The sequence below is a fragment of the Lontra canadensis genome, unplaced genomic scaffold (genome assembly GCF_010015895.1).
Source record: "Lontra canadensis isolate GAN:19392208 unplaced genomic scaffold, GSC_riverotter_1.0 scaffold98, whole genome shotgun sequence".
Lineage (NCBI taxonomy): Eukaryota > Metazoa > Chordata > Mammalia > Carnivora > Mustelidae > Lontra > Lontra canadensis.
In genome coordinates, this window is record NW_022631092.1 from 1,054,986 (window position 1) to 1,126,175 (window position 71,190).

General features: G+C 49.0%; 1 protein-coding gene and 1 non-coding gene across 2 annotated transcripts; one reads left to right on the plus strand and one right to left on the minus strand.

Annotated features, from left to right (window-relative positions):
• Positions 1-8,424: 8,424 nt before the first annotated feature.
• Positions 8,425-8,528, plus strand: LOC116855117. The gene has a single exon (XR_004380289.1). It is a non-coding gene; the product is annotated as a U6 spliceosomal RNA (small nuclear RNA).
• A 16,415-nt stretch (positions 8,529-24,943) lies between these two features.
• TCL1B (T cell leukemia/lymphoma 1B) lies at positions 24,944-27,842 on the minus strand. The gene is made up of 3 exons (XM_032837404.1): positions 27,681-27,842; positions 25,146-25,343; positions 24,944-24,994 (listed from the first exon to the last, which is right to left on the minus strand). The coding sequence occupies exons 1-3, from the start codon at positions 27,840-27,842 to the stop codon at positions 24,944-24,946; spliced, it is 411 nt and encodes a 136-aa protein (XP_032693295.1).
• Between the last annotated feature and the right edge of the window lie 43,348 nt (positions 27,843-71,190).

The following is a 71,190-nucleotide window of genomic DNA, read 5'->3' on the forward strand; positions in this document are numbered from 1 at the left end:
TGATACAGTTCACAGGAAGGCCCGAGAGGAGCCCCCGCTCCACAGCCCACAGCTGGCGACCCAGCGGGAGGCCAAGCGAGCACGGCAGGCGCCCCCGGGTGGCCCCTACGAAGAGGGACACATGTTGGAGGGGCCCCTTCTTTTGAACAGTGCCCATACACCTTGGTATTATGAAGTTGTATGTGATGTGAACACTGTGATTGATTGATTAAATGTAAAACAGTTCATCTGCCTCTGTGCTTGAACTAGTTTCTGTCCGTGACCCGGATTCCAGTGGGGAGAAGCAGGAACAGGCAGTCCGTCACCAAATCAGAAATGTGGAAAGGGAAAGAATAGTGTATTTTACTTGGGTCAGAAGGCTGGAAATCTCTATCCCCTCTCCTTCCCTCCCTCCCTCCTTCCTTTTCTTCCCTCTTTTTTTTTTCCTTGCATGTGATCCAAATACTCAGAACACCAGTGTTCTTGGAGTTGCGATTTGAGAACCGTTGGAGTCCATGACCTCAAAGTCTTTGTCAGCAACTCCTCGTGTTCCAGGTCCCTCTGTGTGGTCCTCCTCCCTGCAGTGGCACTCACCAGGCACTGTCTTTAACATGCCTCGTTCCAGTGCCCACAGGAGTCCCTCTCCCCACCTGCAACTGTCCCCAGCTATCGAAACCTCAGCCAGAGCCCCTTCCCTGCCCTTTCCTGACCTGCAGTCACAGCCCAGCCCACCCTGCACTCTGTCCCCCCGACTTCCTTCCCAAGATGAGCTTCCCCTCCCTGCGCCTGAGAGAGTCAGCAGGGCCTCGGGTACTACCAGGGGGTGGCTTCCAGGAGACGGGATCCATCCTGTGTGGCACGCTGGTCCTCGCTACTTGTGTGTGACCGCAGTCCGTGGCTTACTCATCACAGAGAGACATGGGGGGAATGATATGCTTATTGCTAAGTATCTAGTAAGAGAATTCTCTAAGAAAAGTAGAGCTTCTCCTATTTTGTATTTCCTGCCCGGACAGAGACATGGGGCCCCACATGTGACAGGGTCTGTGTCTCTTCTCATTTTAACCCCATTGCCTTGCACAGGGCTTGCCAGTGTAAGAGACCCTTCTCAGTAGGGCATCAGGACTTCAGAACCGGAGAAATGTCAGAAATCTGCCATTTGCCTTATATTAGGAACTGGCCCAGGAAGAGGAAGATTTCTTGTTTTGGGCGGTGTCCCAGCCCCCACATTCATATGTTGATGCCCTAACCTCCAGGCTCCAGGTGGGGCCTTTGGGAAGTGGTTTGGGTTAGCTGGGGTCTTGAGGGTGGGACCCTGTGATGGGATTAGTGCCCTGATAAGAGGAGGATGGAGAGCGCACTCTCCACGGCATGCCTCCAGGCAAGGCCAAGTGACCACTCGGAGAAGACGGCAGTGGCAGTCTAGAGGCCAGGAAGAAGCTCCTGACCAGACGCCTGGTGTGCTGGCACCTTGATGTTGGACGTCCCAGCCTCCAGAACCTTCAGAAATAAATGTTGTTTAAGCCACTGAGTGTCTGGTATTTTGTTCCCGCAGCCCAAGCAGACAGACTGTTCGTGTTGCAAACGCTTGCCTGGGAAGGGTATGCCCAGCACCGAGAACTCTGCTGTGTGTTCCAGGGACGGCAGTGGCCAGAGCCCAGGTCTTGCTCTCACACAGCTCCCGTTCTGGAAGAAGCCCAGAGAGCAGCTTGGGGTGTGCACCGTCCTGCAGAGGAGACAGAACAGGGTCATCTGCGGGTGAGTTAGGTTGGATGGGGAAGAAATTCCCGTCTCTCGAGGTGGCCTCAAGATTGGACCTCGAAAACGAGAGCGAGCTAGATTCTTAAAGCAGGGAAGAGAGTCCCAGGGAGAGGAAGGGGCAGGCACAGTGAATGTTTAATTTGCTGTGGAAATTAGAAATGGCAAAAAGATTTCTGCCCATTGAAAGAAAGGCCGTTTTATACGAGTAAGTGGCCCCAGTGAATTAGCTCTAAATACGACGCGGAATCTCCGTGTTCCACAGCAAGAGAGGGGGCTGTGGTGGCAACAGCTGGGGGGACGGTGATGCTGGCACTCAGGCGGGGAGGAGACTTGGGCAAAGGGGAAGTAGCAGAGTTCAAGTTTAGCTGTGGTGGTGAGTTCCAGAGGCCTGGGATTCCTTCAGCTGGAGGATGGGCTGTTGATCACAGAGTCCAGAACACAGGTCGGACAGAAACAATAAATGTAGGAGGCATTAAAAAAATACACATGATCATTAAAGCCAGGGCCCGACTGAGGTCACTTAGGCAGAGGTGGGGGTGTCTTTGGAAGCAAGAAAAGAACGTGTTTTAAGAAGGGGACAGCGGAAACTATGGAAAGAACCTAGATGTCCATCAACAGATGAATGGATAAGAAGTGGTGTATATACAGTAGAATACTATGCAGCCATCAAAAGAAATGAAATCTTGACATTTGCGATGACGTGGATGGAACTAGAGGGTGTTACGCTTAGTGGAATAAGTCAATCAGAGAAAGACAATTACATAATCTCACTGATACGAAGAATTTGAGAGGCAGCATGGAGGGTTTGGGGGGTAGGAAAAGAATAAATGAAACGATGGGATTGGGAGGGAGACAAACCATGAGAGACTCTTAATCTCACAAAACTGAGGGTTGCCGGGGGAGGGGGGTAGGGAGAGGGTGGTTGGGTTATGGACTTTGGGGAAGGTATGTGCTATGGTGAGTGCTGTGAAGCGTGTAAACCTGGCAATTCACAGACCTGTACCCCTGGGGCTAATAATACATTATATGTTTATAAAAAAAAATAAAAAATTTTAAAAAGGGGACAGAAGAACACATACTGTTAGGACTGAGTAAAGAGGAGTGACCGAGCTTGGGATCTGGTCACCTGGACATAGTGATGTCGTCAGGGAAAGTTCCAATGCCAAGACAGGTAGGTGCCGAGAGAAGGGGAGGGAAGGAGGGATGACCTCACTCTGAGCTTCCTTGTGGGGCTCAGAGAAGCCTGGCTTTCCAGGTGGGTTGAGTTGGGGGTAATGAGCCTGGCTGGGTATGTGCCCAGAAGGGGGCACACCGGTGAGGTAGAACAGGGGTGGGGAGGGGGTACAGTCAGAGGAACAACATTCCTGAAGCTAAGATGAACCCAGGGTGCAAACATACGTCTGTTGGGACGGAGCCGCCCCTGTGGTTTTCAACAATGTGACCGTCCTGCTGCTTCCCCCTCTTACAGAATGCAATCCGTTGACTTCCACTTGTTTGCTTGTTTTGCTGAAGTATTTTAAATATTGGAGGATTTCACCCACAAGCATCTTCTTACATACTTTACACACGAGACTTTGCTCCTGAGAGCCACCACGCCATTATCACACCTGCCAAAATTAACTAGTTCCTTCGTACCCTCCCATACCCAAGCGGTTTTCAGATGTCCTCACCGATCTCCAGGGTCTTCCCACAGTTGTTTAAATCAATGTACAGAGAGCGCGTGGTTGACGTGTCTCAGGTCTCTTAAAATCTGTGCAGGTAAGACCTTCTGGACTTGGTTCATGGCCTCCCAGAATATCCTTTCCATGCTTCTCCTCCTCCTGTTTCCTGTAAACCCGCAGTTAAACTGAGAGACTTGGTGAGACTCGGTTTTCATTCCTTGGGCACGAATCCTCTGTAGGTGGGACCGTGTGTACTGCTCCCGGCATTGGATCGGGAAGCACGCATGTAGGTCACCCCACTCTGAGTGGTGGTGAGGATGATCTTGTCACCCTCCCATCCATCCTGGAGTCCCCCCCCCCTCCGCCCAACCTGTCCTTTCTGCACCATCTCCTCTTTGTCTCCCTCCTTTTGTCATCTTTAACAGGATATTGCCTAAAGGGCTGTACCTGTACCCACGTGTCCCTAAAATGCCTATTTTTGTTTCCTGTATGTCAGTTGTATAGTCTGCTACATTACTAAATTATCTCATTATTTGTAGTAGTTTTAATTTTCGTCTTTGGGTATTCCAGCTGGATAACGATAATACCTGCAAAGGGAGGTATTGTTACCTGTTCCTTTCTAATTATTGGTTGGAACCCCTTTCTCTTGTAGAATATTGCAGTGCTCTGGTAAGTAGTGGGAGTGCTGGGTGTTCTTTTGTTTTCTTAATTTTATCAGGAGAGCTCTAGAGTTTCCCCAGTGAGCATGATCCTGGCTTTGGAGCTGAAATATTTGTATTTTATCATGTTAAGTATCTTTCAGTTTCTTTTTCTGAATTTTAACTTGAATGGGTATTGGGTTTTGTTACATGCCTTTTTCATATCTAAGGAGGTGATCATGTGATGCTTTCCATGAACTCTAATAATACCATATTAATATTAGGTTATTGACTCTTGCATTCCTGGAATAAACCCCATGTGGTCATGATGTATAAGGTGTGATGGTGGATCTCTTTGCTGACATTTTATTTAACATTTTTGCATTGTAGTAGTGGAAGTGATCTGGAGTTTTTTCTCCTCCCTCCCCAGTTTTTGTTAAGTTTTGGCATCAAAGTTATGCTCACTTTATAAAAATAATTCGGAGACTTTACTTGTGTTATATCCTGTAATAGTGTAAGTTACATTAGAATTTTTTTTAAGCTTGGTAGAATTCCTTTATGAACCCATTCAAGCCTGGTCCCTCTTTAGAAAGAGCACTTGTACAATTTTCTGTTTCTGTGAAAGTTGGTCTGTTTAAGTTTTCTCTCTCTATTGGGGTCAATTTAAGTTAAATCAGTTTTCCTAGGAAGGCATAAATTTCCTCTAGGTTTTACATTTTATTTTCAGAGTTATTCAAAATAGTCTCATGGCTTTTCATATTCTCTCTGGGTGATTATTGCCCTTTGTCATTTCTTATTTCGTCTTTTTTGTGTGTTTTATCCCACTTCATAAGATTAAGCTTGTCTATTTTAAAGATTTTATTTATTTATTTGAGAAAGAGAGAGAGAGCACGAGATGGGGGAGGGTCCGATGCGAAACTCGATCCTGGGACTCTGGGACCTGAACCAAAGGCAGATACTTAACCGACTGAGCCACCCAGGTGCCCCAGGTTCATCTATTTTATTTCCCAAAGAACCAACTTTTTGATTCATTTATTCTATTTTTTTTTGTTTGTTTTGTTTTCTATCTCATTGATGTCTGGTTTGGTTTTTTTTTTTTTTTCATTCTCCATTTCTGAACTTTTTTGTTTTCCTTTTCCCTTTTTCTAGCTATTTTTAAATTTATTTTATTTTCAGCATAACAGTATTCATTGTTTTTGCACCACACCCAATGCTCCATGCAATCCGTGCCCTCTCTAATACCCACCACCTGGTTCCCCCAACCTCCTACCCCCGCCCCTTCAAAACCCTCAGATTGTTTTTCAGAGTCCAAAGTCTCTCATGGTTCCCCTCCCCTTCCAATTTCCCTCAACTCCCTTCTCCTCTCCATCTCCCCTTGTCCTCCATGCTATTTGTTATGCTCCACAAATAAGTGAAACCATATAATAGTTGACTCTCTCTGCTTGACTTATTTCACTCAGCATAATCTCTTCCAGTCCCGTCCATGTTGCTATAAAAGTTGGGTATTCATCCTTTCTGATGGAGGCATCATACTCCATAGTGTATTTGGACCACATCTTCCTTATCCATTCGTCCGTTGAAGGGCATCTTGGTTCTTTCCATAGTTTGGCGACTGTGGCCATTGCTGCTATAAACATTGGGGTACAGATGGCCCTTCTTTTCAGTACATCTGTATCTTTGGGGTAAATACCCAGTAGTGCAATTGCAGGGTCATAGGGAAGCTCTATTTTTAACTTCTTAAGGAATCTCCACACTGTTCTCCAAAGTGGCTGCACCAACTTGCATTCCCACCAACAGTGCGAGAGGGTTCCCCTTTCTCCACATCCCCTCCAACACATGTTGTTTCCTGTCTTGCTAATTTTGGCCATTCTAACTGGTGTAAGGTGGTATTTAAATGTGGTTTTAATTTGAATCTCCCTGATGGCTAGTGATGATGAACATTTTTTCATGTGTCTGATAGCCATTTGTATGTCTTCATTGGAGAAGTGTCTGTTCATATCTTCTGCCCATTTTTTGATATGATTATCTGTTTTGTGTGTGTTGAGTTTGAGGAGTTCTTTATAGATCCTGGATATCAACCTTTTGTCTGTACTGTCATTTGCAAATATCTTCTCCCATTCCATGGGCTGCCTCTTTGTTTTCTTAACTGTTTCCTTTGCTGTGCAGAAGCTTTTGATTTTGATGAAGTCCCAAAAGTTTATTTTCACTTTTGTTTCCTTTGCCTTTGGAGACATATCTTGAAAGAAGTTTCTGTGGCTGATATCAAAGAGCTATTTTAATTGGGTATTTATTTCCTGTTTAAAATTTCTACGTAGATATATAGCAATTTTATTTAAATTAATTGATATACCATACAATTCACATATTTCAGGTGTGCAATTCACTTGTTTTTTGCATATTCACAGGCTTGTACCACCATCACCATGATTAAATTTAGAACGTTTTCATTACCTCAACAAGATACCCCACAACAACTAGCAGTTCCTCCATAATGCCCCCAAACTTCTTCACACCAGGCAATCACTAATTTCCTTTCTACCTGGTTCTTAAATAGAAATGGGATCCTACACTATGTGGGCTTCTGTGACTGGACTCCTTGGCATAGTGTTTTCAAAGTTCATACGTGTTCTAGCATGTATCAGTAGCTCATTCCATTTTATGACTGAAGAATACTCTACCGTATGAATATTCCACACTTAATAAGTTCATGGACATTTGGTTATTTCCACTTTTTCCTTGTTATAAATAATGCTGCTATGAACATTCATGTGTAAGTTTTTGGGTGGATGTGTGTTTTTATTTCTTTTGGTCATATACCTGGGAGCGGAATTGCTAGGTCACATGGTAACTGGTTTTTGACTTTTTGAGGAGTTGCCAGATTGTTTTCCAAAATGACGGCACATTCCCACCAGAGTTCCAATTTTTCTACATTCTTGTCAGTGCTTTTTGTTTTGTGGTTCTTGGATTCTGCCATCTAGTCGGTGTAAAATGGCATCTCATTGTGGTGTTGCTATTTCCCTGATGGCTAATGTCAAATTGTCAAATGATGGCTAGTTGTCAAAAATCAATACATTTTCATGTGCTTTTTGGTCATTTGTGTATCTTCTTTAGAGAAATGCCTGTTAAGATCAACTGTTTATTTTTTTACTGAGGCATAATTGACGTATAACATTATATTTCAGGTGTATGACATAATAATTAAATATTTGTGTATGTTGCCAGATGTCATCAATAAGTCTGGTTACCATCCATCACCATACGTAGTTAGGAAATTTCTTTCTTATGATGAAAACCTCTAAGGTTACTTTATTAGCAACTTTCAAATATGCAATATTAACTATAGCTACCATGCTATACATTTTTGTTACTGAGTTATAAGAATTCTTTATATATTTGGATCAACTTATCAAATGTAATTTACAGATATTTTGTCCTAATCTGTATGTTGTCTTCTTTTGTTTGATGGTATCCTTGAAACATAAAACTTTCTTAATGTTGATGAATTCTAATTCATTTTTTCTTTTATCACCTGTGTTTTTAATATTATATCTAAGAAAGCTGTGCCTAACCCACAGTCATGAATGTTTGCTCTACATTTTCTTCTAAGAGTTTTATGGTTTAAACTCTTTTTTTTTTTTTAAGATTTTATTTATTTATTTACTTGACAGAGAGGACACAGCAGGCAGAGTAGGAGAGGGAAAAGCAGGCTCCCCCTGAGCAGGGAGCCTGACGCAGGACTTGAACCCAGGGCCCTGGAATCCCAGCCCAAGCCAAAGGCAGACACTTAACCGTCTGAGCCACCCAGCTGTCCCTATGGTTTAAACTCTTGCATTAAAGTCTGTGGTCAGTTTGAGTTAATTCTTATGTATGGTACAAGGTAGGGATCCATGTGTAAAGCTAGTTGCCTCAGTGTCATTTGTTAGGAAGACTATTTTCCCCCCAATTGAATTGTCTTGGCATTCTGGTCAAAAATCAATTGACTGTAAAACTAAGGGTTAATTTTTGGATTCTCAGTTCTCTTTCGTTGTTAGTGTCCTTCTGTCAATACTGCACTCTCCTGATTACTGTATCTTTATGATAAATTTTGAAATTATAAGTGTGAGTCCTCCTCCAATCTTGTTCTTTTCCCAGATTGTTTTCATTATTCTGGGCCCCTTGAATTTCCATATGAATTTCAAGATCAGCTTGTCAGTTTCTGCAGTGAAGTCAGGGAGATTTGATAAGTGATTGTGTTGAATCTGTAGGTCAATAGGTGGAGAATTCCTATCTGTAATCTGCTCAGGCTTTGGTGACCAAAAACCATAGATCAGATGTTTTGTTTCCATGGTTACCTTTATACTGCTATCTTAGGGTAGTATCCTTACTCCTTTTAAAAATGCTGTTGGTTTGTGCTCACTTTGGCAGCACATATACTAAAATTGGAGCAATACAGAGATTAGCATGACCCCTAAGCAAGGATCACACACAAATTTCTGAAGCAGTCCAGATTTAAAAAAAAAAAAATGCTATCAGTGGTAACATTATCCAAAGAACTTTCTATAATGATGAACATGTTCTTTATTTGTGTTCTCCAGTATGCTCGCTGCTAGCTTCATATGAAATGAAATGTGAATTGTGGCCACTATAATTGAGAAACTGAATTAAAAATTTTATTTAATGTTAATTAATGTACATTTAAATAGCCATATATAGCTGGTGGCTACCATGTTGGACGGTGTAGGTCTTTTTTAAATTCCTTACTATAAACAATATTGAAATTAGTAAATTCTTCTTTCCATCTCCTCCTTCTCTCCAATGTATTTAATGTAGTATCTATTTAGTGCTCAATGAAACCTTTAAGACAACCAGCAGGCTTGACTCTCTATATAATTTTTCCCTTCTCTGCCCATTTCTGATAGCTGAATTACATCTTCGTTATCAGAGGGTATGACAAGTATAAAGTATTTTTCACCCTAGCCCCACTACTCTTCATTTTATAGTTAAGTATATTCAGGGTCATAGTTCTTAGGAAAAGCTTCTCTAATCATTTCTTGATTATCTGAAGCATATTAGTTAGTAGATTACTCAGGAAGGGCACACAGGAGCATTATCCTCTCATTCTCTCCACTTCGTCACAGTTTGTAGCCCTTACACTTAAAGGTCACTTTGACCAAATTTAAAAAAAAAAATTGGCTTCCATTTTCTTTCCTGGGTATCTGTACTATGTTACTTCATTTCTTCCATTGCATTTTAGAATTAAAGTATTCTGTGAAGGTGTAATACCTTGTAAGTTACTTGGTCATTTTACCTTAAGCCAAAAGGATTTCTATTCTGTGAAGTTAATAATTTTAATAGAGTATGTCTTAGAGTTGTCCTTTCTGGTCCAGGCACAACATGTCCCCTTTAAACACAGTGACTCATGGTTCAAGTCAGTGTGTTTGTTTGCAGGAAAGTTTTTCTTTGATAGTTGCTTTTATTTGTTCCTCTCTACTGCCTTACTTTTACTTTCTTTCTTTTTGTTGGGAAGGGGGGGGGTGAGGAGCAGAGGGTAGGGGGGGGGCGGGGAAAGAACGGGTCTGTTATGCATGTGTTGGATTGTCTTTGCCTTTCTTCTGTACTCATCACTGTCTCTCAAATCCTTTTGATCTTTTTATTCTACTAATTTTCTTTTTATATTTCCATTTTATATACTATACAATTTCCCTTTTTCCATTCCAATTACTCTGCTAGTTTCTGTAATTTGAGGAGACTGAAAAACCATGCCACTGTCACCATCTTGCCCTTATCCTTATTGTGTTTTAAAATTGCTTTGTTAGTGTCATTGTGTTTTGCTCACAAAACAACTTTATTTATGAGGGGGAAATATCTTTAGAGGTATATTAATTCTAAAAGATTCTTCCTCATCTTTTTATACCAGATGAGTTAACGTAAATGGGTCCAGTGAAGTCATCGTCAGTGAGTGAGTCCTCCCGGTGTTGGCAAGTGAACGTCCTGTGGCAAAAACCCTTACAAATTTAAGTGAGATATTTTCCAAGAAGATGCTCTCACAAATACTTTACCATAATGGCCGTTCATAGTTCTGAGGTAAAAAATCCATAGCCCTTGAAACTATTAAACTGAACATTTCAATATGGAAGCTCTTTGCACAAACTCAGCTTTGGAAGCTGGTTCAGATGATGTGGTACTTACACAGCAGGTTCATTGGTTGAGGTGCTGATGACCTGGGCCTCTGGGCTTGGAGGGCCAAAACAGCTGAAATTTAGGGAACTTGGCTGGTGTTGCTCTGACCCTTGGTATCTCCCCCACAACACTGGCCTCATCCACCAATCAAGGACACCAAGAAGCCATGTCCACTTCACTGCCTGTTTGGTTGGATTGTACTGGGTTAAACAGCTTAATGTCTCATTTCTGCTGATCCTCTAACCCTTGAGGGTCATGGACAACCACAGCAAACCTTCATCCTGGAAGACACATGCACATCTAGCTCGTCCTATAGAAAAATCATAGACTTCACTCATAATATGATAATTCCGTCTGGTTCATCAGGAAATCCCCTGCATTTGTGGTAACTATACATCAGTCGGAGAACCCTGTCCTTTGAGACAAGATTTAATTTAGCCTGACTCCCGCCACCTCCATATCACCCTTCACTGTCTCTCCAGAGACTTCAGTGGGATCTCACACTTTTCCCCATCATCTCCCCTTACTTCAGAGCTGTACCATCTACTGATTTTGTTTGGTTTATGCCCTCCCATGCCTCTCATTCTGTTCCATACCCATCTCATTTTGTTCCATACCCATCACTCCACATTACGCTGGGCATTGCTCAGATGCCTTCACTACAGGGCTGCAGATGACAGATGTTGGGGGCCTGTTTGGAGTGAAGTATGGGGGAGGTTTGTGAGTTTAACATTCAGACTAATGCCTTAGAGCGGGATGTTAGACACTTGTTTCGAAAAAATCTCTTAGTGTTACAGCAGGATTCCCCCACTCCCCACTAAGCCCATCACCTCTCTTTCTGGGCTCCCCCCCGCCCTCACAAACCTTTCCTTCCTTCATGTAGCTAATCCTTGAAAAACTAACATTCTTACTTTATTGCACAGAACAGCTTGGTTCTGTTTGCCTGGGGCTAGCTTTTCAATGATTCAATGGCACATCACTGGGTTTTGCTAAATAAAAGACTATTCCAAGAAGGAACTATGTGTTTCTCCTAGGAGCCAGAGCTGCTGCGGCCAGTTACGGGTTCTCACTCTTCTTTCTGTCTCCTTTCTTCCTAGCAGCCCCGCTCAGAGTGTTATAGTTGAGAAGGAAGAAGGGCAAGAGAGTGTGTATGGACGGCCGCCATAGAGGAACGCTTACTGGAAATCAGGTGGGATACGGATCTGCTGGGGGAAGTCCTAGGGTGCTCCAGGAGTGAGCAAAGGCCAGGAGAGGGGCCTGAGGCAGACCCAGGACTGAGAGCCAGCCAGCATGGCTAAGAAAGAACCATTCTGAGAACCTGCCCCTCCAGGAAGGATTATTACCACGATGCCTCTTTTATACAGATGAAAATAGCACCTTAGATTCCACTCTTTTCTCCTAGTTAACAGAGCTGGTAAGCAGCCAGCGTGGAGTAAAGCAGGCCCCTGGCTCTGGTCCACCTCTTGGTCTCGGTGCTGCTGTTGCGCCCTCAGAAGACAGACACGCCCAGACAGAATGCCAGTCAGCCGCTTTCTTACTCAAACCCACAGTAAAGCGCTTCACTTCACAGAGGCTCCGTTTCCTTATCCATGATAAGATGGGTGCATGGAAACCTATTTCTTGATGTTGTTTTGAGGATTAAATCAGCCAGCAGATGTGAAGTCTAGCGAGTACTAGATTCAATAAAAATCAGCATTCCTTCTTCATGATATGCTATGTATTTATGGGAAGGATCATTACCAGAGTTCTTAAGGGGAAAAAAGATCAAAAACTTTCTAAGATTTTACTTTGTAAAGAGTCATAAGCATTGAGGGACAAACCAGATGTTAGTGCCTGTTCTTTTATTTTGATTAATATAATTTAAACAGGGGGGAAAGAATGACTGTTGGTTTGTAGCTAGAGATGAAGAAATGTTCCAAGAACAATACAATTTGCTCTGTTAAAAAAAAGAATTACACAATTGGCATATTGAAGGGCTCGCCTTTAAAAAGACGACATATAATCACAAATAATTAGGTCGATTTTTGCTCCAAGTTCCAACTGCCTTTTTTCAACATTTCTGCTTTCCTTGGAGGCTGTTGACTGGGACAACAAGCACCCCAGCCCTGGTTTGCTCCAGGCTACCTGGGAATGAATTTAGCCAGGTGTTAATGCCACAGAAGGAGAAGGTAAATTTGCAATAACACTGTATTATTAGCTTTGTGGCTACTTAGTGGTTTTTGCATTTATAAAAAAAAGAAACTTGTACATTATGCATTTTTATGCTCACATTTCTGCATAATCCTTTTCTTAAAGACAGAGAATTGTAAATACCATATCCTGAATTTCGTTAATTGCAGTTTTCACTATTTTTAAACATACACAGCTCCTTGGGTTCTAGAGGAGGCTGCAGGGAACCACCCGCTGCCAGAAGGTGCAGGCACCCGTGGAGTGTGGAGGCTGCAGAACAGCTGTGTTGCAGAGCCCAGACTTCCTCTAGGCCCCGCTCCAAACAGGCGGTGCTGTGGCCCACAGGAGGTGTCCTGTCGTGCCACAGAGCCCGGGGCGCAGAATGCTGCACCACAGTAGCAGCATCAACCTTCCTGTGGCCCGGAGGGGTCATCTCCCCACTCTGCCGCACATGGATCGTATGAGGGCAGCCCCCATATCTGCCACTTCCTGTTCATTGGGTCCAACCCTGTGAAGTCTTCCATGACCAGCGTCATGTCCCGTGAAACGCCAAGGCTCAAGGACCAGGAGAGTTGTCTGGGGCAAGACAATGACTGTGTGTGCTGCTCGCCTTCCCAATCAAGGCAGGCCCTTTGCGTCCTCCCGGTGGTGGAGAAGGAGAGCACTGAGCAGATCAAGGGGCCTGTACCAAGACTGAGAAATGGATTCGACCCAGTAAAGGTATCCGCTGTGGGAGCTGGGGTTGGGCTGCCGTCTGATCAAGGTCAGAGGTCCACCATCATTTGCCACCACCATGGACTGAATGTTTGTGTCCCCCCGAAGTTCCTATGTTGAAACCTGAACCCCCAGCACGAGGGCATGTGGAGGCGGGGCCTTTGGGCGTTTCTTAGAACAGGACTGTGGAGCCCTCGTGATGGGATTAGTGCCCTTATAGGACTAGGCTGGAAAGAGCTGGCTTCCTCTCTCCCCTCTCTGCGTGGGAGGCTGCTGAGAATTTGCCAATGATACATTCAGGGAATCACAGAGACTGCCACAGGTGGGAATCCGTTTTCCTCTTAGAGCCAGACAGACTTGGCTGTGACTGCATTTGACACTTGACTTCCCTAAGTGCCTGCTCCAGCTAGAGAGCCATGATGGTGGCTCACATCTCCTGCCACCCGTATCAGGGAGGACCCGGGGTCCAGCAGTCCTCCGGAAGCCTGGTATTTATTTCCCTTTCCCCGAGGCAGAGTTCCGCTTGGAAGTGGGTGCAGGTCCCTTCGGAGGGACGGGAGAAGATGTACTTGGCGTGGCTTTGCAGGGCTCTTCCTCAGGGGACCTGGCCTTATATCTAATTCATGGGCTCTGGGTCTGTGAACAGTCTGGACACTGGCTGAGGGGCCATAGTTTCCCTTTGTGAGGACGGAGGTCAGACTTCAGCTCAGTGGTGGGTTTTCTTCCTTCTTCTTTCTCCTCCTCTATCATCCTTTCCTTTTCTTTATCCCTGTCCTCTTCTCCTCCCCTTCCTCCTCATCCTTGAGCCTAACGACTCTCTAGTCATCTACTCATTGACCTCATTTCTAGAAGCATCCTGGTCTGTTAGCCATAGCCACAAATCCCTTTCCAGCAAGTCCCCAGATTTCCTACTGTGGTCACTGCGTCCATCTGGCTCGGGAGGTTTGGTTCCGTCAGCAGGCCTCTGCCATTGCGGAATCCCATCCTGCCCACAGACATTTCCACTGCAGCATCTCTCGCCCCTGGCCTACAGGGACAGCCCACACCGAGCTTTCAAAGGCATGGGCGCCCCTCATCAGCGTGGTATTTGTGCCTTAGGGAAGAGAGGCCTTTAGGCCCTCCAGAGAACATGGCCTGGTGGGTGGGGGCAGGTTCCTCTGGTCTCTCCTAATAAATCCATTCTAGCATTCCCATCCCCACCCCTGAGCCTCTGACTGCTTCCTCTATACTATAACCAGGAAGTGCCAGCGTCTCTGTCCCATCGACCACAGGCCATTGCCACATCCAAGTTCAAGGAGCCTTTAAGAGAACATTAGGACCAACTCCTAGTGTCCCTAGCAAAACACTGAATTTAGAATCACAGGTTGGGGTTCCCATACCAATATTCTCCTCTGTTCTGTTTTATATCCCACTGCACTACTCTAGGCCATCACCGTGCTCTGTGCTCCCCCATTTAAAGTAGCTCCTCCCAGCTTAGGCATGGTCGTTTACTCACCTCTGTCATAATGAGCACCGAGATCTGCCAGGGCAGCAGGGAGGGATTAAGGAACATACTAAGGGTGGGTAGCCAGGTGTTTGCATTTCAGCCTGGGAGCAAAGGAAAGCCTTGCAGAGTTTTAAGCAGGAGAATGACCTGATTGATTTCATTAAAGGTTGGGGGAAATCGGAGGGGGAGACAAACCATGAGAGACTGTGGACTCTGAGAAACAACCTGAGGGTTTTGGAGGGGAGGGGGGTTGGGGGGGTGGTGAGCCTCGTGGTGGGTATTAAGGAGGGCACGGATTGCATGGGGAGCTGGGTGTGGTGCATAAACAATGAATCTTGGAACACCGAAAAAAAAAATAAAATTAAATTTTTTTTAAAAAGTGCACCCTCACTACTGTGTGGAAAAGGGGGCGGATTCGGCAAGAGTGGAATCCGGGCGTCCGGTTGACAACTGCGCACCCCCGCTGAGATGATGGCGGTGAAGACTAGGGAGTGGAGATGGAGCCGACAGGACAAGGAGTTCAAAAGGTTTCCAGGTGCACGTCTGACCAGGCTTCTTACTCTGGGCTGGTGTGGTGTGGGGCGAAGTCAGACGGACACTGGGGTTTCTGCCTTGGGCAACCTAACAGACGATATTTTCAGGTACCAAGATATGGAAGCCCAGGCAGGGGCTGGTGGAATTGGGAGAAAAGTACATTATGTTTGTATGTATCTCCCAGATATTGGAGGTACTGATTTTTTTTTTTTTCCATAAGTCTAACTCCTGTCAGTCAGTCCTGGTCCCTGAGTTCTGCCAACATCAACGCCTTATTTTGTCCGTCCAGGTCAGGGAAGTTGTTCTTCTCCGAGTTACCTGTCTTCAGTCCTCCCAGCACCACTGGACCGATTTCGTGTCATGTTCCTCTGTTGCACTAGCCGGTGTGGGCTCTGTTTTCCCGACTGCTCGCCCCAATGAAGCAATCATATAAGGCGCCTGCAGCCCAAAGGCAAGGTCTGGAGTAGAGACGGGAATTGGGGAACCATTACCCAACTGGATGAGTTGCCTTAGAGAGAAGTCAGGGGAGGGATGAAATCCGCCCAAGACACAGCCCTGGGCACCTCCAGCATTTCGAGAGCGCAAGAGAAGCAGCCAAGGCCACTGAGGGGAAGGGGTGGTACTTACTATGAGAGGAAACTCCGGAGTGTGTGATGTCATGGAAGCCACGCGGCAAGGACCAGGGGAAGGTCGATTAGATCAGATGTGTGGAGACGTGGAATAAGGAGTGGAAAGAGAGTGAGCATTGGCTTTGTCCCCAGGGAGGCCATAGGTCACCTTGACAAGAACAACTTCAGCGTGGTGGGGATGAAAGCCCCAGGAGTGTGTGGAAGAGAAAAGCAGGGGCAGGAGGTAGGCACAGACAACTCTCACAGGAACCGGACGGCGAAGGCAAGCCAAGGAAGCAGGCATGGAGGGGGCGGGCGTGTCTGTGGAGCATTTTTAAGACCGGAGCTACTGGAGGTTTTGCGTCAAGGGGGATGAGGTGGCCCGGGGGTGTCAGAAGAAGCAAGAAGAGAGGGAATGGCCTTTGATGGGAGGGCACCTTGCCATGCCATTGTGACAGAAGGGATGAAAGGGAAGATGTTGCAGAGGTGGGCGAGACTGGAGATGGGGTGGGAGTAGGTGAGAGTGTGAGAACCTCTGCGTTCTCAGTCATCGATGGGAGGAGATTATCACTGAGATGCAGGAGGAATTAGAGTCACAGTAGAGCTGAGAGAGGAGACGTCGGAGGCAGTCATTAGGGAGACTGTTACGGGCTGCAGTGTGTCCCCACCCAACTTCTATGTTATGGTACTCACCCCCCAGGACCTCAGAATGTGACTGTATTTGGAGACGGGTCTTTAAAGAGGTAAATAAGATTAAAAATAAGGCCGTTAGGGGGCGCCGGAGTGGCTCAGTGGATTGAGCCTCCGCCTTTGGCTCAGGTCAGGGTCTTGGAATAGAGCCTCGCATCAGGCTCTCTGCTCAGCGGGAGCCTGTTTCCCCCTCCTCTCTCTGCCTGCCTCTCTGCCTGCTTGTGATCTCTCTATCTGTGTCAAGTAAATAAATAAAATCTTAAAAACAAAACAAAACAAAAAACAAACAAACAAAAAACAATGCCATTAGGATAGCCCTAATCTAATGTGACCGGTGTCCTAGAAGAGGAGATCAGGACACAGACACGCACTGAGGGAAGACCACGTGAGGACACGGGGAAGATGGCCATCTACAAGCCAAGGAGGGAGGCCTCAGAGGAAACCAACTCTGCCAACACCTCGATCTCAGACTTCCAGCTTCCCGAACTGTGACGAAATAAATTTCAGTCATTTAAGCCACCCAGGTCTATGGGTCTTTGTGACGGCAGCCGCAGCAAACTAATTCAGAGAGCATGGGGATCCTGGACTCTGGGGACCCTATGGGGTGGAAAGAGTGCGGACCCCACTGAGCCTGAGGACAGCGCCTGGCACAGGGGGTTACTGGAACGTCACCAGTGTTCTGCGCGTTACCGCGTATCACCGGGACGACCACTTCCTGGGCTCAAGGGGACACCTGGGAAGATGAGTGTGGGATTTTAATGGGCAGGAAGGTTGAAATCCCCATTGAAGTCCTCTGTTTTCCCAGGAAGTGTGAGGCAAGCCATGAGCTGAGAGGTAGGGGAGGAAGAAGTCCTAAGTCTAAAAAGAGATGGAAATGAAACAGCACATCTCAGACGCAGTGAAGACAGATGGACCCAAGAAGCTTCGCAGAATGGCCGAGCAGACCTGAGACCTTTCAAGGATGGAAGCCGGGAACAGAAAATGAACACTTAGCCTGCTTGCGAGAATATTATTTTGTCCACCAGTACTTATCCGCTGGGTTTAGAAAAGCAGGCGGTAAATCGGGATTGACTAACCTGGGCATTTTACCTGGCAAATAATTCAGAAGGGGGCAAGGAGTCGTGAGTTTGCAAAGGAGTGGTTGGGACTTGGCACCTCAGCTGGTGAGGCCATCAGCAAAGAGGAAACAGTTAGGAGGAATCCTTCTATGTGCAGAAAACAAGTCCTTGGCCCAATGTTCCCTATACATTTGTCTTTTTGCTCTAGCTGAATTAGTTTGGAGTTTAGGGTTTTTTGGGTTTTTTCCTGCTGTGCAGCAATTTTTCATTTTTGATGTCATTGCATTTATTGCTTAATTAATTCACCTGAAATTTATTTTCATATGAGAAAATGAGGTAGCAACTGAACCGAAACTTTCTTCTCTAAACGGCTAGCTAGTTGGCTGTTGTTGGCTTTGCCGGTACTTTGAAATGCCAGCCTAATCCCATACTCAACTCCCTGGGGCGTCTTCCTCCCTTCCTGAAGCCTGGTCCATTCTGCGGCTCTAACACCTAGACCCCCGCGCTGGGTTATTTCTGCAGTGGCACGGGAGAGCCCCAGACCGCCCTTCCCTCCCAGGCTTCCCCAGCATCTCTGACATGTTCCGTTTTTCATGGGGACTTCAGAAACAAATTGAGCAGGTACAAAAGGCTACTTTTAAGTGTTTTTAATCATGATTACATTACATTTGTTGTAAGTTAGGTGTGGGGAGATACTGCAGCTTTGCAATACTGGGTCTTCCCATTTATTTAACTCACCATGTGCTGCAGGGACGTTCCTGACTCAGCTAATCTGAGCAGCAGCCCATGAGGTGTCCTGCTCTTGTTATTTCCACCTTACGGATGAGGAAACTGAAGCAAGGAGGTCAGTTGCCCAATTCACTGGACTCTTCGAAAATAATCATGTCTTTTCATGTACTTCCGACTGTTCTACTGTCCTCCAGTAGAATTTTGAAATCTGCTTTATATAGGTATTTTTTTTAATTTTTTATAAATATATAGGTATTTCTAATGTGATCTTTCATTTTTTTTCTTTGTCTGACTCATGCCTGCATTCAGAAGACAGGAATTAGAGTCACAGGAATTGTGTTAACTGTATAACCATTTACCTTCATTTGGGCCGCACATGTTTTCCTTATGCTAATTTGAAACATCTCTAGGGTACGTCTAGAGGTTCAGGTAGTCGATAGCTCTGTTTTGCAACAACCTCTACCCCAGGAAAGATGAGGGGGTGCCCTGGGGCTTCCTCCCACGGCCCTGCCCTTGCCTTCCACCACCAATCGTGGTTGTTTTTGAGTCTTATTTCTTCCGGTGGGTACTTTTCCCCTTTATGTAATCTGTGCCTCACTCTGTTCCTTGGCCTTTTGGCAGTATATTCTGAAGCCCTCTCCGTGAAGACCCCTGTGTACTTACCCTACCATGCCTTCTTCCTCTTCCCACTGTTTGCAAACAAACGCTGTTATTCTTTTTATCTCGTCATACTTCGGTAACTAATATTCTGTGCTGTAAGCAGGATTCCTAAGATAATGGCTGAATTCCTAAGTAAATTCAATACTTCTCCACTAGACCTTTTCTTTTTTTTAATAAAACATACAGAAAGGTACAGAGATCCTAAGTGGACAGCTTGGTGAACTTGACAAAGCAAACATGCCCGGGGGCCCACAGCCTGGAGCAGGACCGCATCCAGCGCCCAGAAGCTCATTCATGCCACCAGCCCCACCAGCCCCTCTGTCTGTTCTTGACATGACTCTTCTGTTCGGGGTTTACTAGCAGTGGTCTTCAAGGACTTGCAGGGGCTATGTACCCTTTGGTGTCACATGTTTGGAAATACGTCTGGCCTTTATATTTGCTTCCTTCCACAGCCCGTCCAGATATCAAATTCCCGTGTCCCACTCTCTTTCCCTGGGGCCTTTATGCGCTCACTGCTCCTCTTGCATGGCGCTGACTTCTGTGGGAAAGTTAGAGGTCAGGGTGGTCTTGTCTCCCTTGGAATGACCTGACTTGGGGGTGGGAGGCACAGGAGGCCCGGAGGCTCCCTGGAGGGTTCCTTGATCCTTTGTCCTAATACCCTACGGTTTTACCAGGCCGGGTCTCAGCCTGCCTGTTCTTCCCCTTTTCCTGCAAACCAGCTGTCCAAGCAGAGGCCACATTTATTTCAGGCAGTTCTTCCGAGAACTGTGTCGGGACCTCTTCTCCCTTTCACAGTTTAGGTTCATTTATTTATTGTCAGGTAATCTCTGCACCCAATGTGGGGCTCGAACCCACAACCGCAAGATCAGGAGTCGCATGCTCCTCCGACTGAGCCCGCCAGGCGCCCTGAGCTTTCACCGTTTTAGTCGTATTGAAGGAGGCCCTTTCCACGAGTGTTGGACCTCCTTGGAGCTGCTTCCACTCCTGCCACTTTCCTTTCAATCCTTTGTAAACCTGCATTTTTTTCCTTCAAGAGTTGCCTCCATTTCACCAAGCCCACCGTCCATGACCTTGACTGGGTCGGCAAGGGCTTCTGAAGTGATTCTGGCAGCTGGAGTGGCTTTTCTCTGGGTTCTCCCCAAGGCTCCCCAGCAGATGTTTCTCTCTCTGTTGTCTGACTTGGTGGGCTTTGATAGCAGAGACTCTCGGCTCCTCACTGGATTTCAGAGAGAAGTACTCGCTCGTAGTTGAGCTGTCCGCGATGGAGTTTTCTAGTGTGGGCACTTTGCCTCCTATTTTTGTGCTCCGTGTGGTTACGGAGCATCAGAGGGGCGCATGGCCACCATCATGCCCCGCTCTGGGGGTTCCAGTCGTCGTGGCTGCCCGGATGTTGCCCCTGGGCTTGTGCAGAGAGAGAGCAGCCCGGCTTGCCACAGAGGCTTCTTGTTTTCTCACCCATTTGCCATCGTTACGGGAAAGATTGTATCTTTTTTTTTTTTTTTTTTTTAACTCCTGCTCATAATCCACATACATCAGAGTTCTTTCTCTCTTTCAACTAGCCATCTTCCATCTTGGGTTTTTTCCAACTCAGTCTTCTTGACTTAGTTCCTTTGCTGATTTGCTCTCGCGCTTCAGATCTGCCATTTTTCTTTCTGCTCGGTACCCGATCTCTGGATCTGGGGTCAGGAAGCCGTGGTCGTTGAGCCAGGTCTGGCTTGCAGACCATTTTTAAGCAGTCTCACTGGGACACGGCCATGCCCCTCATGTCATGTTATGCGTGGCTGCTTTTCTTCCAGGCTCCAACAGCACGGTTGCTACAAAAAACACATGGCCTGCAGAGCCGGTATTTACAGTGTGGCCCTGTGTGGAAGTACAGAAGCCCCAGATCATCCTCTCTTCTCCTCTGGCTGCAGTGACCACTGCTCTGCTGACTCCTCAGTCTGTGAATGCAGGCCAGCTCTTTCTCTGGACCCGGACAACACCTGCTTGGATGTTCCACTTGCATCCGGAACCCAACAGTCAACATCACACCGATCACTTCATCGACCCTAGCTCTCGGCCTCCAAGCATCCTCCCCACTCAGGACCGGCTGGCCACACCAAGACTCTGAGAGGCACCCTCGACCCCCCTCTCCCACCTGCCGACGTCTGCTCATCACTAAGCTCTGTTCTCTCTCCCCAGCCACTCTCACATCTGCTCATTTCTCCCACCCCCACAGCCTCCGCCTGGCCGTGCAGAGGAGCGGAGCAGGGACAGGGACCCTGGGGACACGGGCTCCGGCCCCTGGAGCTACCACTTCTGACTACAGACCAGCGCACATGGCTGGGGCCTGGCTTCCTCACCCGGAGGGACAGAGACAGCAGTCTCCCACCTGCCCTTCTCCTTGCTTGCTGGCGGGGTCAAAGTGTACCTCACACTGTGTATTTCACTTACAATCTGTGGTGTAAGGTGCCGTGAAGATGGTGGAGCATTGTGTAAAGGTGAGGATTCTGCTACCCTGTTTCTTCCTCCAGGAAGCCTCCCTGGATCACCCCACTGCAGGACCACCAGCCCCTCCTTCAGCTGCATTCAGCCCTGAGGCCACAGTCCCTGACTCTGCAGTCAGACTGAGCCCGGTGAAGGTAGGGACCGATTCCTACTCACTTCTCTTCCCCTGATGCTCGGCTTTGGGCCTGGCACAAAGTTGAGGTTCTGTAAATGTTTGCAGAACCTGGCCATGTGCCCGCAGGAAGCTCCTATATTGAGGAAGAACAAATACACAGGTGAGCGATCTGGCTCAGGCAGAGACCCGGCACCTGAAGTCTCAAACGGCTCCCATGGAAGAAGACATCCAGTGGGTGACTCAGCCCGGAGAGAGACAGAGCAGGGCTCATCCAGGATGCAGACCTCCAGGGATGTGTGACCCATGTCTAGAAGCCCGCTGTGGCCCAGGGGGAGCCATCACAGGCACAGGACACTTGTGGTGACACCACAGACTCCAGCAGTGCAGGCCATGCAGGCATGCAGACCCCAGGCAGTGCCTGGAAGGCAGCAGACCCCCAGGGTGCATCCCCAGGGACCAGCCTAAGCCCAGGGACCCTCCCCCCATGCCATCAGACAAGTATAGGCCCTGGGATGCATGCTGCAAAGCCTTCCTGCAGCAGGCTGGGATCGAAGGCCATTTCTCAGGGGAGAGGCTGCACCCAAGCCCACTACCCACAGGACTAGTGTCTTCCTTCCCCCATCCTGGGGCCTGCCCAGATGCTGGACAGCTGGCATTCCCAGACATCGCTAAGTAGCTGGCACCCCAAAGCCAGCCTGCCTGGCACCCGAGAGGTGTGTATATTTCTTGATCATGACACTGGTTTCGTGGCTGCTGGGCAAGGAGGTGAACAGAAGCAGAGTCCCCTGCCATGGATCACACACGCACTGGGGTCCACAGAACCCCCCACCCTGACATGCCTTCTTTCCTGCCATCCCTGGCTCCATAGACCTCCCCCTGAACTAAAAGGACGCTTTCCTCACTCTTGCCCTGTGAGTCATCATGCAGTCATGCCTGGTTTGTTCCCGGGATGTGGGCGGCCTGGCACCCCACCCCCACCCCCACCCCCAGGGCCCCATCTCAGGCCAGGGGAAAGGGAAGGCTTGCTGAGGGCAGGACGGTTTTCTAAAATCCCTATTTCTCAGAACACAGAAGCCTTTAACTGGAAGGGGCTCAGCCCAACTGCAGCTCATGGGGTCTCCTTTTCCTCAACCATCCTCCACAGTGGACCCCAGCTGTGACCATGATGCTCTCTCCCCTGACCTCTTGTGTCCCCGTGCAAGTGACTTCTCCCCCAGGGGATATTTGGCAACTCCTGGAGACACTTGTCAAAACTTCGAAGGGGCAGAGGGAGGCGGTGGCATGAAGAGGGCAGGGACCAGGGGTGCTGACAAGCACCCTACAATGTGCAGGGCAGCTCCCCGCCATAGGGAATTACCCAGTCCCCGATGCCCACAGTGCTGAGCGTGTCTCCCATGCTGTAGGGAAGCTTTCTGGATCACAGCCCCCGTGTGCTGTTTCAAGAACCACCCTCCAAGCCTGCAAAGTGGCTGGGACAATGGACACGCCCACCACGCAATCCCAGTCAAGCCTCTACTTCTACCAACACTGAGGACATAGATTTCTGAGTTCTGAAATCTGGACTTCTCCCCTCCAACACCTGGGTGTCTCCTGTTCTGTAAGTTGCTAGTTCCTGGCATGTGCCTCCTTCTCTTAGAGACTTCTAGAAGTTTTCTTGCATTCTGCACCCTAGGGGCTTAGTATCCAGTCCCAATGTCCTCCACCTTTGCCTTCTAGGATGCCGTCCTACAGAAAACGTGTAACTTGAACAACCATCTACATGGTCTTTGGCTTTCTGTGTCTCCTTTAAGGTTTCTTGGACCCCAAGATCATGACCGTATTTTCCTGTGCTTTCAGGATTCATTTTTAAGGTTAGGACTTCAATCCTCCGGTGATCGCTTCTTACGACTGGTGTAAGGAAGGGAGTGCCCTCTTCTTCCCTTGTGGCCTTGGCCAGCGCCTCAGACTTCACCTCATGCTCCACTCAGAGGGTTCCCTTCGCCATCCCGCAAAGACACACAGGCAGGGGTGTCGTCCGTCTCTGAGAGCCAGGGTTCGCCTGCCTTCTCAAGACTTCACACAGAACCCCCGGGGGAGGCTCACCTCCCGCCTGTCCCCTGACATCATGTGCCTGAAGTGGACCAATCACAACTTCCTCCCAGCACAGGAAACACTTAATGGGAAATAATTAAAATTCACCTCAACCTTAAATGCCCCTGCTTTTCTGCACTGGAAACCAGCACCAAGTTTCCAGTGAATCCAACTGATTCAGCACCAAGGTGGACCCCAAGCAATCAAGTTTAATTAAGCAGCCGTGGTAGGAGCCCTCAAGGACCAGCATCACGTCCACCAGCATAAGGACGGAAGAAGCTGGAGAACCACCGGCCAAGTCCGTCCCTCCACGTGTCCCTGGTACAGGTGGGCCGCCTGGGATTCCACCTCCTCCGGCCCAGCAGGTCAGCAGAACCCAAGCCCCAAGTCTGAGGCCGTCTCTTAAACTGAGACGCTCCCCACCTGAAGGGAGGAAGTTGAGGGCAAGTTCCAATCACGAGCGGCACTCAGGCCCTGGGTCTGGCTGGAGCCCAGTCTGGGGGCCTCAGAGGGACCTGCAGAGGGGCGCCTGGAAGATAGCATCAGGGGCACAGGGAAGGAGAAACCATGGCTCGCAGCCAGGGGGATAGCTGGGCCCAGCACTCAGATGGGGCCCATCCAGGCAGGTCACGCTGAGTGCAGAGCTGAGCAGAGCGGGACTACTGAGGGAAACAAGAAAACCAAAGTCAGCAAAGGCGCTGCGGCCTCCCTCCCTCCAGGGAGGCCATGCTAGGTGCAAACAGAAGAGCAGGTATGCAAAGATCCTCCCCGGAGGATCCCTGGGGCCAGGGAGACCTGGGAGAAGACCGAAGGAGGCAGAGCATCATGGAGGAATGGGGCCCCCAATCCAAGTAGGACCAAACTGGGAGGGCGAGGACCCAGCTCCAGTCCCTCCAGTGCATGGGGTCCTGGACCAGTCAGTCTAACAGAGAAGGTGTCTGCGGGTGGAGACAGGGTCCTTGAAGGCCACTGCCAGTGATGAGACTCACGGCACCCCAGTGCCATGGTCAGGTCTAGGTAGAGGGCCACACTCACTGGACGTGAGTTTGATTGCCACTGTTTCCGGTCTCCAGGCCTTGGAGCAATCCTTCCAACCCATAGAGCCTCAGCTTTCTCATCTGTAAAGTGGGACATTAATACATGCACCTTACAGAATTCTTGCAAAAATTAAATGATGACTATTACCTGGTGAGATCTCGTGCTTTGTGAAGGTGGGGGCTGGTTCACAGTGACAATGAGAGACCAAGGGGGGTGGGGGTTGGCTTTGTGAGATGAGCTCAGGGAGCAGCAAGTGGGAAAGGAAACCAGCACCATCTTCCAGTAAAGAGAAGAGGCCTCCTTGCTTCTGTCGGCTCTCCACACTGCAGGACATGGACCCTGCCCGTACCAGCCCATGAGCATCAGCCCAGAGAGGCTGTCCACCGTCAGTCACTCCCCGGGTGGCAGCTGTGCCAGGATCAGCTGCTCTGTGGAGGCAATCTGCAGGAGAGGGGCAGGGTCAGAGCCCCCCAGGTAATGCTTGTCCAGCCACCTGAAGCAGAGGGGAACCCGGGTTTGTGGATCAGCAGCCCGGCCCCTCCCTCCCTGGGCCCACTTTGCACACATGCATCCAGCACCTGCTCCTGCTCACCCTCTCCTGGGGCCACCACACACTTGCCTGGCCATGGTCCACCACTTCCCAGAGCCTGGAGTCCATTGCTCTGTACCTTCTTCCAAGGTAGAGCTGCCACATGAGGGGCAGCTGGGAGAGGGTCAGCTGGCTGGGAGACATGGGCTCCTGGGGGTGCACTGGCATCTGCCACATGTGCACTGTGATGCTGGGTTCATGCTGAAGGGACGGGAGAGGAGGTGGTGCATCAGGGACAGGGCTCCCAACAGCTAGGCACACGAAAACACACTCAGTCCCGGATGCCTGGCCCAGATCGTGAGCTGCTCCTTCTGATGCAATGTTTTCAGAATCCCAGACCTAAACCCATGGTACCATCTCTTGGGGGTTTGGTCTAGACCTGGGATGACGGATTCTCTCTTGGCTCCCTCCCAAGTACAGTCCTCCCACCGACCTGCACCTTGCCTTACCCCACTATACCCCTGAAAAGTTAGCCACTCTTCCCACCTGTCAGCAACCTTGGGTCTGCATTGATTATGCCTTGGGCCTCTGTCTCGGCCATTTCTAGAGATTTTTTTAACCTTCTTTTTAAAAGTAAGGTGTCCGTACACCTTAGAACCGAGGAGTGATGGGTTTCCCCAAAAAATATGTTGTAGTTTTGATCCTGACCTTCACATACTTATTATAAACACAAAAAATGAAATCTGGCCAACACAGAAAGGTATAAAAGTGAGTAGACAGTAGGCGAAAACCCCCACCAACTATAACCAAGCTGCCTTGGTTATGCAAAACAGAATGGAAATTTCTTTACAGCAGTTTTATCTGAGTATCTGTCTTTGTGATGAGCATACTAGCCGTTTATCAATCGTACATAGGGCAAATAATTTTTCTCAGTTTGCTGCCTTAACTTTGCTACTGGCTCTTTTTGCAGAGGAAATGCCTTTAACTACATGGCAAAATCTCCTTCCCTTTGGATTGTGGCTCTAGATAGGGTGTTGGCAAAGTGTAGGCCCAAGATGGCCTGTGAGCTATTTTTGTCAATAAAGCTTTATAGCAGATAAACAGATGCTCATTCCTTTACATGCTGTCTTTGGCTGGTTGTGCCCAAGGGCACAGTCCAGTAGTCACCATAGGGTCCTTCGGGCCTGCAACATGGAAAATATTTACTATCAGACCCTTTACAGAAAGTTTATAGAAACCACCTTGGGTTCACTCAGGCTCAGAAAGCTGCTTCCTGGGGCACCTGGGTGGCTCAGTGGGTTAAAGCCTCTGCCTTCTGCTCAGGTCATGATCCTAGGGTTCTGGGATCGAGCCCCAAATCGGGCTTTCTGCTCAGATGGGAGCCTGCATCCCTTCCTCTCTCTCTCTACTTGTAATCTCTGTCAAATAAATAAATAAAATCTTGAAAGAAAGAAAAAGAAAGAAAGCAAGCTGCTCCCCATCCCAAGATTATATGTGAAAATCTGTGTCTACTACTAAGAAGTAGGTATTCTAAATAAGGGGAAATGCTCATTCTCTAGGTAACCCCCTGCATCCACTGCTACCTGATTAAAAAAACAAAACAAAACAAAACAAAACAAAAAAACAAAAAAAAACTACTTTTTATGCTTCTAAAAAAATAAAACAAAACAAACTACCAAAATATTTTGTCCAGAATTTTTTTTGCATGCTTTATTTGGGGCAGGTGTGGAAAAGACTTTCCATGGTTCTCCACCAAAAATGTTCTGGATAGCTTCTATGAAGAAAGAGTGTTAGAAGTGTTCTGTATTGTTTAATGTCAGCGAATCGTTTATAATGACCTAAATGGCATTTTCAAGAACTTGACAAGCTTTTACCGTATCACACAGAGGTATTTATTGTACCCCTCTCCGATGGCTCTAAACCCCTCACCTGGGGCCACTGTTTCCAACCTCAGTGATTGCTGTTAACACCTGGGGAGCTTTTGAGCCGCAAAGGGTGTTAGCCTCTACCCTAGCTTCCGGATCTGGGATCCATTTCCCAGGTGGGATTCTGAAAGATGGTGTCTGTCAGATGCCCCCAAGGCTTTTCAGCTGTGGTCTGTGACTCACCTGTCACAGAGGTGAATTATTCCTGTTTTGCTGATAAGGAACCCGAAGCTGAGGTTTCTTTCACCCCTCTCGGCTCACCTGCTGCCTCTAGGTTGCGATGCGTCCTGCCAGGGCCTGGAAAACTCCTACTCACGCTGCAGGGCCGAGGTGATTAGCGGCCGGATCCCTGAAGCTTACCCAGCATGCACTGGGAGCAGTACTGGGCCCTGACCTATGGAGCCCCATCGGCCTCCCAATGAGGGCTGCATCCTCTGCTGCTCATAAGCTCATGCCACTGGGGTTTCCAGGGTCTGCGTCATGCACAGATAGCGGGGAGCCTGCTGCTCTTGGACCCTGCATGAGTTGTTTTTCAGGACAAGTGAGAATGGTCTCCTCTTGCCTCTACCCCAGGCTCCCTTATTGCTGAATGAGCCAGGTCCGCCTGGGCTGAGGTCCTTGCGCAGGCCTCCCACCTCCCACCCACCCCGCACCCCCGTGCCTGGCAACTCACTGTGCTGCCCGGGGACCCCCTGCCCCGAGCTCTCTGGGAGGGACTGAGCCGCACGACCACGGTTACCCAGGTCCTCCCCTTCTCGTCCTCGTAGATGCCAGGCCTCACGGCCCACAGACGGTGCGGGGGCACCCCAAGCCATGGAGAAGCCCCAGAGGCCATGGCAACACCGCAACCCACCGCTGAGCCGCCTTAAGTGGGGCGGTTCCCGCGCGGGGCGGGGCCAGCGGGCGGGGCCGCATTGGGGAGCAGGGCCTGGGCCACAGCAAGGGCCCACCCAGGGGTGGGGAAGGCAGCGTGCCGCAGGGGGCAGGCAGAGGCCGAGCCGAAGGGCAGGGGCTGGAGGAGCTGGGCCAGTTCCAGAAGGCTGGGACAGGACCTGGAGCCAAAGGAGGTGGGAAGGCACCTCCCTGGATACCAGGTCACCCCCGCTCCGCCTCTGCACCCAGCGCAGGGGTGTCTCCCTAACACTCTACTTTCTTGCCCCGATTGCTCTGCAGCTCCCTCCCCGCACACCCCCTCCCCAGTCCCCTTCCACTCAGAGTCTGTCCCTGATGGCCCCTCCCCACCCCTGCCTCAGGGCTTGAGCCCAGGCCTCAGGGAAACCTCCCTGCCCCAGGTCCCGGGCTAGCACAGACTGCTCGTCTTCCACCCCTGGGATCATTCCTTCCATGGGACTCCGTGTGTCAGGACCCTTCTCTGAGCTTAGAGGCCTCCCTCAAGCACAGTGGGCTCTTCCCCCTGGGGGTATGTATCCAACGTGCAGAGGACAAATCAAGCCCTCCCATCAGCGAATGAGCCAGTGCCCCAGGGACATTTGAGATCAGAATCATGCGGTGACAGAAAACAGGCCCGGGGAGAGAGGGCGTGTGGTCATCTTGCCCACCCATCTTTGGCCACAGGGTCCGGAGTGTCCACTTGGCCTGGCCATCTTATTAGCTCTGCTCACCACGAGGCCACAGAAGCGAGAGGTGGGCCATTTGGCAGGCACCCGGGCTTTGTTTGAATGCACCACGAAGGGATCATTTTCTTTTTGAAAACCAGAGGTATGAGTCTTCTAGTTCACATTGCAATAATTATACAGATGATATCATTCCTCTGGGAAGACTGAAAAATGATTTCTGGCCGGGTTCCTGATCTGGTATAAATGTCCTGGAGAGCGATCACCTTTGAAGAAATCACTGGGCAGCTTCTGTAAAGGCCAGAGCCTTTATCATAGCAATTCCACCCCTCCCCTGGCGTCTTCCCATCTGGCCTGGCATCGGGGTGGTCCTAAGAGAAAGGACATTATGGTCTTGATAAAGTGACCGCATATGTGGGTTACATCTGTTACCGTATTCCATTGGTTGGAGCAGGCCCCACCCACATCCAGAGGGGACCCATCACACAAGGCTGTGGGTACCAGGAGCCAGGAATCATAGGAGCCCCCCAGAGCCTGTCTGCTGCAAGTACCAGCCCCCAGGTTGCTATGAGGATCAGATGAATGTGTGTAAAGAGCAGTGCCTGGTACATCGTGGGTCTTCAAGAACTGATGCCGGATAGTTGTTTGCACACTGGTCCCCTTCCCCGAGGGCAATCCATCAGTCTTGCCCTTGGAATGCTGTTGTAACTAGTACTTACCTCTGTCTCTCCTCTGGTAGTGATATTCTCAGCCTCGCTCCCCGATGAGCAGGTGTGTGGCTGTAGAGCGGCTAAGGGCAGAGTTCGTCGGTAGGTACAGAACATGGCGCCAAGCAAGACAGTTGACCTGTGTCGTCTTATTTACGTCCTCCCAATAGCTCCGTGAGCTAGAGATTGTCATCCACATCCCATAAACCAAGAAACAGAGGCTTAAGCAGTTTCAAAGCCTGAGCATGGTGGGCAGTAGGGAAAGAGAGTGAACCCACCTGCTCCTGGCTTAAGGCTCCTATGCACGCAGGCAGGCAACATGGCGGCAGAACCGGAAGTAAAGAGATTTCCCCCGACTGCAGCGGAAATGGCAGCAGGGTCTGCAGGAAGACGAAAAACACCTTCCCGTGCGTATGGGGACAAGATGTAAGTAGAGGCTTCCGTGAGCCAGCAGAACAAAATCAGCAGAGAGTATAGGGACCCCGAAGGAACAGACTGCTTCACTGACCGCCCTTCTCCTGCCATGTCCCCTCGTCCCTTGGACCTGCCCTAAAGAAAGACCAGGGCTGGCAGGCAATGAGAACAAAAGTTTGGAACCTTGTCCTGCAGCTGGCTTTTGTGCAGATCATGTCTGAGACATGGCAGTGTCTCCAGGCCAGGCTGTCCATCTTTGGGAACTACAACTTGAAGTATTCACACTCTGGAGTGGATGTCACCAAAGTCTTAAGACTTTGAGACACAGACCTGTCCAGGATTGCTCTCTGGTCAAGCCGGGTAATAACTGTGTAGCCTTGCCTGGACTCTTTGCTGTCCTCCTCCAGCAGGGGAAGCCCTTCACAAGTCCCCTAAGCCCTGTGTCCCAGCACTAGGACCACCCAACCTGGGGGGATGATTCCAGACCCTGAGTAAAGGGGACACAGAGCAGAGTTCGGAAGGCTGTTAAGAGTCACTGAGATCTCCATATGGTCTGCTTAGTTTCTCCCACATGCTGAGCCCAAAACGCCCAAGGCAGGCAGAACACCAGAGGCAGATGGCCTGGAAACAGCATGGCACAGAAGGGCTTGTTCCACTGGGAAAGCAGCAGGAATGGACTTGGAAGAGGGGAAATTCAGGGTGCATTGGAAGACCAGGAAATAATGAGGACTAGCCAGGGCTGAGGACACAGTCTCGTAAGATGAAGGACGAGAAATGGGACAGTGTAAGCGAGAGGAGGATGTCCATCATCTACTACATGTCCATGATCTACTAAAGTGCCTGCCAGACCAGTTGATTTCAGCTGAGTTGGTCAGGAGTACTAATGATGCTGGACAAAGGGCATGGTGTTTGAACACACTTGGTAAATGTCTGAACTAATGGTAAGACAAATGAGGGACACGCTAATCAGCCACTACTAGGAAAGGCCTGGGTGGGGATGGCTCAGTTAACAACACACACAAGAACAACTAAATTCCAGCTCTGCTTATGTCCATTGGTTAGCAGAATAAATTCGCAGGACCTCTTGAGGTTCCTGGACGGCTCAGTCTATGAAGCATCTGCTTTCAGCTTAGGTCATGATTTCAGGGTCTGGGGATCGAGCCCCACATCGGGCTCCCTGCTTGGGGGGAGTCTGCTTCCACCTCTCCTGCTCTCTCTGCTTGTGCTCTGTCTCTCTCAAATAAATAAAGTCTTAAAAAATAAAATAAAATATAAAATAAACCCAATCATGGAACCAAAGAAGGATTAGGACAGCTTTGCTGATTCCCCAGTATTGAAGATGTCCTCTGCTTTCTTCCAAGGTTATATTCTTTTACTTACCATAATTAGATAGGATTGATTTTTGTGTCTGATGTAAGGAAGGGATTCAGATTAATTTTTTTCCATATTGATATCCAACTAACTTAATATCATCTGACAAAAGACTGTTCTCTCTCTCCCTTATGGTATTGTCACCTCTGACATAACACTGGAATGAAATATGTACCCGTCTGTTTCTGGACTCCCTTTGCTCTTCTGTTATCCTACTTTTCCATCCTTGTGTCAACAGCACATTGTTAATTACCATAGCTTTAACATAGGTATTGATATCTTAGAGCGTAAGTCCCTTAGCCTTGTTCTTTTTCTATAGTGCCTTAGCTATTGTGATGGCTAATTTCGTGTGTAGACTTAATGGTGTTTGGAGATGAGATTAATATTTAAATTGGTGAACTTTGGGTGAAGCAGATTGTTCTCCACAATGTGGGTGAGCCTCATCTAATCAGTTGAAGGCCTGAATAGAACACAATTACAGATTCCCTCAAGGGAGGGAATTCTCCAACAGACTGGTTTTGGACCTCATCTGCTTCTTTAGCTCTCCTGTGTCTCCAGCCTGCAAGCCTTCAGACTGGAACTCCACTGTTGGTTCTCTTGGGTCTCAAGCCTGCTGGTTCACACTTGAACCAGATTTTGGACTCACCAGACTCCCAAAATCATGTGAAGTAATTCGTTGTAATAAATCTCTTCCTATTCTACATGCACACACACACACATCCTATTGGTTGTTTTTCTAGAGAACCGTGACTAATTCAATTATTCTCTACCCTCTGCATTTCCATATGAATTTTAGAAGCAGTGTGTCAATACTAGAAAGCCCTGCAAGGATTCTGATTTGGATTGTGTTGCATCTGTAGGTGTATTTGAAGAAAGTCAAACATTGTATATCTCTCCATAATTTAGGTCGTCTTTCATTTTTCCTATGTTTTCATTAGATTTATCCTTGGGTATTTAATGCCAGTTTCAGTTGTGTCATTTTAAATTCTGTACTATATTTGTTGCTGGTACAGGGAAATGCACCTGGGTTTTGCACACTGACCTATGTCAAAAGATCTGGATAAAGTCATTGAACGCTAATAGCTTTCCTGATACTTTGGGAAATTCTCAGCCATCGTATCTCTGGTTATTCCTACCTTGTTCTCTCCTCTTTCTCCAGGACTCCAAATCTACCTCGTTAGACCTTTTAAACTATGTGGCATGTCTCCTATGCCCTGTTCTGCTTCTTAAAATTATTATTGTCTCTCTGAACTTTGATTTTGGTGTATTATAGCGGCTTATCTTACTGGTTGTTAATCCTGGTATTAGCTGTGTCTGATCTGCTCTTAAACCAATCAGATTTCTTAATGGCAGATATTGTATTTATTGGAGCCAGAATGCTCATTTGATGCTTTTTTTTTTTATAGATTCAGACTTTCTCTGATAATCTGTACCCTTTTAACCACCTGTTCATTATACTTCCTATATCCTTGGACATACTAATCAGTTATTTTCGAGTTTTTTTCTGACAACTCTGGCTTGCCGGTGGGTCTTCTTCTATTATCTGCTTTTTCTCTTGGAGTAGTTTTTAAAGAAATACCAAATATTATGTATAAAAGCCCAGAAAGGTCCTAGATAATGTAATCCATCACCCAGAGGGAGTTAACCCTTTCCTCTGCTGGGCAGGTGGAGTGAGGAGTGAGGTATTGAACGGCTTAATTCCAGAAGGACAGAACAGAGGTAAGGTTTGGTTCCAATAAGAATCAGCTGATTTACCTCCCATCTGTCCTGTGCCCCTAGTGGGGCTTCCAATCAGGGGCATGGTGGGTCTTGGTCTCAGCATAGAGAGACTACAGAAGATTCGGTTTTGTGTTGGAGAGGAGGGTGTGTCTCTCTGCTCTTTAGCATCCTGTCCCAAGCTGCGTCCGTTTGTAAAAGACCTTTAGGAATGGGACAGCAGCCTTGTGTTTGAGGCCCCTCCAGGCTCCACATTTGCCCAGCTGCACACAGAATCAGCAGGTGCTCCCGGGAAACAAGCAGCCGCAGGTGGCCGATGGCTGATGGCTGATGGCTGATGGCTGATGGATGGTGTCAGGTCCCTCCTCCCTCCAGAGTCTCTGCTCTTCTCACCATTGTCTCCATTTTTATGGGGAGGGACAAAGAAGGGTGGGGCTAAACACATTTCATTTTCAATTTGGAAAAACAGGGAGAGCCTCAAATAAATTCACAGAAAAGGAAATGCCAACGGCCAGCCAGCATGTGAGAACACATTGAGCCTCACAACCGAGAAAAGGCAAACTTACATAATTGTGCATTTTAAACAGGAATCTTATGGGCACACACCCACACACGAAAGCACTCAGTAATGCAGAACATTGCCAAGTGCACAGCCCACCTCCTTGGCCACGCCCATTCTCCGCGAGGAGGGGGCGAAATGGAACCTCCTATCAGTTTCCCCAAAATTAGCTAGGAACTTAGGCCTTCCCAAGAAGAGTTTCCCCAGCGGCTTGTTCCTCCAGCCCCTTCTCCCGCCGCCCCCACGTGGGATAGCTTCTCACCTCGTAGGCATCCACTTCTCCAGTCTCCCCCTAGATAGACTCCACCCCTGTCCACGGGTGAGCCCTCCCTGCCCATGCCCCTCCTCCCCTGCAGAGTATCCGCCTGATCTGGTCCTTGCTCTAGATCACGGTGCAGGCTTTGGCCAGGTGGGAATTCTCAGGTGGGCTCTGCCGGGTCTTACAAGCCTGGGCGGGGGAGGAGCAGTTAGTCTGATGGGCTCTAGCCTGTGGACCCAGGGTGGGCCTGGCCTCTCTGATTTAAGCTTCCTTATCGGCAAGAACTAAGCTGCTAGCCATTTCATTAACAAATCTATAAAGTTGGCATTTCTCCCAAGGACAAACACGTTTCCCGTAGCATAGGACAATCTAAACCCAAATCGAAGAAACATTTTCTTCGTTAGCGGGGGCCTGTCTCGTCCTTGCAAACTTTGGTCTCTCTTATTGTCAGAGAAACTTTTGATTTCTTCCCTGCTCCAGGGGAAGGAGTATGGGGTAGAGAGCGGCTTTCAGCTTTCTTAGGGTGAAATGTGTTTAGCCCCGCCCTTCTTTGTCCCTCCCCGTAAAAATGGAGAGAAAGGGAGCCATGGGTGCTGATCCCTCCAGACACAGTAATAGTTTCCATCTGCCAGGGAGTCAGAAAACCAGGGGGACAAGGGGCGCAGCCTGGGGCAGGGACTCCTTCCTGCCTCCTCTTTGATCAGAACAAATGGCTCACACCATCTTGTCAGACTTCTGTGATGACCTCCTGCTTGCTTGGCCTTGACTTACAGCATGTGGGTTTATAGTGTCAAGCTAGTATTTAAGGCTTTATATCTTAGTCTCCCCCTTGACCCTGGCTCCCTGACAGAAAGGGAGCTCAGAGTACTTGAAAGCACGTGGGGTTTGCTGTCAAACATCCCTAAATCCAAAGCTCCATTCCAGCCCTTCCTACTTGTGTGACCTTGAGCTGATGGCTTAACCCCTGTGAGCCTCCTACTCCTCACCTTTAAAGCGAAGGTGGTAGCTACCTTTTTTGGTCGTTGTGGGGAAGAGTAACAACATTCTTAAAGCCTGTCTGGCTTGTGATATGGCTTCAGCCAATAGCAATTTTCCAACTGAGGGTAAGATCTCATTTCTCCTTCATCTCTGTGTTGCAGCATGGAAGCCGATGCCAGAAACACTGGAAGGCCACAGCAAATATTTGTTGGACTGAAATGTCCTTTAGTCAGATTATTACCTGGTTCAAAACAGCCCCGGGGAGTGACTGGGAGGCTCTCCCAGTTAAGTGTCTGCTTTCAGCTCAGGTCAGGATCCTAAGATCCTGGGATCGAGTCCAGTATCTGGCTCCCTGCTCAGCAGGGAACCTGCTTCTCCCTCTGCCTCTGCTGCTCCCCCTGGTTGTGCTCTCTCTCTGTCAAATAAATAAAATCTTTTCAAAACAAACAGAAAACCAGCCCCAGCCAAGTTCAGCAGGAACCCAGAGGTGTGTTGAAACATAACTCAGAGACTCTCTTCCTGCAAATGCCTTGACACAAGCGCAATCAGAAATGAAAGTCTTCTCTGTATAGCAGAGACCCTGGGTATTGCGAGATTGCAGTGAAACAGGAGAGTTTGGAGGGGTAGACGGAGCAGCACGGGGCTCGCAGGGCCCCTGGGTCCCTGTAACTGCCAGGGCTTACAGAGGGCTCGCTCGGTGACTGGCCTAGTTAAGTGAGCCCAATTGCAAGGTAGGTCGTGCCATCTGATGGGCGGAGCGGCTGCCCTAGGGCACCAGGAGCTCTTCCCCACTGTGGTACAGAGCTTCCTCACGCATGCGTGGGACTCCACCAGCATCGCCTCTCTGCAGCCTCTCCTCTGGCTCTTTGGACTGTGCTTTTAAATGGATCTTCATTTAATCCATCAGAACGACCCAGCAGGAAGCAATTGGCTGTAAGTGGGTCATCCCCTGAAGCCCAGTGGCAGCCTTCTGATGATGGAGAAATTGGGTCTTTGCAAAGAGCAAGCATCTCACCAAAGGCTAGGATGGGGGTCGGGGGTGTGCCCCATGGGACCTCTGCTGCATGGGCTCTTCTCCTCATTTTGGAGATGAGGACCCGAGGCTTGGAAAGTGACCATCACTTGGCCAAGATCCCAGAGCCAGTTAGCAGAAGAGCTAGAACCTGAACCCCAATTCAGAAGCCCAAAGGGCATGGGGGATGCTCTGCAAACTCGATTCTTCAAGTGATGGAAAGCAGGCTGCTATGGACAAGCTGGGCACCTGCAACCCCCAAGAACTCAGCAAACCTCTCTGATTACATCGCCAAATGCTAACCCCTCCCATATTCCTGCGGGACACCTAGAGCCCTGTCTCGGGCTGCACTGCCCTAACGAAGGGCATCATCTTATTGAAATTCGGGAGCCATACGCTCCAGCTTGTCTAGAAGATGTTCTGGGGATGGAGTGGAGAGCACATTGCAGGAATGTAGTGGTATGCAAGAATGCCCGGTAGGCAAGGTTATGGTCATGGTTACGGTTGCTTGGAGATTTCAGGTCCTGGGGATGCTGGCCTATGGGTGACTTTCAGGAGGGCGGAAGGATTAAGCTATCTCTCCCTCCCCGTTGTTCATATAAACATCATGAGGACCCTCCCACTCTTTAGAATGAGCCTCCCCCACCATGTTTCTGTGTTGGAAAAGAGCAGAGTAGGTGGATTTTAAACTCTCTCTGGAGCTGTGTTGCCGGGGTTAAACCCCAGCCCTGCAATTTACTAGCCACTTGACCTTCAGCAAGTACTTTGTCTGACCAATAGGTACAACGAGAATCCTGATCATCTTGTCAGTGCAACCCCCCTCACCTGCTATGCCTCCCCATCCTCTACTGAAAGGGTCTCCAAGGGCCACCCTCCTAATGGTCAGGGGCGATGGCTTTGTTCGGCAAAGACGATCCTGCATCTCTGCCCCGGCTCACACCGCCATCCCTCCTGCCTTCTTGGAACACTCTGGTTGTCCCTTTGGTTTCCACATCTTGACACTGGCGAGTCTCACCTTTTGACAGAGGGAGGTTTAAAGTGTTAGGTGGAGACATAACCTGCCATCACTCACCTCCCAGAAGTTCCTCCGAAACTTCTGACGACAGCAGGCATTTGTCCCTTACCATTCACCTTTCTCATCAAAGAAATCTGCGCATTTTGATCCATGACAGGGGATCTGGCTAATTGAGGCTTTGCTCAACCCAGAGCAAAAGATGTCATCTGTCATCAGTTGTGCAAACCTTTCCCCCTACACTGGGTTCCTGGGCGACCAGGAGAAGGGTGATTTCCCGAAGGGTTCCGTCATTATCTTGCTACGGGGACCTGCTCCAAGAGATGGGCAGGCACAGGGGCAAAGCAGAAGTGAGGAACAACCCCTAAATGTTCCCAGATGGGCAGTGTACAGTCAAGCCCACTGTGCCCTGACCCACAGGGTCCAGATCCGTCCTCATGCCTCCTTTCTCAGTACTGAGAAAGCTCAGTACCCCCGCAAGCTCAGCCCAGGCTTGGAGCAGCTCTGAGCCCAGGTGTACCCTGATTTAGAGAAGGGAGTGTAAGGAGGAGGCCAGGCCCAGCTCCTGTGAGGGTTCAGCATCTCCAGGCTGTCTGCTGGCCACAGTGGGTCAGAAATGAGGGTCTGAACCCCTGCCCCATCCTCAGTCCCTGCATCCCAGGAGATCTACCTTAATATTGATAGTGCAGGAGGTACCTTCCAACCCTGATCCTGACCCCCAACATGCATGCACGCACACACGCTCATCTTTTGCAGAAACTGCGGTCCTGCCTCTGATCTGGGGCTTTGCCTGGAGCCCCGTTTCCTGATAACAATCTCCCTGACGCTGAGTGGATAACAGAGGCCATGAGCTCCATCTGTCTGGTGTTTGGAGCTGGCCTGGCACATATTAGGTACCCAATAAACATCCCAACTACACTCTGGCTGCTGACAGCCTCCTCCCTGCTGCAAGTCATAAAGAGTATGACCTTAGGACTAAGACACCCAGTCTTGAGTTTGCGTTCTGAAACTTAGCAGCTTTGGGATGGCCAACACGCCAACGCTCAACTTCTTTCCTCCAGCTGGTAAGGATTAGCGCTGACATATGGAAATGTGAGCCTGGCTGGGGTCATTCTTAAGGGATGGTGCTGTGAAGACCTACTATTGTAACTCCCTAAACCACAAGTGCTTCAAGAAGGGAAATAAGCCAGAAATAGACATTTTCCTTTAGGAGAAGCAGTAGCTGGGGTTAAGAGAAACGTAGCAATCACCTGGACCTCTGTCCGGCGCAGGAAAAAAAAAAAAAAGTCTCTTCTCTGAAATATTTGTGGGACCCTTTGGGTTACAAAGCTTGGGAGTTGGAGTGCTAAGATAAAAGTCTCCATTCAGATCTTTCATACACTCGGAAGCTTCCTGATTCTTGGTTTAGGAATGCATATTTCTTGCCTGCAAATAGGGTTTGTCTTTATCTCTTTTTTAAAATAGAAATCGGTACTGGGATGCCTGGGTGGCTCAGTGGGTTAAGCCTCTGCCTTCAGCTCAGGTCATGATCTCAGGGTCCTGGGATCGAGCCCCGCATCGGGCTCTCTGCTCAGCGGGGAGCCTGCTTCCCCCTCTCTATCTGCCTGCCTCTCTGCCTACCTGTGATCTCTGTCCGTCAAATACATCAATAAAATCTTTAAAATAGAAATCGGTACTGTATTCTGTATAGACTTCAAGTTTCGTGAAACATACTTTCCGTTGCAGGAGCTGGCCTGTAAGCATGGCCGGCGTATGGGAGAACTGTTTGTTAAATTAAAATGTGAACATTCAGGATTTATTTTTGTTTGTATTGTCTTTAAATCCCTTTCCTGCAGTGCCTGGGTGGCTCAGTTGTTTAAGCAACTGCCTTCAGCTTGGGCCATGATCTCAAGGTCCTGAGATTGAGCCCCACATCAGGCTCCTGGCTCAACGGGGAGCCTGCTTCTCCCTCGGCCTCTACCCCTCTCCCTGCCCATGCTCTCTCTCACTCTTTCTCTCTCAAATAAATAAAATCTTGAAAATCTGCTTCCTCTTGTCCCTCTTTCCCTGGGTCCTATCTTCTCCAGCAGCACGGGTAACTCGCTCTGCCTTCAGGTGTAGGTGAGGGAGGACAGCTTCCTCTGCTGATTCTGCCTGTCATACTGATGGATCACCAGCCTCTGTGGATAATTTCAGAACCTTAAATACAACCCAACACACAAGAGGAGCCATTGCAATTATTGCTATTAATTCCCCGCATATATAAATGCACCTACTTAGGTGCCAAATTCACCTCTTGGCTGGCTCTGTGTCCCTTGGCCTTCTGTCACCTGGCTTTCATTAATTCCTTCCACCAGGATTTATCCAGCCCTGGCTTTGTGCAGGGCATGATTCTGGGTGCTGCAGGTCCAGCAAAGAATGAGATAGACGTATAAGAAAGCAACTGATTTCTGTGCCTTGATTTTGTATCCTGCCACATTACTGAATTGCTGAATGAGTTCTAGTAGTTTGGGGGTGGAGTCTTTTGGGTTTTCCATATAAAGTATTATGTCATCTGTGAAGAGAAAGAGTTTGACTTCTTCATTGCCAATTTGAATACCTTTTGTTTCTTTTTGTTGTCTGATTGCTATTGTTAGGACTTCTAGTACCATGTTGAACAAGAGGGCAAGAGTGGGCATTCCCTGATCTCAAAGGGAAGGCTGTCAGCTTTTCCCCATTGAGGATGATAATCACTGTGGGTTTTTCATAGATTGATTTTAAGAAGTGAGGAATGTTCCCTCTATCCCTATACTTTGAATCGTTTTAATCAGGAACAGATGCTGTATCTTGTCAAATGCTTTTTCTTTGTCAAAAAATGGGCAGAAGACATGAACAGACACTTCACCAAAGAAGACATACAAATGACTAACAGACACATGAAAAAATGTTCATCATTATTAGCCATCAGGGAGATTCAAATCAAAACCACATTGAGATACCACCTTATGCCAGTTAGAATGGCCAAAATTAGCAAGACAGGAAACAACATGTGTTGGAGAGGATGTGGAGAAAGGGGAACCCTGCTACACTGTTGGTGGGAATGCAAGTTGGTGCAGCCACTTTGGAAAACAGTGTGGATATTCCTCAAGAAATTAAAAATAGAGCTTCCCTATGATCCTGCAATTGCACTACTGGGTATTTACCCCAAAGATACCGATGTAGTGAAAAGAAGGACCATCTGTACCCCAATGCTCATAGCACCAATGGCCACGGTGGCCACACTGTGGAAAAAGCCAAGATATCCTTCAACAGACGAATGGATAAAGAAGATGTGCTCCATATATACAATGGAGTATTATGCAGCCATCAGAAAGAATGAAGACCCAACTTTTGCATCAGCATGGATGGAACTGGAGGGATTATGCTGAGTGAAATAAGTCAAGCAGAGAGAGTCAATTATCATATGGTTTCACTTACTTACAGAGCGTAAGGCATAACACGGAGGACACTGGGAGATGGAGAGGAGAAGTGAGTTGGGGAAATCGGAGGGGGAGATGAAGCATGAGAGACTGTGGACTCTGAGAAACTGAGGGTTTTGGAGGGGAGAAGGGTGGGGGGTTGGGTGAGCCTGGTGGTGGGTATTAAGGAAGACACGTATTGCGTGGAGCACCAGGTGTGTTGCATAAACAATAATTCTGGAACACTGAAAAGAAATAATTTTTTTTTTTAAAGGAATGAGACAGACGTGTCTCTCCCTGCTCTTATCTGTGGCCATTCTGGTGCATAGATACAGCTGGTGTACTTCTGAATGGTGTGGACATAAAGCGTGGTAATGGGCTAAACAAGGCACTAGATCAGACCCTGTGGTCCAGGCAGACATGGGGAGGGGTGCGTGCGAGCCGGTGGCCCACGTGGAGGAGGAGCTGGCTGTGTGATCTGGGGAAACACGCTCCCAGAAGACAGATGTACAGTGTGAAGGAGCAGGAGCAGGACTAGCTTCGGGCTGTTTGAGGACCAGAAGGGCCAGAAGAAGGGAGAGTGAGCTCAGCTGAGACTAGGAGGTTGGTGAACAGCAGGTGTCTAGGGCCCTGGAGGCCAGGAGTCATTCCAGGCGGTGAGAGACAGAAGAGAGCTGGCTCCGCCCACCTGCTGTGTGAAGAAGAGGCTGTAAGACACGAGGGCCGAAGCCTGAGAGCCCAGAGAGAGCATGGAGGTGGGTGCAGAAGTCCCCATGAGAGACACGATGGCCTGGACTGGAACGGAGGACAGGCTGGCTCGGGGATGTGTTTTGGAGGTCAAGGTCAGAGGACCAGCTGGCCGACGGAGGTGTGGTGCGAGAGGAGGAGAGGAGGGACAACTGCCCAAATGCCCACTCTGCCAGCCTTCCTGGACCTCTCCCAAGCTGTGGGCAGGGCCCGCCTCCCTGCTTCGGCCCCCTCCTAGCTCCATCCTCCCTGCCCCGACATTCCAGAGCCCCTGCCCCTCTGCCCCCCACCCACACTGCCCCACCTTCTCTTCTGACCAACCCCAAGAAGGACAGTGGGATGTGGGGAGCTTGGGGCCGGATTCCACAGTGACAGCTGCTCCTGGCCCAGTGTGAGTGTGCCCGGGATGTAAATCTGTTGTCTCCGTGGATAACACGGGGAACAATTACTCATGCAGATGAAAACCTTTCATTCCTCTCCTTGACAGCTAACAGCTCAAGGAGCCTTTACTACGTCAGCCCTCTGCTGGGATAGAAGCTACTATTTTCGATCTGTAGTCTCTGGAATAATATAAGGCAGCGCCTGGTTTAATAATGAGCCTCCTGTTTTTGGCAGGGCCCCGGAGTTCCAATCAGGGGTAGGAGAGAGGCAAAGAAGGGCGAGAGAGTTTCCAGGAAAGAACATCTGAGCGCTGCAGGGGAGACTTACTTCAAAGTCAGGGGAAGTCAGACATGGCACCGGCCTGGCCACTGAGATGACACAGGGGCTCCGGGGAGAGGTGGCGCAGCAGAGGGCCGGGGCAGGGGACGGAGCCCAGAGCTGGGAGCCAGGGCCAGGGGTTCCAAGCCAGCGCCTCGTTACCTCATCTAGCCATTCGTTCTAGCGGCAAGCGTTTAGTACACACGTGCCGCCTGCTGGGTCCTGAGCCCATTCAAGTTAGGGCGGAGCAGGGGTGAGTGAAGGGGGCTGAGCTAAGTAAACAGAAAAATTACAGCACAAGGTGATCCACGGGATGGGAAGCCCACACGGATGTGGGTACTGCCCACAAGAGCCCAGAGGAAATAAGGTCTAAGCAAAGGCTTTAGGACAAGGTGGGCACAAGTAGAGGGGCGGGAATTCCAGGCAGAGGAAACAGCATAGGCAAAGGCAGACGGCACGGTTCAGGGTGTCACTCGGAGCACCGGGTAGCTGAAACAGAGATTATGAGGTGTGGTAGGCAGCAGTAATGCCCCAATACTCACACCTTTGCCAGGTCCCCGCCCCTTGAACGCGGGAGTGGGATTCAGCGTTCACGCTGCAAACGCTGCCACGAGCAGGCCTCTTGACTTTGCGCACCTTGGCCTCCATCTCTGAAAAACCAAGAATGGATACCTTCCTTACTCAGCATGTGTCCATGCAGTGCCTACTGAGCACCGGTGACCAGCCGGGGTCCTTCCTGTTGCAGGCTCCAAACGAGCTGCTGAGTGTGGCTAATAAGCGTACTGACAATATACACACATTAGGTCAGATTATGTAGTCATGCTCTGTTACCTAACACTAGAATAGAGCTTCATTTATCGGGGTGTCTTCTAGACCAGGTCCTAAACTGAACGGTTTATATCCAGTGTCTCATTATATCCCCAACCCAAGGGGAGATAGTATTGCCCTTAGCATGGAAGGAAGGAAGTCTCAGGAGGGGACTCTGCCCCTGGAAAGTTCTGGGCAAATGCTTGGGATTAGCCCCGGTGGCCGCCCCCTTTGCACGTGGGGCTGGGCATGCTGTGGGTGCCTCTGGCTGGTCAGGAATGACTGGCTGAGGGTGGACAAGTCAGAAGGCCTGCCCCCTACCTCGCAGTGGGATCTTGACCAAGTCACTCCCCGTCTGGGTGTGGGCGTTAGAGAGAGGACAGATGCTAAAAGTCTTTGGCGAGTTCTCAGAGTGTTGATCAAATTTAAGGAGCGGGTATCTGGGGGAGAGGACCGTCAGGACTCAGAGCCCAGGCTTGCCATGCTCTAGCTGTGTGACCTCGAGTAAGTCACTCAACCTCTCTGAGCCTCAGTTCGACTCCGTTTTCCAGTCTGCACAACAGAATTGCTCTGAGGGTACAGGAGACAGTGCAGGCAGAATGCCAAAGCACGGTGCCAGGTTCCCGCTGGTGTGTGATGAATGACGGTGTTATAGAGGAGCAGGCTGGGTGTTAGCCCCATGTGCCTGCCTTCTGCTGGCCCCAGGCATGGGAAGCATTGCCCAGGGAAGAACCTATGGAATTGAATGAAATCGACCAGCCCCAGGTAACAGCCCGTGTGTGGTCGTGACACGAAGCCCCGTGCCATTAGGGTAAAACCCAAAGGCAAGAGACTGTGCTTTGCCCACATGAAGGCAGGAAGCCCAGTGGTGACCAGGGTTCCACTTGGGGCAGAATCTGTTCTCTTTCCCTCCAGACTAGAGTCAAGCCACACGGAGGGAGCTCTCAATCTGGGGAGGTCACAGACTGGGTCTGCAGGGAAGGGGGTTGTAGCAGGGAAAAGACCCACCAGGGGTCAGAAGACCCTGGTGACCTCTGGCACCTCACCTCTCCAGACCTCAGCCTCCCCATGTGTCCATCCAGGATCCCGTGGCCCCAACCTCCTCCTGAGTGTCCCTCTGAGTCCCACTCTGTCAGTGGCTTTGGAGTCAGATAGAACCTGACTTCAAATTCTGGCTCTGCCACTTGGAAACCACAGGAACTGGGGTGAATTCCATGACCTCTGTGGGCCTCCTCCTCTGTGCAATGGGGTGACGCCGCTTCCCTGGCATCATTTTTTGTGGGAATAGAGTGGGACACTGATGCCTTAGTGGGCAAATATGCCAGGGACACATAGGTATCATTTTTTACCTTTTGTATTTTCAATCTAGAGCTGAGTTTAATAGGTCACACCAGCTGGGAGGAGCTCTCTCCCCTGAGTCCACACTAAAGGGTGGGTTAATTAGTCCCGAAGGCTGAGTAATGGCCCCCAAGATGTCTCTACCCTAATCCCTGGAATCCCTGAATACGTTAATTTCATGTGTTAAAAGAGACTATTATGTAGGTGTAATCATGTGAAGGATCTCGAGATGAGAAATTATCCCAGATTAAGGGGATGGGGCCAGTGTAACCATAAGGATCCTTCTAGAAGAAAGGCAAGATGGTCAGAGTCAGAGAAGATGTGAAGGAAGGAAGGAGCCCCAAGGCAAGGAATGTGGGCACCTCTCGAATCTGGAGAAGGCAAGCAAAAAGATTCTCGCCTAAATCCTCCAGAAGGAACTGCCTGTGCCAGCACCTTAATTTTAGCCTGGTGACACCCATTTCAGACCTCTGACTTCCAGAACAGTAAGAGAATAAATTTGTTGTTTTAAACCAGGAAGTGCGTGTGTGGAAGCTCGTTATAGCAGTGGCAGAAAACTAAGATGATCAGTATTTATCCAGAGATGGGTACCGCCGTCTGAGGTGTGCCCCTGGGGATTACAAGGTCCCATGAGTGCCCACTGCCTCTCCCCTCATGGCTCATGTTGGCGTTAGAAGGACAACAGGGAGCGTTAACTGATGATCAAGTGAATGGGACGATCAGAAATGAGGTGAGGAGTCAGAAGCAATTCTGTCATACAGAATGGGAAGCTGAGAGCCGTGGTGTTGAGTGGGACAGAGTTAATGGCAGAGAAGCACCTGTAGTCCAGGTTCTGAACTCCTGGCCCAATGATTGTCTCCATCACCTTCCGTCCTCCGTCCATCAACCCCACACCTGAGACCAGAGGGATGAGTCAGTTCCAGCCTAGAGAGAAGAGAAGGGAGAGAGAAGACACTGTAGTGTAGGGACTCACCGGAGCTCCAAACCCAGTGAGACAGGTGTCATCATTACTCCCATTTAAGGAACCAAAGCACAGAGAGGCTAAGTTAACCCATCCAAAGTCACTCAGGCAATAGGGTAGACTGCAGTAATGACCTCACTTAGTGACTGCCTGCATCCACCATTTCTCCCTAACTCTGCAGACCCCTTCCAACTCCATTCTGGGCTTTGGCCAAAGTGATGGGATGTAAGCAGAGGCATGAAAGCAAGTACAGAGCTCCGCTGGCCCTCATTCATGATGGTGCTGGTTCCCTCTTGGATTCCTGCCATCACCATGGAAACACGCTCTCACTAATCCATTGGAGGTATGTGAGAGGCATTTGAAAGAAGAACCAGATCAGCCTGCCCTAGACCAGCTAGCCCCCAGGCGAGCTGCCAGCTGACCCTGGACACGGGAGCAAACCCAGCCAACGTCCACTGAGCAGGGCCCAGATGGGCAGAACCACACAACTGACCTGAGGACTTTCAAGTAAGAATAAGTGGCTATTACTTGAGGCCACTGCATCTTAGAGTGGCTTGTTATACAGCAGTGGCTGACTGATGCAACCAACAACCAGCAGACTGGTGTATTTGGGAAATAGAGTAGCCCCACTTGGGAGGAACTTTTAGTACAGGTCAAGAAGAAGCATCAGGAGAACCAACAGCTTAGGAGAAGGGTGGGTGTGAGGTCTGGTGCTGTGGGGCTCACTTTGTTACCCCGAGAGAAGCCAGCCTGAGGACACAGCAGATGCGGGGGGAAGAAGAACCAGAGGGCTGGTGGAGACCCCGTTTTCCCATCTGCCCCCTTCTGGGCTTGCGAGTGGCACAGATATTTGCCACCCCGACCTATGACAGCCATCTTACAGATGTGAAGGAAAAGAAAAATGGGTCGCAGAATGTCAGCTCAGTGCCCTGGCTCGACACACCAACACCGGCAGCTTCTGTGAAGACCCTATTTCAGAGACATCGGCCAGGTTTTCTCTTACCCGCAGCTGAAAGCGCTCCTGGCTGACGCTCTGTGGCTGTGTGGGCCCCACAACCATCCAGTGTCTTCAAGGCTGGCCCAGCACAGCGAGGCTCACGTTCAGTTTCCACGCCAGAGGTCGGTGCCTCGCTGGTGCACTTCAAATTTCGTGCTCAGCCCAGATGTGGGACAGACATTCTGATTCCATTTTATTTTTTCTCAACTGGTGTTTTTATAAAAAGTTCTTGGCCGGCTGTGTCTTGTCAATTACCCCGTGTCACCTCCCCAGAATAGCACAACCTAATAAGGACTGGAACAACTCCAAATGGCTCTCTGCTCAAGGCTCATAAAAAGTCCAAAAAGAATGTGGGGGAGATAAGCCCCAAGACACAAAATCTACTGCTGCCCCCCCACCTTCCTTGGCTCCACAGACACACCCAGAACCTCCCATTTCTGATTTCAGATGCCTCGCCAGAAAGTGAACAGACATAGAGTATGAAAACGGGGAGGACGGGGTACAGGAAGAGCGTGGAAGCAGAAGCCAGCGTCATGTGGCCATGTGACCTTGGACAGGGCAATCCTCCACCAGGGCTTCTCACTGAGGCCCTCTCCTCGCTCTTCTCCTGAGTCTGGTGAGGACCTTTCTCAGGTTCAGCCCCCACCTGCTGCTACCGACCTGTCAGGGGTGGGGGCGGGGGGAGTACAGTAGGGCTGGGGATGTTCGGGAGATAGGCAGATCTGAGTTTTAATTCCAACTCTCCTAACTTACTAAATGTTACGTTAATTTTGGACAACTCCTTCATAAGGCTGATCTTCGATGTGTCATTTGTAGAAGGGGAATAATGATATGACTTTAATCATTAGCCATCACCCACAGGAGGTTGATGCCCAGAGCAGGTGCTCCATGGATGGCGAATGTTCCTCAGTATTATTAGTGTTCAGGTCACAATCTCCTGTTATACGGCTGTCATGGAAGGCAGATGGGCATTTGCCTGGAGGAGGGGCAGGTGGAGCCCAGGAGCTCGTGAGACTAAAGCGGCTAGAATGGCAACAGGAAATTAGCAGCCCCATATGCCATAACTCATTCTTGGCTGGAAGTGGTACAGACCTCGGCTGGGAGCATCATTAAAAACTTGGAAAAGACTGGAGATGATGGGCACAGGTGTCCAAGCTGACCTCCCTGCACTAGCCCTTGTGTTCCTGACAGATAGAGAGCCAGTGTGCCGGGAGCCCAAGATGTGAGTTACACACGCTTACTCCGTGTGTTGCCGTCATAGAGTGATCTCCCAGGCTGCTTTCTACGAGGGGCAGAGACTTTCCAGTCACCGGGTCTGCTGGGATAGCCCCAAGGACTATTGACTTATAACCTGAGATTAGCGTGTTTGCTGTAGAAACCCCATTTGTCAGAGGTTTGTGGTAGGAAACCAGGTGTGTTCACTGTACGTGGAAAACCACATTTTGTCATAGGTGGCTGGTCCCACTCGACATTCTTGGGGATCATGAGCTCCCCTCAACCTCCCACCTCCAGCTTTCATCAACCTGCCCTGTAGAAGGGGAGCCTGTGGATACTGGTAAAATTAGGAACACAGCTAATGGCAATTTTCTCCATATAAGTCTTCATTTTACAAATAAGAATCAAGGGGCTTTAAACAAATGTAGAATAATGGTTTGTTTCAACTGCAGTAAAGCCCCAGAGAAGCAGCAGACAGATAGCCTTCAAGTTCAAGGGCTGTGGCCACTGGGACTTTTTGTTTCTGAGCCCTGAAGCCACTCCTTTCCCCAGCCAGAAAGCCGGGCCCACTGACTTTGGGTGGGTTTGTGCCGTGTCAACTTAGCCACGCTGGAAACATCCTTCAGAAGCTCCTTCCCGGCACAGTTCCTGCTCAGCATGGCCCCAAGAGACACTGAGCATGAGATTTGCAAGCGGGAGCCGCAGCCCCACCCCAACACTCGAAGGGCCGGTGCAGGGCTGGAGGAGCTGAGGGGGCTCGGACTTATTGCTGCCTCGCTGGCTCCTGGCGTACACGTGGGGCAGCTTGTCCAGCGTGGGCCTCCCCCAATCGGTCAGTCCCTCCACACATAGCCCTTGGCTGCTGGCTGGGATCCAGCTGGCTCACAGACATAAAATTCTGGAACCGTGGGTGCTGTCTTGTTCATTTTCTGCATTGGTTGCTCTTATCAATCACCAATTTGTTCATTTCTTCAACAAAGATCATAGTGTCCACTCATAAGGAGCTAGCCTGATCCCAGGTCTGGAGGTGAAGGGGGACTGGGTCAAGTTCACCGGCCTGACCCTCAAGCTGCCTGCAGTCTCGGGGGCATTCTGGCCTGGCCACAGGCCACCTCGACAGACACACACAGGGGAAAGAGTGGAGAGGGGCTGAAAGCCAGCGGGGGTCACACTCGCCACCAGCTGGGCAGCCGAACGCTGCTGCCCTGAGACTACCTAGGATCTTGTCCCTTGGACCTGAGACCTTGAGCGTAGGTGGAAAAATGGAGGTCACAGGTGTGAGTAGACCCTCAGGTTCAAACTTCTGACATCAGACTAGTCAGAAAATGGATGAGTGTCCTTTGCGGGCACCAGTCTGACTTGTTAACAGCAGCTGTAGGAACCGGGCTCAGTGGGTCTGGGTTCCAGGTCTTCCCCCGCCGTGGGAAGCTGGCACGATCCAGGAGCTGCCTTCCTCTTGCACATTCATGTTCAGGAAACTCAAGGGAAGCCTTTGGCCAAAGGTAAGCTTTCAGACATGGGACGTTAAGTGACCTGTCATACGCCAGAGCAGGGGAGTCCATGTGTGCGCTAACCAAGACGTCACAAAGCATTTTCAAGATGCAGGGCAACGTTCAGGATGTGACATGAAATCAGGAGAAGGAAGACTTTCCCACAATATGTACAGCAGGAGCTCTACTACGTTGATAAAAAACAACCTGGAGAAGTGGAGCTTACTTACAAGGAAGAAAGCAGCACATTGTGGGATGTAAATGACAGCGGTCTCTGGGTGGGGGTCCCCAACTGCTGTTTTCTTTATGCTTTCTGGGGTCTCCTGGGTGTGGCCAACCTCCTCCTGACTTTGTACCTGAGCTGGGACTCTTCATGCCTGGACCCAGGTGACCCTTCCCTCCGAAAGAACTGCTCCTTCTCCATGTAGTTTTGGTTGAAAAAGCCCAGGACCTGAGGGAGACAGGACAGTGCCTGGGGACGCTGGGTACTGCAGTGTCCACCCTGGGCTGACCAGCTGACATGGGTACCAAGACAGTTGGACCAAGGCACAGTCCTCATCTGATGGATGAGGAGTAGACGTGTTACCCACGGTAGGCTCAGAGTACGAAGGTAGAGGGGTGGGGAGGACGGGCCCTTCCCGCCCAGGTTCTGGGGCCTTACCCCCCGCCCCCCCGCAACTGAGAAAGGCCTTCCAATCTAGCAGAGCTGTAGCTGAAGGCCCAGAGCAGTGGGATTGTCTTTGGCACTAAAAATTAATAACACGGAAAGCCGAGAAAGAATGAGGCTGTGAGCCGGCCCACCAGGTGCCTGGGCAGCGGGAGAGCTGTTCTATTTTTATCTCGAAATGCCACGTTCTATTACACAATTCTCTAAAGGAGATGCTCATTGTAACATGCAAGGAGGTCTGGGGCAGGGCCGGCTCTGCAGGAAAGGTCCAAGTTGCGGCGTGTTTATGTGTGTGTGTGCATACACTCGCACGTGCATATGTGTGCCTGTGCATGTGTGTGTATGTGCACACGGACATTTGAGCATTCACAGGGACTGTTCAGAGAAGCCAGAAAATGCTACTGCAGTGATTTCTAGCACCTGCTGCTAGGTGGAGTGGGAGACCCTCCCCTACCGGTGGATTCTCCCCGGCTAGATAGACAGCCCGAGCACTGCTCCAGGGTGCCTGCGTGTTTGCTCCGAACTCCCGAGAAACCCAGCTGAGTCCCTCTCATCCCGGCCCCAGCCTGCCAGTCCTGTGCTGTGCCAGGTCCTACCCCCTGCCAGGGCACGTGCTAGACTCAGCCTTCTCCTACTCTGCATCCGGACCTAGGCCCAGCCCTCCCAACCCAGTCCTGAGCTCCCTCTTTCCAGCCACCATCCAATACAATCCGCTCCGGTCTGCCACCCTCTCCCCCCGGCTGCACGTGGGAGCACGCTCTCCCTTCCTACTCCTCTCACATCCCTGGGTCCAAACAGCTAGCAGGCTGTTTTGTCTCTGCCCCTGATGCCCCACAACTGGGGCAGGCTCTGGCCAAACATGGTAGGATGCCAACCACATCCATCTCCTCTCTGGTCCGTAAGCCCCACAGCATGGGGAAAAGTAAAAGCTGCCAGACCACAAGGAGCAGGAGATGGGAGCTCAGGCCGTCACGACAAGATCCAAGATGTTGGGGAGCAGCCTTGAAAGACAGGGGTGAGGTGTGTGATAAGGGGAGGTATGTGGTAAGGTGGGGGTGATGGGTGGGGGTGCCAAGAACAGATTCCCAGAGAGTGTCGGCGGGGTTTAGAAGCACCAAGACCAAGAACTCCTGGTGCTGAAAGCATGGGTGTAAAGTTAACTGGTCAGACTACCCCCCCCATACCCCTTCCCACACCTGCTATGTTCCACATCTCTCAGGAGACTGGGTGATGCATGGAGAAACCCCAGGTACTGAAGAAGGAAGGGGTGGGTCCCCAGCTGAAAATGAAGCAGCGGGGGATGGGGGCTGGAGGGGTATTAAGTGAAATTTACACCTTCCTGGCAGACAGGTACACAAGCCCCCGCCCACAAGAGAGCAGGAAAGAGTCATCTCTGGGGCATCTGACAGCACCAGGGAGGAGATGGGATTCCACTGACATCTGGGGGATCTCCCAGCAAGAAGTTCCACTTATCATCCAGTTTCCTTCTGTTGAAGCTCCCAGGTGGCTCCCCGACCCAAACATAGTGTTTGCTCCTAAAAGTAACAGTCAACCCAGGAGAGGAGAGATTGAGGAACACCTCCTAGAGGAAATAGAAAAGCAAAATTAATTGAAGAAAGTGGAAGGGAAGGAGGGAGGGAGGAAGGGAGGACAGATGAACCTGGAGAAAATTTAAACAAGGAAGAAAAAAACAACTTTCAAAACTTAGAATGAATATCCTCGGAACAACAAGAAAACAGGAGAGCCCATACACACAGCAAGAACCAGGAGGCAGCAAATCAGGAGACAAGGAAGAACTCTCAAATCAAAGGGAAAAAAAAAAAAAAAAGGACAACCAGAATGAAAAATTCCTCACCTAGCAAATGAAGAAAATAGAATGGAAGCAAAAAAGATGGAAAATCAGAAGGAAGAAGTAATGAGAGGATCAACCAAGTCCAACATCTGACTTGACCACGTTCCAGAGAGAAGAGGAAAAAGACGCAAATATTTGTTTGGCCAAATAGCTTGGGCACTGTGTGGTAGGCTGATAGGTAAGATAAACCTCCACAGGGGTCGGAATGGAGACCAGCAGCTGCTGTTGCCCTGAGAGCTTTGCTGAACCTGAAACTCAAAAGGTGTGAGAGCATTGATTTTGTATCCTGACACAATGCTGAATTGCTGTATGAGTTATAGTAATTTGGGGGTGCAGATTTGGGGTTATCCACATAAAGTATCATGTCATTTGCAAAGAGGGAGCATTTGACTTCTTCTTTGCCAATTTGGATGCCTTTTATTTCTTTTTGTTGTCTGATTGCTGAGGCTAGGGCTTCTAGTACTATGTTGAACAACAGTGGTGAAAGTGGACATCCCTGTCATGCTCCTGATCTTAAGGGAAAAGCTCTCAGCTTTTCCCCATTGAGAGTGATATTCGCTGTGGGCTTTTCATACATAGTTTTTATGATATTGAGGAATATTCCCCCATCCCTATACTCTGAAGAGTTTTAATCGGAAAAAGATGTTGTATTTTGTCAATTTTTTTTTTCTGCATCAGTTGAGAGGATCATATGGTTCTTCTTAGAACAGAATAGAGACTCCAGAAATGGACTCTCAACTCTAAGGTCAACTAATCTTTGACAAACCAGGAAAAAAATATCCAATGAAAGGAGACAGTCTCTTCAATAAGTGGTGCTGGGAAAATTGGACAGCTACATACAGAACAATAAAACTGGACCACTCCCTTACACCGTACACAAAGATAAACTCAAAATGGATGAAAGACCTCAATATGAGACAGGAATCCATCAAAATCCTGGAGGAGAACATAGGCAGTTACCTTTTCGACATCAGCCACAGGAACTTCTTTCAAGACATGTCTCCAAAGGCAAGTGAAACAAAAGCAAAAATGAACTTTTGGGACTTCATCAAGATAAAAAAACTTCTGCACAACAAAGGAAACAATAAACAAAACTAAAAGGCAGCCCACAGAATAGCAGAAGATATTTGCAAATGACATTTCAGATAAAGGACTGATATCCAAGATCTATAAAGAACTTCTCAAACTAAACGGTCAAAAAACTAATAACCCAGTCAAAAAATGGGCAAAAGACATGAACAGACACTTCTCCCAAAAAGACATGCAAATGGCTAACAGACACATGAAAAAATGCTCAACATCACTAGCCATCAGGGAAATACAAATCAAAACCACAATGAGATACTACCTCACACCAGTTAGAATGGCAAAATGAACAAAACAGGAAACAACAGATGTTGGCAAGGATGTGGAGAAAGGGGAACTGTCTTACACTGTTGGTGGGAATACAAGCTGGTACAGCCACTCTGGAAAACAGTATGGGGGTTCCTCAAGATGTTAAGAATAGAGCTACCCTATGACTCAGCAATTGCACTACTGGGTATTTACCCTAAAGATACAGATGTAGCAAAAAGAAGGGGCACCTGCACATCAATGTTCATTGCAGCAATGTCTGCAATAGCCAAACTGTGGTAGGAGCCAAGATGCCCTTCAACAGATGAATGGATAAAGAATGTGTGTTACCAAAAGAAGGAGAAGAAGAAGGAGGAGGAGGAGAAGGAGGAGGAGGAGGAGGAGGAAGGAGGAGGAGGAGAAGAAGGAGAATAAGAGGTATATAAACACATGGAATGGAATATTACTCAGCCATCAGAATCCAAAGGGGGAGAAATCAGAGAGGAGATGAACCATGAGTGACTATGGACCCCAAGAAACAATCTGGGGGCTTCAGAGGGGAGGAGAGTGGAGGAAGGGGTGACAGGATCATGAGTATTGAGGAGGGCATGTGCTGTGATGAGCATTGGGTGTTATACTTAACTAATAAATCACTGAGCACTGTATCAAGGACTAATTATGTACTCTACAGTGGCTAACTGAACATAATAAAAAAACAAAAAAGAATTAAAGAATTTTGCACATGCAAAAAAAAAAAAAAAAAAAAAAAGGAAAGAAAGAAAACAAACCTGGGAAAGGGGAGGGGAAGAAGGGAGACCCAGCCAGGCCCTGCCCAACTCAGCAGGGGAAGTACATTGTGGGTCAAGAAACTAGATGAAATTACGAATTGCTTTAAAAAAAACCCCAAACAAACCAGTTTCCTCTTTTCCATTTTCTCTGCTTCTCAGCAGTATAGCTCCTCACTGACTTTCATTTGGATTGTCTCAAGAGCTTCCAGAATCTTCTCCCACACATATGTCCACACTCTGATCCATTTTAAACATGGGTGGTGCCAGCTGGCCTCTTAGAATCTAAGACAGGGAAGCCTGAGTGGCTCAGTCAGTTGTGCATCCAACTTTTGATTTCAGTTCAGCTCATGATCTCAAGGTCGTGGGATCAAGCCCTGTGTCATGCTCCACGCTCAGCACTGAGTCTGCTTGTCCTTCTCTCTTCTCTCTGTGCCCCTCACCCCTGCTTGTGCTCTCTCTCAAATAAAAAAGTAAAATGTTAAAAAAAAAAAAAAAAAGTCTAGGACGGGTCACTTGAACTCCCCATTGAGACCTGCATCTCGAATGATGTGCAAGTTCCTGAGTCCCAAGTCCCCTTTCTTTGCTGCTGTCTTGGGCTTTTTTCTTGGGCCCTTTAAGAAGCTGACCCCCATTCCCTGGGGTAAGAGGAGGTAGGGAAAATCCATTCCTCAACCGTTTTTGGAGTTGCTGTGTCTGCTGCACTCTCTACACAGACTCACAATGAAAACAAGAAGCCTTGAGTTCATAGGAAAGGGAAGCCTAACTATCAGGACAGGATGCTTGCTTTCATGTCCATGGAGGAAGGGACTCTGATGCTGGTAAGAATCGGTGGGGAAAAGCCAGTGGTTAAGGTGGATGGGTAAAGACAAGTGCTCATAGGACGGGAGCGCACTCACTGCCACTTATCTTATAGGACCGAATGGGAAGGATTTTCCATCTGATTTCCCCCAGTGGACTGTGAGGGTCCTGGGGACAGAGACAATCCTTTTCATTTAAGCACTGTCAGAAACCAGCCCAGAGTGAGACGTCTGGCTGCTGGTGAATACCCAACAAATGAATGAAATGAAATGATTGAATAATGTCTCCAGGTGCCATCTGTGGTGCACCTGCTCTAATAGTACCTGTTTCTGATGCCCAGCTAGCAGTCCCCAGCTGGAGTGCATGCTAGCATCCTCTTTTTCATCTGCCTGAGCTTTCAGCTCTGGAGTCCCTTGTGGGCTGACCCGCCATGATCCAGGACCTGTGGTTCAGAAGTGTTGCTCATCTCTGGGCCCACATGGCATTGATGCTACAGACCATTACTTGGTATTTATGTAGAACTTTGTAGAACCAATGATTCTAGAGATTGATATTCAAGGAGGATCCTACCTGGATGGTAAGTTGCACAGTCCCAATGGCAATCGATTTTTCTGCTCACCACAACTGAGAATTTCCTTATTGTGGCTTCTCCAAAAAGGTCAAGGTGATACTTTCCACCAGGCCTGACCGCCATGGACATGCTCCATATTGGACTCTTCCCTCCTGCACTTGAGAGGAAGGCCTAAAGCCAAGGATACCACTTACCTATGGCAAGAGAAATGCTAGCCTTACCAGCCTTCCCTCATCTGGATTGTTTCTAGATGTCAGCAGATAGCAAGAGTATCTCTGGGTCTTCTTTGACTGGTCTGTTGTGACACCATCTTGTTCAGAACAGTGTTCTAACAGAGATTCAATAATCAGCCATGCTTCTGCTCATGAAGTGGGGGTGAACCCTAGAATGCATCCTTCGGAAAGCAATTTGTACTATATATTATGGGCCTTAAAGTGTTTATATTTTTTGATCCTGCTTCTCGTAATTCTGCTTCTGGGAATCCATCCTAGAGAAATGACCTAAGTGCCAAGATTTATGTAAAAAGACATTATAACAACATTATTTATAATACTGAAAAATTAGAAAAAGCCTAAATAAAAAAAAAACTTTATGGGATCCTTAAAGAAATTATGGAAAAGCCACCCCATGAAATATTATGTGCCCTTTACAAAAAGATTTTAGTAATATGCATAAATCAGATGATGTATTAGGTTAAAAAAAGCAAGACTAAAGCCACGTGATCGTAACTATGTATAAACATGAATAGGAAAACTATAGTGAAAGAAATATGGCAAAAAGTCAACAGCAATTTTCACTGGGTAGTAGAACGATGAATTTTTCTTTATCATTTTTAAGATTCCCATTTTTATCTAATGACATTTAGTATTTAAAATTATTTTTAAAGAACCAGAACATCTAGATTTAAAATGGCAACCAGTTGACAGCTTCAGTGCATTATTTCCTAACATCCTCCTACAACAACTCTAGAGGCACAGCAAACATTGGAAATGCAAAATACCATCTATCCCGATCTAAAGCTGACAGATGACCTAATGCCAGAAGCTGGGTATCTTCAGGAATCTGGAGACATAAGGGCCTGAGTCCAGACTGCTCTGACCAGACTTTGCTTCATGACCCAGGAATTGCCTGGAAAAAGGACAGAAGATGGCATCACCCCTACCGAAGTCTTCCCCAGCCAGAAAATCTGCCACCTCTTCTCTCTTGCCTCAGTTGTGGTGAGCAGAAAAATCCCAGGAGATCAGGAATGTTCTCCTCCCACCCTTCCGCTCCCTGACAGGATTCTACCACCATTCAGACTCGGCAACCCCAGAAGACAGCTGGGAGAAAGGGACAGGATGTGGCAGGCACAGCAGTCCACATCCAGGATGTGTTGTCCCCAAGCCAGAAACACGAACAATGCTGGAGGACACTGTCGCTGCCCACATGTTCCCTCTGCACGGGACATCAGAGAAATAGGGGACAGAGGAGATAGAAGATGTCCCTGATCATCCGAGGGGTAGGCCAGAATCAGTCAGGGCGAAGGCTTCTAAAATTGGGCTGACAACCATCTGGACCATTCCAGAGGCAATCTACAAGTGGTTGGGATAGAATGTGCCCCACCTGAGAAGGAATACAGAGAATTTGTTTCTTTTCATTGTTATGGTCTTAATAAAAGTGCTGCAGGAAAGGGGGTGAGGAAACATCACCCAAAAAGGCTCTGAGAAGGTAGGACCTCTAATCCTCCTCGGAAGGTGCCGGGAGGAAATCTCACGAAACTGACATTCTCAGTGGAATCACAGGCAGAGAACCAGCTGAGATGAGAACAGGTTGAGTGAGATGAAAAGAAAAATGACAATTTTAGAGAGACATGCAGGGATGTTAAAGCTGCAGGGATAGAAGGATTGCTCACACTGAAGGCAATGAAGATTGGAACTCATGTAGTAGAGACTGTGTCCTGGACAAGTGACGTTGGTACATTAGAAGTATCATCATTTTCAGGGTCCTGGGGGCTGAGAAGCCACACCACCTACCTAATGCTACATGAGGAATTATTTGAGGAATTTCTTCAGCCAACCCAGTGAGGAATCACACCTAAGAACTCAAGAAGGTCTAGCAAAATCATGGGTTTTCTTCATTCAACATGGACCCCAGTTGTGGAATCCAGTTACATTGGGCACTATCTGGTGGATTATGAAGTTCAGGAATCGAGCTTAGATTCCTTGAGAAATGTCATTTATTAGGTTCTTTTCACTTATTCATTCATACATCCAGAACACTTTGCTGAGTGCTTCTGTGTGCTGCTGCTAGATGCTGGAGACACAGAGGGAGAAAATGTTCCTTTACCTTCATGGAGCTTGTGACCTTGTTGAGGAGAGACACATGAACACTCATTCCAGAGCAGGTGACAGAGGCATGTTAGGCACAGGGGCTGCTGATGCACAAACGACGGGCAATATATTTAAGAATATTTAAGTAAAGTCTTGAGGTGCGAGCAAGACTCAACCTGGCGAAGGAGGGTGGGAAAAATGGTCAGGGAAGAAGTGAATCAGGGCAATGCTGGGGTGATGGTGGAAGGAGGCACCGTGTGTAGCTGGACCATCGGTGTTCCTGCTGGGGTTGACAAGGGTAGGAGCACCTACACATTATGTCAGGCTAAGGAATTTGCAATGTTTCCGAATAGTACTGGGGATCATTAAAATCTGGGAGAGTGATGTAATCCTGTTTATAATCTGGGAAGATGCCTTTGTTATGAACATTTCACTTATGCAAAAGAGGAAAGGCACCAAACTGTCTTAAGCAACTCTTCTAAGTCAACAATGCCCTTATTATCCTCATAGCACAGAAAAGAAACCAAGGTGCAGGGAGATGGAGTTAGAACCCAAAGTTTCCCAGCTAGAAGAAGCTGAAGCAAAGACCTGAGCCCAGCCTGTGGAATTCGATCATTTCCATGTTGCAAACGCAGTCTGGCCATCTTATCTACCCTTCTCCTTTTCTGAGAATTCTCAAGGAAGAATTCTCCACAGCCTCCTGGTGTCTTGGGTTTCTGATTCTGTGCTCGCAGAACGTGTCTCAGAGATCTATTTCAGTCATTTGGAATTCAGTCCTCAGAGTGACAGCACTCTGAGGCTCTGCCAGGCTGGGAAGTGACTGCAGCCTCCTTGAGGCAGCCCTGTAGGAGGAATCACCAGGGAGGGTGGCTCCTGCGCATGCTCTCAGCACAGCACTGGGTGACATTAGCCCTGAGCAGAGGAAGGGGCTATACCATAGGTGTCCAGCCTCTTTCTAAGTTCATGGATCAGGAAGAGGCTCCTCCCATTGGGGAAAGGTAGGAAGATATGGAGAGAGGCAGGAGGGTCCTACCAGGAGAATGAGGAGGTGTCCCCATTAATACTCCCTAGCTCTCTGTTCTCTGAACACATTGGTCCCCTTCATGAAGCCTGAGGATTACAGGCTGTGATCAACCCCTCAAAGGTAGAAAGCAGCATTTTATTCAAGAGGCCACTCTCCCAAAACTGACCATCCATCTTTTATGGGTCTTCCTTGAACCAGTTTTGCCAGTTTGGATTTTCCTCAAAATGCTCTGAAATTGGTCAAAAGAACATATTATTTCTATCGACACTCAGGCTAAAATTCCATCTCTGTTTTTCTAACTTCTTATTTTGAAATATTTGTAGATGTGCATGTAGTTGGAAGGTAGAATTCAGAAAGATCACCTATCCTCTCTGCTCAGCTTCCTTCAGTGGCCACGCCTTCTGGAACAAAAATGTAATACCACAACTAGGAAAGGCCACCATACTATCCATCATTTTTATGCCATTCATCTGTTTGTGTGTTCATTTCATTCTATGTGGTTTTATACATGTATACCTTGGTGTGACCACCACAATGCAGGTACAAAACAGCTCATCTGTAGGATCCCCTGTGCCACCTGTTTAAAGCCAGAGCCACCTTCCCCACTCCACCTCCCTAACACCCAACAAGCACTGTTTGGTTATCATTTCTGTAATGCTGTTATTTCAAGAAGGCTATAAAGATAGAATCGTAGAGAGTGCAGTCTTTGGGAACTGACTTGCTTCACTCAGCATAATTCTCTGGGGAGTCCTCCAAGTTGTTGTGTGTATTAATAACCCATTCCTTTTATTGATAAATTGTATTCCATGGCTTGGATGCACTAGTGTGTTTAAGCATTCACCTGGTGAAGGAACTTCAAATTGTTTCCAGTTTCTGGTTATATTGAATCAAGCTACTCCGAACATATTTGTGTACAAGTTTTATGTGAATATAAGTTTTCATTTCTGGGTTGTATGGTGATTGCATGTTTTCTGTAAGATTTTATTTATTTGAGAGAGAGAGAGGGAACACAAGCAGGGGCCAGAGGCAGAGAGAGAAGCAGACTCCCCACTGAGCAGGGAGCTGGACTCAGGGGCTCAACCCCAGGACCCCTGGATCACAACCTGAACTGAAAGGCAGATGCCTAACTGACTAAGCCACCCAGGCACCCCTGCATGTTTTGTTTATTAAGAAATGACCAAACTGTTTTCCACAGAGGCTGTACCATTTTACATCCCCACCCACAATGTTGGCGTGATCAGTGTCTCCACATTCTCACCAGATTTTGGTGGTGTCATTATTTTTTTTTTTTTATCATGGTCATTCTGATGGGTGTGTAGTGATATCTCCTTCTGGCTTTAGGGTGCATTTCCTTCAAGGCTAATGGTGTTAAATATTTTCCATGTGCTTATTTGCCATAACTATATCTATTTGGTGAAATGTCTATTCATGTCTCTTACTCATTCTGTTTTCTAACTGGGTTGTTTGATTTTTTTATAGTGTTCAAAACTTGTAGAGTTTTGAACATTCTTTGTATATTCTAGGTACTAGTTCTTTCTCAGACATGTGGTGCACAATATCTTCTCCCTGTATTAATCTGCCTTTCCATCTTCTTTTTGGGGTCTTTCATGGAAAAGAACCTCTCAGGTTTTTTTTTAAGGTTTTATTTATTTGACAGAGAGAGACAGAGAGAGAGATCACAAGTAGGCAGAGCAGCAGGCAGAGGGAGAGGGAGAAGCAGGCTCCCTGCTGAGCAGAGAGCCCAGTGCAGGGCTCAATCCTAGGACCCTGGGATCATGACCTGAGCCCAAGGCAGCTGCTTAACAGAGTGAGACACCCAGGTGCCCCGAACCTCTCAGTTTTAAGAAGGCCCAACTTTCTCAATTTTTTTCTCCTTAGTGATCATGCCTTTGGTGTCAAGTCTAGGAAATGTTCACCTACCTATAGGTTCTAAAGATGTATTTCCTATTTTCTCTCCTCTGTTTTCCTTACTATTCTGTTTCTTGTGCTAATTCTCTGCCACATTTCTCCTACAAATTATATTCAGCTCCATTTCTTTTTTTTAGTATAGCCCATCAGAAGTTCTGAAAAGAGATGAATGACAACCTAAGGTGCCCGATCATTGAGGTGATCACTGCCCTTTCTCATCATTAAGACAATGTGAAGGAGGGAAGTTCAAACTCCCAGCTATTGTCCCAGTGTCAATGGCATTAAGAGCCAGCACAAAGCTCTGGTCTGTCCCATTGGTTGGAAAGGGATCAAGAGTTTGCCTCCTGCACTGACCTGGGTTCATCAAAACAAAGACCAACACATGTAGTTAGCACATGAATATTTCCATTTCATAGGACAGAAAACCCTAGACAGTGGGGGGAATATATATGCCTCTCTAGAAATTTGCTCATTGGCATTCTTTACAGACTTGAATGACTGGTCAGTGTGTGGGAGAAATCCTTAGATTTGAACTAAACTGTTTGGCTTTGAAGACCTGATTCAACCCTCTGAAATGTTTCCTCCTTACCAAAAAAGAAAAAGTGATTACACCTGCCTTGACAGGGTTGATGTGAGGATTCAATGAACTCAAAGTCTCATACTTGGCCCAGGAAATTGGTCTTATTATTATAGGTCAATGAGGAAATGGACAGGCAACTTTCAGGTAAAGGCACAGAGTGGCCACACCTTTCCCAATGAAGGAGGAAGCTGCTGTCCTTTCCAATCAGGCAACTCTGGTTTTCACAAGCTAATCAGAATCTCCAGTGAACTTATGGGTGAATGAGCACTGAACTGGAGAAAACAAGTCCTTCCTACAACCATTAACCTTTTGTCCCTGAGCAGATCTGGTCAAACCTCTTCTGAACTCTGTTGCCACAACCTCATGTGTCCCAGTGATCCCACAGACACCCAGTGGTTTTTCCTGCCTATCCCCACACATGCAACTAACTCACCATTCATCATCCATCCTTACATCCACCCATTCAACCATACACCCATCCATCCATCCATCCTTACATCCACCCAACCATCCAACCATCCATCCACCATCCACCAACCATCCATCCACCATCCACCAACCATCCATCCACCATCCACCAACCATCCATCCACCATCCACCAACCATCCATCCACCATCCACCATCCATCCATCCATCCATCCACCCACCAACCATTCATCCTTACATCCATCCAACCATCCAATAATCCATCTATCCATCCATCCATCCACCCATCTAACCATATACCCATCCATCCATCCTTACATCCATCCACCCATCATCTATGCACCCATCAATCTATCCACACATCCATCCATTCATCCAACCATCCATCCCTCCATCCATCCCTCCATACTATACACTTTGGTGCCTACTGTGTTTCATGCACTATTGCAGGGCTATGAACATAGTGGCAAGCATAGAGACCAGAACCCAGCTTTCTGTTGAGTTCACTGTCATTCTAGTGAGACTCAGACAGTGAACTAATAAATAAGAGAATTTAGTGTGGTGAAAGTGCTAAGAAGAAGACTCTAGGATGATGGGATACAGAGCTACAGGGGCGATGGAGGGGACCACTGGATGCAGCGTGGTGAGAAAACTCTTCTCTCAAGAGGGCATGAGTGTGAAAGGAGAGGGAGCCAGTCTTGTGAAGATCTGGGGAAGAGCAAGTGTGGCAGAGGGATCAGCAACTGCAAAGTCCCTGAGGCAGAAACAGGCAAGGTGAGTCCAGAGCAAACACAGCTGTGGGTGAGGCCCAAGGGTGGTGTGTGGGGTGGAAGGGGCCTGGGGCCGGCAGCTCATGGAGGGTCTTCTAAGGCATTTGGATTTTAGGCTTCTTATAAACAGAGGCTTTCAAGGGATGTCAAATTTGATGCAAATTTTGAATGCATCCCTCTGGCTGCTGCATGGAGGAGGAATTGGAGGGGCACAAGCAGAAGCAGGAAACAGACTGGAGGTACAGAACAGGCTGGAGGTGTGGAAGAGGCAGGGACAGCAATGACGGGGTTCAGGAGAGAGCATAGCAGTGCCCTGAGACCTGGGTCAGCCAGCCTGCAAAGCCCAAGCCTGCACAAAGCTCACCAAATTCCCTTCTTTCAAGCATCTGCTCAGCTCATTTTTTAAGGAAGAAGTATTTTGCCACTTTAACGTGTACAATTCAGTGATTTTGAGGACAGTCACAAGGTTGTGTGGCCATCACCACTATGTAGTCCCAGAACAATTCATCACCCCAAAAAGAAGCCACCTTACCCATTAGCAGTCACTCTGCTTCTCTCCCCACCAACTCCCCCAACATCCCACCCCTCCCCCACCTACACCCCCCCACCCCCACAAGCAACCGTTAGCCTGCCACTCTGGACTTACCTGTTGTGGACATTCTTTATAAATGGAATCATACACTATGTGGCCTTTTGTGTCTCCTTGTTTCACAGAGCATAACTTTTTACCGCTGATCCCTACTATAGCAAGGTTAGTGCGTCATTCCCTTTCTGTGGCTGAATGATACTCGCGTGTATGGATGTACCACACTATGTCTCTCCATTCATCAGGTGATGTCCGTGAATGCCAGGGGAGTGATGTTCTTACTGGTGAGCAGGGGCTGTAACTGAGACAGACCTATGGCGCTTCTGGAGGGACTAGGATGGGTACAAAGAGATTCATCTTAAAATAATTCACAAAGCGGTACTTTTGTTCTATGCAATTGTCTATGCATTACATTTTTACACCAATAAGGATTTTTCAGTCCCTTGGCTCATCTACTGAGCCCAGACATTCTAGGGAGCAGAGCACAGGGAGTGTTGAGACAGGAGCCTGGTTCTCATCCATCAGGTGCCAACAGCCTCGATGATGCAGGGCAGACCCTGACCCCTCGACCATCAGCTCGTGACCAGCCCTGATGCCATCCCCCGCTGCCTTCCTTCTTGCACAGGTAATCCTGCCAGGAATCGCCATTCCAGCCCAAGCACAGAATAATTTATGAGCCGTAGTCCCAAAGCTCAGTTTTGCCAGTGGGATCAGAAATCTGGCTTGAAGGCTGCTGCCGTATTTCATCACCCCACTTCCCTTTGAATACATTTCAGGGCTGTTAATCTTGAAAGTAAATGACGGACCATGTTCCAAATGAGGCTTAGGGCACCTGGCTACAGAAGAAAGCCATTCTGGGTAGTTCAGACAGCCAGCGCTCCATATGTCTATATACCTGCGTTGTAACACATGTCACCTCCACTGCGGGGCTGGCCTCCCACCTGGGAGCGCCTCCCCAGTGAGCGCAGGACAGCTAATAGAGGCGGATCACGGACAATGCCGCAGCAGGTGTCTGAGCCAGCTCAGACTACCGCAGAAAAACACAGTCCAGGTGGTTTGCAAACAACAGGAATTTACTTGTCACAGCTCCAGAGGCTAGAAGTCCGAGTTTAGAGTACCTGCGTGACTGGGTTGTGCTGAGCACCCTCCTCTGGGGTGCAGATGGTCATTTTCTGGCCATGACCTCACACAGGAGGAAGAGAGAAGGCAAGCTCTTGTGTCTTTCTCTAAGGGCTCTAATGCCATCCTGAGTCTCCACCTTGGTGACCCCCCAACTAATATCATCGCCTAGGGGTTTAGGATTTCAACATGTGAATTTGGGGGGGAGGACACAAACATACTTCCCCAGCACCCATGATGCTCCCACATTTCAAATACCATATTGTGGTATCGAATCCAAACACTGCCTTAGAATACAGTGACAGCAACCTGTTCGACATTTTGTGCCAACTGGCCTCCGTGAGTTTAAGGGAAAGGCTTGCTGGGGGGGCCAGGCCCCCGAAAGGTATTTCTGATGGGGCCAGGAGGTATCTGTTTCCTTTTCTTTTCCATCAGGACATGTGGTCTGAGCCTGGGTCAGTCTTAACCAAGAACCCGAGAGTGTTGTACTAACCGGGTAGCTTCCCCGCACTTCCAAAGTGGAAGACAGAAGGGAACGGACCTCGAAGTGGATGTGTGTCCCAGGCATGGAGAGATGGAGGGAGGCATTGGGGGAACAGAGGAGCCCCAGGCCCAGCGAGAGGGCTCTGTGCCTTGTTCTGGGAGTTGCTGAGTCCATTAGCCTACGAAGTAGCACTAGGATTCCCAACTGCCCAGAAGAGCATTTCTTATGCCCACAAGATGAATTTTGTTTTTCATAAATAATATAATATCTCTTTTAAATCAGCATTTTTTTCTTCTCTAAGAAGCCTCCCAACTGTACCAAAAAAAGAAAAAGAAAAAAAAAGAACGAAAGAAAGAAAAGAAATGTTTTCCCAGCGAATGCGGTTTCCAAAAACACTACAAAATCCCCAGGAATGGATAAAGCTGCCAAGCAAGGTCTGCAAAATTGGGACCAACGTTGCCTCCTGGGGGGCTTGGGGCAGGTGCTGGCCCTGGGGATACAGAGCCCCACCCAGCGAGGGTGGTCAGGACATCCACATGGTGACAGGCAGCTCCCCGCTGGCTTCGGCATCCACAGTAAACCTCTTGCCCATGGGAGGAGAGTCTGACGGTATGACCTTGGGTCAGTCATCTACCCCATTGTGACCTTGAGTGTCATGCCAGCTGCTGGGACTCAGTTTGTAGAAAATAGGGAACCATGGAAAGATTTTAGGCAGGGAGCAGACAGCCAGGTCTGCACTGTTTAGTTTCCTCCAGGGGTTTTTGCGGGAGCAAAACCACATCAATGGAAAGAACTTTCGCTTTAGAGTCAGAGAGATCTTGGGCTCTCAGGGTCGTGCTCCCCCCCACCCCCGCCTCTCCAGCTGGGTGACCTTGGGCAGGTGCTTCAAGTGGGGGATCTTAACATGCAGAGATGATTCGGCAGGTCTGGGCAAGGCCTGAGATTTGGCGTTTCTCACAGATTTTCCATTTCCTCCCTGGTGGTACTTCTGCAACCAAAACCACTTCCCTGCGGGCCACCAGTGAATGACGCTCCCCCTTGCTTCTAGACCCCGGACCACACTTTGAGCAGCAAGGCTCTCGGTTTCCTTGCCTGTATGATGGCACCGACCAAACCCTGCCTGCAGGGCTGTATGGGCATAGATGGCCCCATGTCCCCTGCAGCAGGATCTGTGCCCGGCCCCCCATCCCCCTCACGTTGTTGCCCTGTCTCCCAGATCTACTCTGGTCTGTCCTAGGCTCAGCACCACCAACCTCCTCACTTCTGCTCCTCCCTCCCTTATAATTGGTGTGCTCTGGAAGCTCGCTTGGCACTAGGCTCACCTTTCAAATGCCCTAGAATCCTTTTTTTGGCTTCTCTCTCTTTTCTATTTAAATTCAAAACTCACAATGCTCGCCCCGGGCTCCTACCATCCTCCTGCCATTAGGAGATTAAAATTTCACAACACCTGCCTCTGCTGCTCCCAGGGTCCCACTTTTCACGTCAAGCAAAGCACAGGCCACACCACCTGCCACACATTGGCCACCCCGCGGGATGGGCTTTCTCATAATAAAGCCCGATGTTTGCAGTGCATCTGGGTCACTTCCAGGCTCTGCAGGGGCCCCCTAGCAGAACCCCAGCAAGGTTCGGGGGGCTGGGGGAGAGGATCTGTGCCATTCCCCCCGGCCTGGGAGCTGGCGGCTGGGGAAGCGGTACTGCTTCTTCTTCTCTGTGGTCCTGGGAATGTCATGACTGGCTCAGGCCTCAGTTTCCCCATCTTTAAGAAGCACATGGGACCAAACATTCTCTAGGAGCCCTTCCACCCCCCCTTATCCTCTGTGGTCCCTGCTTGTATGTGAGGAACTTGTGGTTCCCTCCATCTATGACATGTAAGGTATCCCAGAGACATCCAAGACCCACAAATCACACACGTTTGGGATCAATGGAGTGACCCCCTCCACCTTGAAAAGGGACAGTCTCTTCCAATCCAACTCTTCTCTCCAGTGGTGGCCCCATTTTTTTGCTCCCTTTTTATTGTAAGACTTGGCAGAGCAGACAGGGCTCCTGGGTGGCTCAGTCGGTTAGGTGTCTGTCTTCATTCAGCTCCGGTCATGAACTCAGTGTCCTGGGATCGAGCCCCACGTCGGGCTCCCCGCTCAGAGGAAAGCCTGCTTCTCCCTCTGCCCCTCACTCTGTTCATGCTCTCTCTCTCTCTCTCAAATAAATCAATAAATAAATCTTTAAAAAAATAAAAACTTGGCAGAACCGAGCTCTTGTTCTTATTTAAATATATTCATCAATTCCTTAACCCTCCTCCTGTGGAGAGGTAGGGTCTATGTCTCTCACTTGAAACTGGGTGGGTGTGTGCGAGCATTCTGACTGCCCAAGGAGAGAAAAAGTGACAGACGACTTCAGGTTGGAGTCATGAAAGACCACACAATGTTGGCTTTACTCACCGGAACGTTCTTTCTTATATAGTCTGATGGCGCTGAGGCTGCCATGCCATGAAGAAGCCTGTGCACACAGAGGTCTGTGCACACAGCGAGGCCCTACACCCCGGGGGAGCGGGAGGGAGACACCTGGTCAGTCCCCAGCTGGCCCAGCTCCAGCCACGTGACTCCAAGCCACAACTGTCCAGCTGAGCCCCTGACTCACAGAAACTGAGACAGATAATCAAATGATTGTCATGGTTCTATGCCCCTTGCTTTGAGCAGCAAGCCAGATTCCCAACACCACCCACCTGTGCTCCTCCAGCCCCCACCCACCAGGCTCTCCTCCCTCCATCAGTGACCTCCGAGTCCCAAAGTCAACTACAGTCTGTTCCTGTCTGACCAGCCAGCGCATCCTTGAAGTGCTGTCAGCTTCAGGCACCCACCTGCTCATCCGTTGGCCTCCCTAGCTGTTCCTTCTTGGTCTCTGTTGCTAGTTTCTTCCTCATCAACTGGTGTGCACATCAGAGGGCCTTGGGGCTCCGGCATGGGTCTTTGCTGCATCTACCCTGGCTTCCCTGGGGAGCTCACCAAGCTCAATGCTTCACCTCCCGTTGGTGTGCCAAGGACTCTGGCCGGCACCCTCTTCCTAACTCCGGACCCTCACATCCACCCCTGAAACCATCTCTCCCCCTGGATGTCCCATGGGTGTCACAGAGTGAAGGTGTTCAGGCTGAGCTCCTGCTCCCTCCTCCACCAAACCTGCTCCTCTTATGTCTTCATAGTCCTGGTTCCAGATAAAAAAGCTGGAGTCAGCCTTGACTCGTCTCTTTCCATTATACACCCAGGGCAAATCCATCAAGTGTCTAGGCTCTGCCTTCAGAAGACGTGGAAACCAGCTCCTTCTGGACATTTCCCTCCCCATCAACCTGATCCCATGCCGCCATCATCTGCCACCTGGATGGGCTCTCTTCTCCTAACTTGTTTCCCAGCATCTGACTCCGCTCTCTTTCCTCTGAATCTCTGCACAGAAACCAGAGGGATCCTTTCAAAACCAAAGTCATGTCCTACCAATTTTCAGATTAAAACTCCTAACAGCTTCCGGTCTCAGACTAAAAGCCAAAGTCATTACAGTGGCCTCCAGGGTCCTTCATGATCCATCCCTCCCCTTTCTCTTTCTCAGTTTAGTCCCCTTACTTTTTTCCCCTCTGCTCCCTCTGCTCCCTCTGCTTCATCCACTGTGGCCTCCAGGCAAACCCTCAAACATAGCCAGCATGTTTCTACCACAGGGCCTTTGCATTTGCTGCTCCTCTGGCCTGGAACTCTCTTCTCCTAGGCAATTGCATTGTTCTTGCCCTCATGTCCTTCTCTCGCTCACCTCTTCTATAAGGCTTTCCCTGACTACCCTTTTTAAGATAGACACAAACACATACCCTATATACCACCCCCAGACCCTCTCTTGTCCCTGTTCAATTATTTCTTTGTATAACACTTATTACCCTCTGGTACGCTCTAATTTTACTTGTTTGCTGTCTGCTTTACTTCATCCAATTCTGAGTTCCATGATGACAGGAATTCTAAGCTGTTTTGTTCACATATGTTTTCCCAGCATCCAAAGGAGTGTCTGGCACACAGAAGGCATTCAGTAAATGTTTGAATGAATGAACGAAATGAATGAATGAATTATACAACAGTTCCTCCAAATTGCATCCATCAGAGTAATAGGCCAAACATAAATTGTCAGTCTTGCCTATCTACAACCCTTTCACAGCTCCCCCATTGTCTTGAGGATAAAATTCAACCTCCTTAACCCTACACTTAGAGCCATTTATAATTTGACCCCTGCCTACCTCTGCAGCCCCATTTCTCACTACTCTCTGCTTTGCATCTCATGCTCCAGTAACACCAAACCGCTTGAGTTTTTCCACGTGTGCCCATGCTGTGTCCTTGCCTTTCTTCTTACTGCGCCTCTTGCCTGGAATGCCCTCACTGTCCTCTTTCTCTCTATCATTGCTTCTCATCCCTTGTGGTCCAGCTCAGCTCTACCCCTAGGAGCCTTCCTTGCCTAAACTAGCAGGCCTGGGCTCCGTTTCTGCATGCTCCTAGAGCGCCAGAAGGTTGACCTCCCTCAGTGTAGCCACAAGCCCCCACCCCACCCCTGGTCATTTACTTTCCCGTCTTTTGTTCTTCATCTCCTCCATTAGACTGTGAAGGGAAAGGTATAAAATAAAAAAGGAGATGAGAGTGTTGATTTAATGAAAGACAATGTCCAGGGACAACAGTGGACCCATGGGCTGCTGGCGGGGAGGGTGGGGGGGGTAACCTTGCATGTAATGGGGAAGAGTTGACTCTAAGTCAACTCTTCTCAGTGTCACATTTGGGGAAAGTTGGATGTGAACCGGATACTAGATGATACTGCGGAATTCTGCTTCATTTTCTCAGGCGCAATCTATGAACCGAGTAAGGATACTGCCTTCTTCCAGAGGTGACTGTGCCAGAGGTAGTGAAATTAGGCCCTTCTTCCGATGGTGCCGTGGACGGAGCAGTGCCCGTTATGTGACGTCAATGATCAGGAGGATGATGCTTATGGCCAGCCCTGAGCCCAGCACACACCCGGTGCTCCCAGAATGTCTGTGAATTGGAAAGAGAAATGCATGCACGTGGCTGTTGGGTGCGCCCCACCTGGAGAGCATCCTGATGGTGGAGGAGTAGGGGTGAGCTGGGCCACACTCAGAATCCTGCAGGGACGGGGCTGGGCAGGCTGGGAGATGACCGTGATAATGACACATCTCCCAGCGGCCAGCAGGAGAGAGCCCAGGGAGCTGAGCCATGGGAGCTGGAAAGACAATTCTGGAAAGACCACAGGAAGGGAAGGCCGGGCCCTGCCCTCCTGGGGGACAGAATCTCCAGAGACAGAGACTGGGAAAGCCACATACCAGCCACATGAGGGGAATGAGAAGCCCACTGACGTGGCTGGCCCTGGGGACGGCTGTGAGGGTGACTGTCAGAGGTCAAACTGCCCACCAAGGACAGAGCTATTTTAAGGTCCAGAGCTTGTACTTGAACTTCACGTTCATTCCACAAGATAGGAATAGGATCCCCACGTTGCAGAGGAGGAAATGGAGGGTCACAGGATCGTGGGCATCTCTCGGAGTCACACTGATGGAAACAATTCCAAACCCACCTTTTCCTGCTGTGCAATTAACAAGTCCACAAGTTCCTGAAAATAAGCACAAACAAGGAGGGAAAAGATAACACCCTCCCTACACACGCATGCACACTCACACACATACACAGGCACACACACAACCAAGAACCTAGTTGGCTAAGCTAAGAAGCTGGGAGACATGCCGTCCTCTGGGCCACTTCCTGCCAAGTCTCCTGTAGCTGACACACAGCCCAGCCTGCTCCCGTCCCCCACTTAGCACAGCTCCCACTGCCCCCACCACTCCCACCGCCCAGGCCAACCCCCAAACACCTCAAGCCAGCTGCATCACCCCCAGCGCCTCCCCACTCAACACCCGTGGCTGCTGCTCAAAGCAGCTGGAAGTCAGAGCATCCCCCAGCCTCAAAGGGGAGCAGACAGGATACACAAGCCTGGGGCTCAGGGAGAAGCCTCAGCCTTGAACAGAGAGCAGAGAGGCTGACACCCGGAAGAACAAGGTCCTTTTTATACATGAGAACTTTGAAATAAAAATTATAGGGATAATGACTTTCAGGGTCAAGAACGATCTTTGGCATGAGCTCCATTGAGCTAATTTAGGTCCTTAAGCAATTTTCCATGTAGTCAGAACTGTGTCCAGTTTTTCCTATTTCCATCAGTAGTGCTCCAGAATAATTTCATAGGACTTGGGCATGGAGCTGTTGCACGGCACAGCTGAGGGGCCCAACAGAGTGTGGGCATGCCATGAAGCTTGGGTTCATCGCCCACACGGTCACCCTATCATGGCTTCAGCCCGAGCAGGTTTTCTTCAGCAGCCATAATTTTGTTCAAACTCAATGGGGATCTTGCTGCATAATGAGGTCAAAGCCGCAGGATCATAACATCCTTGGGGTCAAAGATGGTAGAGTCAAAATAGCAGGGAGTTGCCCTTGACCCTGGTTCTGCTCCTAGCATTTCAAACTCCCCTGAGCTGTAGCTCCAAGGTCTTTGGCTTTCCCATGACCCTGGCCTTGTGGGGTGTGTTTAGCACCCATCGCAGACCTCTGCCCACCTTCTCCTGGTTCAGCCTCAGCTGTCGTCAACATCACAGTGGGTTCCTCCTCACTGCCATCCCCCAAGGATGTGGGGCATCTTGTCAATGGCCCAACCTGTCCTCGCCTTCCATACCCTCTCTTTCCCTCCAACTCAAGGGGTTCCATCTAACACACACAGTGCAGGTGTCCCCGTCCTTGCCCCACCCCGAACCCGCCACCGTGAGGGGATTTCTGAAGACAAGCTTTGCCCAGGGGGACTCGGCCAACATCCCCTGGCTCCAGGCTGCAACACTGAGTCAGCCACAGAGACCCACCACCCTCACCTAGACTCTGTGGCAGACCCTCAGCAGCTTCCCCACCTCCCACCTCAGTGTGGGTCCCATGGGACTGCTATCCTAAGTCCTAAGTGTTATCCTAGCACTGTGCCAACCCCAGGGGATGAAGGCTGCCCTCTTCTTCCACACACAAGCTCCTTCTTCACCATCTGGTTGCCTCTGCCCTCCCCAGCCTCCCTGCTCACGGATGCCCGGCCCCCCTTCCTGCGCCTGTGTGCTGTTCCAGACCTTCCAAAGCCAGACCTTCCCTGTGGAGCTCTTCCAGGCTCCAAGCCTCGACCCACTTCCTACCCTAGGAACCTTTTCTCCCTTTTGCTCTTCCAAAGCCAGCACATGCGTACCTCTGCCAACCCTGAGGTCACCCCGGCCCCTTCCTCCCCCACTCCCTGGGGTGGGTACTAGTGTGGCCACCCAGATCCTCCTCCAGGACGAGGTCCTCAAACCCCAGCTGCCAGGGGTATTCATATTGATGGCTCATGGCTGGGGTTGCCCCAGCGACCTGCCTCTCACAAGATCACACCTTCTGCCCGGTGGCAGCCCGATCACTGTCAGCGTGGGCCGTGGGACCGAGGACAGAGTCCTGGAGTGGTGGCAAAGGCCCCGCCTCTTGCCTTGATTTGGGAGGATTCTGAAGAACCATCTGGATCTTCCCCTGTTGCAACTGAATTATAGGGCAGCTCCCTCTGCCCCATCCTGCTTCCCTCCCTCCCCCACCACAGCACACCTCCTGCACACAACCTCCCCTTCAGAGCACA

What these genes read in the sequence shown, in the direction of transcription:
- TCL1B (XM_032837404.1), bottom strand. Translation starts at nt 27,842, where the DNA reads ATGGCCTCTGGGGCTTCTCCATGGCTTGGGGTGCCCCCGCACCGTCTG. An exon ending in GGGGGTCCCCGGGCAGCACA is followed by an intron (nt 25,344 to 27,680) that starts GTGAGTTGCCAG and finishes CCGTCCCTTCAG; the next exon opens with CATGAACCCAGCATCACAGT. An exon ending in TGTGGTGGCCCCAGGAGAGG is followed by an intron (nt 24,995 to 25,145) that starts GTGAGCAGGAGC and finishes CCTCTCCTGCAG; the next exon opens with ATTGCCTCCACAGAGCAGCT.